Below are 72,089 nucleotides of genomic sequence, written 5' to 3' on the forward strand. Positions count from 1 at the left end.
CTTTCTTAACAATCAACAGCTGGAAATGCCACTGGGGGTTGTTAGCTTTGGTACAAGGGGCAAGAATGCTGAGGTTTGGTTTTGATACAATTAAGACATTTGCCAGATTGGGCAGTACTATATGTCAATTCACCACCACATGGAGAATTGGAACAGGAAAACCTTTCAAGTGATGACTTAACAAAACCATGGCACTTTTTTGGTCCTGGGTGTCCTGATAATGTAATACATTCTTTGTGTTGCCCATATTGTTAAAGCTATGCAATGCACATGCTAACTCTGTTTCTTTATTTCTATATATGTAGAATTAAGTCACAGGTGCAAACCTGCACCCAGGTGCAGGGGCTCTTTTGAGTATCAATAAGGGTCCCTGACACCTACTCATGGGGCTTCAACACAGACCAGGATCTGTGGGTGGCCAACTGAAATCTCTCTGTTGTTCTTTTCTGGGATTTCTGGACAACAGAAAGGAGACATAGGTAACAACTGTGCTCAAGAGCTGCTTTTATCTGTTTAAGTACCTTGCCTGTAATAAAACACTCTCTTTCAATTAAAGCATTGTAAATCTTTTTTTCCCCACTGGAGTGTTCATTGCCTCTAGAATCTCTTGATTTTTTTTCCCTTTTGGCAAAACACATGGAATGGTTGGAGGCTATAGTGGGCAAGCCTGGTGTTCAAGGGATGTTAGTGGGCAAAGTGGGCATGGGTGCCTCCAACTCAGCCACCCCTGCAGACATTTAATGCTCACATGATCAGGCTGAATGCCTGAATAGGACTATAGTTTCTATAACATCTGAACTGGTCCATCGGTTGATCTAGCTCAGTATTGTCTACTCAGGCTGGCAGAGGCTCTCCAGGGTTTCAGGCAGGAACACCAGGGAGTGATATTGGGACCCTTTGCTTCCCAGGTGGTTGCTCTGCTGCTGAGCTACAATTCTTCCCATTTCTTCTGTTAAATCTGTGAGATGCCCCTTTTGTCAGATTGCTTACTGCCTCATCCAAAACAAACGAAGCAACAAACAGTATGTCAAGTGGAAGTGATTATTACAAAGGCAGATGGATCATAGTTAGAACATGTCATGTCAATAATTGTCCCGTATCCTTGATTCATGCAGCTTCCAGCAGGGCTTTATCTCTGCAATACAGGTACATTTTCCAAAATGTATTCATTGATATAAACAATCTTTTCCTGTTATTTCATTTGCTAGACCAAGAAATGAGATGTATAGCTGCTGAGATGAGAGTCTGGTGGAAACATTTAGTTTGTATCCTTCATGCTTGTAAATCTTTTAGAGTGCTTCCCCCCCCATATATTTTGTGGGCTTTATGAAAAGTGGTCACGTTTCACCATATTTGTAACATGTTTTTTAAAAACCAAAAACATATTGAGTAATATTTGCTAAAGGATATGAAAAAACGTAAAAGAGAGATGTAGGACTGGCAGTAGTTCTTTGGAGTTTCAGATTGCAAGTCTCTCCCAGTCCTACCTAGAGGTGCTGGGGATTGAACCTTGAACCTTCTGCATGCAAGGCAGATGCTCTACCACTGAGTTACATCCCTTCCTCCACATATAGACCAGCTGAAGGGCCACAGGTTCCTCAGCCCTCTGCTAAAGTCTTGTTTTAAAAGTCCTCTTGTACATTATTTGGAAACATAACATCCTAGCAAACATCTATTAACAGAGTAGCAACTAGGTGGAATCCTTCCTTCCTTCCTTGTGTGTATATCCCACTTTTCCTCCACGGAGCGCAAGACACCATACATAGGAACGGGGAAGAAATTCAGTTCAGATTTTAATACAAATTTACCAAATCCACACTTTCTGAAACACATCTATCCTTAAAAAATTGTATTTCCAAATTTTGCAATGCCGTTCTCCAACCAAATAATGTGTACACAAATGCACATATAGGAGTAAATATAAATAAAATGCATATATTAATAGAGCTAACAGACATCAATGTATTATATTAGGAAAAATTATCTTCAAGAATGTGCATATCAGGCAAAATTGCATATACAGATTAGGATAAATATACATACTAGGATAAATATGCACTAATATGCTGACCAATTTTCATGAGTGGTGCAGAAATGTGGAGGACTGAATTTAAGATTGGGAAAATGAGAAACAGAGAGAAACTGAAATTGACAGATTCATTCATCCTTAGCTGGGCATAGTTCCCCACCCACCTCACAAGAAACCCATTAAGTAAGCAGGTCTGGAGACAGCACTCGGACAGGAATGGAGGAGAAATTAATTTTGTTTCTATTTTAATGAGAAACTACCTAATTCACACTTCTTGAACCAATATTCAAACTGAACTACCATTGCCCTTCAAAACGCACACATCTCCAAAAGTTGTGATGCAGTTCTCTAACCAAACAAGGTGCTTACAAATGCATATAGTAGGGAACATAACTCATTATTAGGTGAAATCTCTTGCAAAAATATGTATATTCAAAACTGTTCAAAAATGTGTTTATTAGGGAACATTTGCAGTAAAATGCTGACAAATTTTCATGAGGATTTTTTTTATAAAAAAGCACATTGCTGCAGAAATATGAACTAAATTTAATGTTGGAGCAATGGGAAACCAAAATTGATAGATGTGTCCATCCCTGGGGGAAATGCTGGGGCCGAGGTACCATGGGAGAACCTACCAGGGTGGAGCTGGCCTCTCTTGTTTTAGGTTATTTTACAAATTCCCTTCTGACTTGAAACACAATCTTTCTTGATGCCCGTTTTGGCGCTCTATTACAAACCATCTCAGATGCAATGGTCTGTCTTTTAAATAACCTTTTACAAGACAGACCAATCTTAGTTATAGCAGCCTTAGCCATTTTTGCTTCTCCAAGGGCCAACTGGCATTTTGGGGAAATAAAAGTGACAGTGCTATGCTGTAGGCAGAAACAAAAGGGAAAATTACATACATTTTAAAACGTATGTAAAGTGAGTCATATGGAATGTGGTCTTTAAAAATATTCTGTTAATGTTTAAGACCATGATGCTGTCTCTACGACACTGATTTTAGTTTGTTTTAATGTTTTTAGCTCCTGAAGGACAAATTCCAAAACGCGTCAAGCTTACAATAAATCTACTAGCACCAGAGCCTGTCTCTCTTTCCTGCCTTCAGTTTGATGCTTTTCCCCTTTTGTTTCTGCCAGTGCTATGCTGTAGCCATTCATATTGGTGCTTCTTTTATCAGCACCAGGGGCAGATGCTTTAAAAATAGTGCTGTTGCCTGGTCACACACATAGTGGAGGCTGGTCAATTAGGGCAAACAGGACACTGTCCCACCAGCCTCAGTCTGTCAGCCCCTACCTGCCTACCTTCTTACTTACAACCAATCCAGGGGGTGGCACTGCCTGTTAACTTCCTTCACCTTAGTCTTAGTGTTGCCCTTGCAGAACTAAGCAGAGAGGAGGATGGCACAAAACTAGAATTAGTTGGCTCTGCTTTTCAATAGCTCCACCTACTGTCTGGGCTCCCTGCTTTCCACCCCACCAGTCCCAGTGGCACCAGCCACCATTGTCCACTTCAGTGTAGGGTTTTGCTGCTGGCTGCTAAGATTTCTGGGCAAAACGCTAGCTGCTAGGGTAGACCTGTGGAAGGTTGTGGATGGACTGGCACCAAGGAGTAGTGGCTGGTGTCTAGTGGGACCGGTGGGCAGAAGGCAGAGAGGACAACAGTAGGTGGAGCCAGACACAATAATAAGGCAGAGCCAGAACAATGATAGGTAAAGCTTACTTATTCTAGTTTGGTTCCCCATCCTCTTGCTGAGTTATATAAGGGCAAAACTGAGACTAAGGAGGAGGAAGCCGAGAGTCAGCTGGTTGTAATTAAGAAGGCAGACACATGGGAGCTGGCTGAGGGCAGATTGAGGACCCTCTTAAACCCTCTCAAATCTGGATGGTCAAACCTGGAAGGATAGGTTGAGTGAGAGTGATTGGCCTAAAATTGCTCAGTGTGCTTCATGGCTATGTGGGAATTTGAACCTGGATCTGCCCTGTCCTAGTCCAACGCTTTAACCACTACACTTTGCTGATTCTCCAATAGGAGATCTTGAGATTTTTGGTGATACAGATGGATAAACTGCATGCTCCCAGTATGATTTGGAATTGATTCATGGGGAACAGGAATTAGATTAATAAATGTGATGTCCAAAAATTAATCCATTCCCCCTCTCATCCACTCATGCTTGTTCTTTAATCCTCTTTCTGTGACTGATTAATTAATTGACTACATACTTATCCCCCACCTTTCAATGAATGATCTCCAAGTCAGTTAAGAATTAAAGTATTGAATTTTAAAATATTTCAGTATGAAAATATGACATAACATACCTTTAAAAAACTTACACCCAATAAAAACTAATTAGGAGATACATTAATCAGAGGAGCAGAAACAGGGGGTGTCAGGGGAGATAAAGGGCCAAGCTCCCCACAAAGATGGTAATCTTGGCCTGGTGTTTAAAACGCAAGAGGAAGAAAGGAAGTGCTATTCTCTTAGGAAGGGAGTTAGACAGCTTTGGTGCCTCTGCAGAGAAGAGGTTAACCCCCCACTGCTTCACATATTCTTCAGGCAGTGAGGAACATATGAAGTAAGATCTCCAAAGAGGATCTCAACACACAGAAAGGTGCAATTGGGATAGGTGGAGCTGGTGTCAGCATCTGGCATTCTTGGGCAGTTGCTAGAGGCCCATGTCCTGACAGGGCCCACCATTGACCAATCTCTCCTTTTTATATATAAAAAACAATACCTCACAATTTCTGTGCTAGTGCTCCAAGAAGTCCTGGATGGCTCAATCTTAATGCCATTTTAGCTTCCCACAATGCCCTCAGTGTAGCATCACTCTAGGGCAAGCTCTCCCAAGCTGGTGCCCATTGGCCATGCTAGCTGGAACTGATGAGAGTTGTAGTGCAAAACATTTGGTGAAGGCTGCTCTAGGGCACGGTAGGACATTTAAACGGTGCCACCACCACCACCACCCCAGTCATCTAGTGCTGTTTGGAGAGCTGCTGCTGCTTGCCACCATGGCCAGGGAAGCCTATCAATAAGGGGACCCACTAGAGGGCACTTTGCCCATAGTCCCAAAAGGCCTGGATACAACTCAATAATGAGAAATAGACTGTATGCATTTATAACACCCTATTTCCATACTAAGAATCACTATATGAATTTTCACACACACCCCAGTGTGGTGTAGTGGTTAAGGTGTTGGACTACAATCTGGGAGACAAGGGATCAAATCCCCACACAGCCAGGAAGCTCACTGGGTGACCTTGGGCCAGTCACTGCCTCTCAGAGGAAGGCAATGGTAAACCCCCTCTGAATACCACTTACCATGAAAACTCTATTCATAGGGTCACCGTAAGTCAGAATTGACTTGAAGGCAGTCCATTTCCATCTTCTCCTGCTGTGTATTCATTTATTCTGCAACAGCCTAAACCATGCTAGCTATAGAGGTATGCATGTGTGAATAAACATGCTGCAATAGTTTCTTTTTTAAAAAATTAATAAAATTGTTTACTGCAATGTTTAATTTAGAGCTGTGCCTGAATGGCCTCTCCAGATTGTCCACCTTATTTGTGGGCAGTGAAACTGGAGAGATCTTTTCACCAAATTTCTCCAGGGAGAGGAGAAACTCTCCATGAGTTTCTCAAGGGTGAGGCAATGGCAGTAGTATAGCTTCTTTAATCATGGTGCATGAGGTGGATAGGGTTGCCATATTTGCATATTATGCATATTATTTGCATATTAATATTTTGATTGTCCAGTTGTTTTCTTTTTGTGCCTAGGAATTACCACCAAAAACTGGGGAAAGATGTGAGAAATCTTTTTTTTTAAGCAACATTTTCAGCCTTAAATGCCTAGAGTCTAGTTTCCAACACTATGGAATATTTATTGATTGATTAAGAGGATTTATATCCTGCCCTTCTGCTGTTAAAAACAGAGCTCAGCACAGCTTACAAATATAATAAAAACAATAAAAATACACAATCAATATAAAACATAATAAAAACACAAAATAGCAACAAACATAAAGTAAGTCAGGGCAGCAGTACAGTTAACCATTACATATACGATATATTTCAGAGATGTGGTGGGTGGAGAAAAACAAGAAGCCAAAATGTTAGGAAAAGGAGTCTTTCACACCACATGCTCAGTTCTAAATACTGTTGCAGCAAGTTTTACAAGTTCCTCCAGTATTCCACTGGTGCACGCACTCACATTCAAAGTATCTGTATGTTTCTTAGGTTTTATAAAAGCAGAGCTTTGCTTAACTCAAAATTTCTTCTCCCTTTGATCAACCACATCTACACAGGTTCCATCTCCATACTCAAAATGAAACTGGGCCTGGAAGTGTGCAACAACCCCACACATACCTTGCTAATTAGATTACCAATGCCAGGATGTCTGTCTTATTGACTACTCTCCTGCTTCCCCCCCCCACCGGGCATCATGAAAGACCCAGTCCTGGGCTCAGAAAGAAAATAAATATCTGGTCCTCTTCAAAGTACTCATAAGCCTCTTTTTAATTAAAATAATAATTATAAATTCTTGCTCTTATCACTAATGGGAGTTAATTATCTGGCATATGCTGCTGTTGCTTCTATGGCTGTAATGCAGTGAGGTTAAAGATAAGTGAAATGCAAACAGGAAAAAAACAACATAAAAGGCAGTATCACTTTTCTAAATGTAATACCATACCAACCACAACAAGATTCCTATGAGTAAGGCAGAAAACTCAGCATCCCACAACCAGTCAGGATTCATAACCAAAAACCCAAACTAAAAAAATCCTAGCAGCCAGTCAGCCAAGGTCACAGAAATCCCTATGCAGCACAACCTGACCTGGGGACTGCAGTTAATGCAGCATGCTGCAGCACAATTGCTGACATGAGTGAGATCCTATCAGCACATAATACCTCTGCTCTGAAATCTGCATTGGTTGCTGATTTGCTACCAGGCCAAGTTCAAGCTGTGCTTTCCATGTTATGGGTGCCACATAGTACTTGTTCTGCTCTTGTACGAAATCAGTCCTGTTAAGTGGCAGCACCTACACTTTGGAACTCCTTGCGTATTGACATTAGGCAGATGCCTCTTTTCAGCACCTGCTAAAATCAGTTTTCTTGAGGCAAGCCTCTCCAGGCATTTGGAAGCTATTGTGTTTTTAAATCTGTTTTTTAACTCATTGTTGGTTTTATTACTTTGAATGTTTTTAAGCATCTGTCCTTAATAATTTTATTGTTTTAATTCTTTCTGTAAACTGCTTTGAGATTTTTTAAAATAAAGCGGTATATAAATGTTGTAAATAAAAATACATAAATAAATGTTGGAGTCACTGTGGCCCTTGAGCCTCTTCCCACTTTTAGGAACCAAGGAATCTGCCTTATACTGATTCAGGCCATTTCGTACCATGATTTCTTAAATGTAGTACCATACCAACCACAACAAGATTCCTATGAGTAAGGCAAAAAACTAAGCATCTCACAACCAGTCAGGATTCCTAACCAAAAACCAAAAATAGGATAAATGAAGAAATATTTATATAAGCATGACTATCAAATATATTTATTATTTACACAAACTGTAAAGATATTTATAGTGCAATCCTAGGTTTATTTATTCAGAAGCAAGTCCCAGTGTATTCAGTGGGGCTTACTCAAACAGGGACAGAAATGCAACCTCAAGTGATAAGCAACTTCATTCACACAACCCAAAATTCCGAATCATGCCACTTTACGCTGTTTTGCAACTGTTTATACTTGTTTTTATGGTTATTGGATTTTAAATGGCTTTATTTCTTGTTGTGAGCTGCTTTGGTTTCCAACCCTACCTCACAGGGTTGTTGGAAACACTCCATACACGCACACACACACACTGCAGATGTATAAATACATAGCCACATTCAGGAGTTCTAATCCCCCATGTGGTTAGAATCATGTAGAATCATGGTGGGCTGGATGAGGGCCCATAAACTGAGCCTGAGCCTGAATCCTAGCAAGATGGAGGCACTGTGGGTTGGTGGTTCCCGAGTTCTGATAATTGGTCAGTTGCCTGCTTTGGATGGGGTCGTACTCCCTCTGAAAGAGCAGGTCCATAGTCTGGGGGTGCTCATGGATCCATCTTTGTCGCTAGAGGCCCAGGTGACCTCCGTGGCTAGGAGTGCCTTTTACCAGCTTTGGCTGGTAAGACAACTGTGGCTGTTTCTGGACCGGAATAGCCTGACCACTGTTGTCCACATACTGGCTGCCCTTGAGGTTGGTCTCAGTGACTAGTTGCTGTTGATCTCCAAGTAAATACTCCAAGCAATTTTCCTCACTTCTGCCAGGTATGTGGTCAAGAATGGGTTTAATGATCTGGTTTCTAAGATCATGATAGTATGGACAGCGTAACAGCACATGGGCAATTGTTTCAACCTCATCGCCACCGCAAGGGCATTTCCTATCATAATATGGAATATTATTAAATCTACCATCTAAAAGCATTGAAGGTAGCATGTTCATTCTTGCGAGGGTAAATGCCCTGCGGTAACTGGGGATAGTAAGATGGGACAAATATGTCATTGGAGTTAATGGACTTAAGTTATGCCTATGTTTTCTAACTTGCATTAAATGGTGTTGGTAGTCTATATCTTTAATTCTTTGTAAAATGTTCATCTTAGCTTTTAAGTAGCCCATTTCTTGAATCACAGAGATAGAAAAACCCAGATTCAGAATTTTATCCATTATCAGCTTCTCCCAGGGGGGTTGAAAATTATCTCCCAAGATATGTGGAGAGAGCCCAATGGCGTCAAATTTCAATTTCAACCAGGTGGTGATTCTCAGCGCCCAGATCTTAGATTCTATAGTTGGTAAACCTGCCTCAAGTCTGAGAATAAAACTGGGGATACAACTAGGAACCACAAAAATAGTTCTCAAAAAGGAGTTTTGTATCGATTCCAAGGCAGAAAAGTTCTCATAAGTACTAACTTGTGCCCCATAGAGTAGTTGTGGGATTACTTTTGCGGTAAATACTTTGACTGCTGGGATAAAAAGTTGGCCGCCTTTGTTGAAAAAGTGTGATAAAAGAGCTCTCATCATTTCTTTTTGCATTCCAAACCGTTGCCTTTATCTGCATTTGCCATGATCCAGTCGATTGGAATGTTAGACCTAAATACTTAACAATATTTACTTGTTCGATTGAGTGTCCGTTAATTTGCCAGCGATGTTTCGGTCTTTTTTTTGAAAATATTAATACCTTAGTTTTCTCATAGTTGATTGATAACAACTCCTTCCAACAAAATGCGGCCAAAGTTGCTAAAAGGCGTCTGAGACCAATTGGGGTTCTTGCCAATAAAACTATGTCGTTGGCATACAACAGTATGGATCTGGGATTACCAGCTAGTATCGGGGCATGGGAGGAGATGGTGGCCAAGCAATCTACTATCCCATTGATATATATATTAAATAGTAGTGGAGCTAAAATACATCCCTGTTTTACCCCTTTAAACGTGGGGATGGGATTTGATAAATGGCCCTTGTTGTTACACCTAACCCGCAGGGATGTATCCACATATAATCTCCGAATCAATAGTAGCAACCTTTTGTCAATATCCAAAGCGCTTAGTTTCTCCCACAGTCTCTCTCGGGAGATAGAGTCAAACGCTGATTTTAAGTCAATGAAAGCTGTAAACAACGCAGTGTCTGGCTTGGTCGAGTATTTAGATATTAGATGGTAAAACATAAATTTCCAATTCAAATTATCAAACGCTTTCTCAGCATCTAAAAAGATCAAAGCTGCTTGTTTATAATTTCGTTGTTCTAAATATTCCAACACATTCAAAACATTCCTGATGTTATCACGAAGTTGTCTTTTAGGTAAAAAACCCGATTGATCTTCCTGGATAAATTGTTGCAATATTATTTTCATTCTTTCTGCCAAAATCATTGTAAATATTTTATAATCATTATTCAAAAAAGATATCGGCCGATAATTTTTTGTTTTAGTTAGGTCCTGCTCCTCTTTAGGTATTAATGTTATATTAGCATTTTTCCAACTATCAGGAATCTTCCCCTCTTGCAAAATAGAATTCATTGTATACTGTAAAGGTAACAAGAGTTCCTCCTCTGAACATTTGGAGTACACTGCTGATAACCCATCCGGTCCTGGCGCCTTTCCTAATTTAATTTTACTTATAGCTTCAGATACCTCTCTTGACGTGATAGGGCCATTAATAGCTTGTCTCTGAAAATCTGTAATTTTAGGCAAATTCTGTTTAGATATGTACTCTTCTATTTTTTCAGAGGGAATTTCCTGACACTTGTATAAAGTTGAATAATACTGATGAAAAACCTTTTGAATTTTTGCGTTATCCGTCAACATCTCATCTCCTTCTTGTATCTTTAAAATAAGATTTTTTTGTCGTTCTTTTCTTAATTTATATGCTAACCATTTCCCTGGTTTATTTGCAAATTCAAAAGTCCTTTGTTTAGCAAAATTTATTTTCCTTTCAATTTCTCTCACTGTCAGCATTGATACTTGATTCTGTAACATTTTAATTTGATTTACAATAAAAACTTTAGTTGGATTCTTTTTCAATTCTTCCTCTTTTTGTTTTATTTCTTCCAAGATTAATTGCATTTTCTGTTGTTTCTTCTTTTTTAATTCAGAGTTGCATTTAATAAAATATCTCCTCATGAATGCTTTACTTGTATCCCAAACAATATTTTCATCTGTTCCTTTATGTAAATTATGTTCAAAAACCTCTTTTAATTTCTTCTTACATTCTTGTACTACTTTATCATTCTGTAATAAAGATTCATTTAGTCTCCATCTAAATCCAAGATTTTTCTTTTTAAAAGTTAATATCACAGGATTATGATCAGAGAAAGTTTTTGGTAATATGTCCATCTTGGAAATGTCTTTCACTAGATTTTTAGACATCCAAATCATGTCAATCCTCGAGAATGCTTTGTGTCTTTCTGAAAAATAAGTGAATTCGTTTGCGTTATCATTTATGTATCTCCAGGTATCCACCAATTCTAAATTTTCCATCAACTCAAAGCAAATCTTCGGTAATTTACCCTGTGTCTCTTTAATGTTTTTCTCAGAAAGTCTGTCAATTTGTGGTGAGATTACTCCATTCCAATCACCCATAACACACCAGTGATCATATGAGAAATCTAACAATTTTTCCATAAGTCCCATGTAAAACCTTGTTTTATCTTCATTGGGGGCATAGATACCCACTATCAAAATTTTTATCCCCTGTAAGGTAATTTCAACCCCCACAAATCTGCCACTATCATCCGATAATATCAATTTAGGAGACAATTGTGGGTTAATATAGAGAACAACACCATTTATTTTTTTCAATCCAGCCGAAATAAATTCTTCACCCAAATTTTTACAAATCAAATATTTGGAATCTTTCTTCTTGATGTGAGTTTCTTGTAAACAAATTATATCCAATTTTATTTTTTTCAAATAGTGAAACACTTTCTCTTCTGCGGAGTATTGGCTCCATTTATATTCCAAGTTAGATATTTGTAATCCATCTTCAAGCGTGTATTTTAGAAAAGTGTGTACCTGTTGCTCCAATTGATCCATCCTCTTCCTTCCTCTGCCTGTTCCTGTTGACTTTGTTTAATTTTGTCTTCTTCCATGTCTTTTGAAGCTTTTCTCAAGAAATCCCTTGCTTTTTGAACTGTATTCAATCAATACTTCTGTTGTCTAAATGTAAAGATCACTCCTTCAGGAACATCCCATCTAAATTGGATTTTGCATTGTTTAAGTTTTTCTGTAAAGAAAGCATATTCTTTTCTCTTGCGTAAAAGTCTAATAGGAATTTCCTTCATCACAAGTATTTCCTTGCCATCAATTTTAAGGGCATTGTTAAAATGTTGTTGTAAAACCATATATCTGGTCCTCTTTTTTACAAAATGGACAAGCACATCTCTTGGAATTTTTTTCATTATTGCATATCTGGAATTAATTCTGTAAACTTTGTCTATTTCAAATTCCATCAAATCTTCATTCCAATCCAAAATTTTTTCCAAGGCGTTAACAATTTTATCTCTGATATCTTCACCTGTTTCCTCAGGAATTGCACAAAATCTCAAACAATGTTCTTTATCTCTAATTTCCATCACAGCCATATAGTCCACGTTTTTTTCCAGTTCCACATTTAATATATCTGTTCTGTTCTCCAAGGTTTGCACCTTTCCTTTAGTATTTTTTACATCCTCAGTTACTTGTCCAATTGTATCTTTAATCTCGTCCACTTCTTTTCTCATATAGTCCTTTATATCTTTCAGTTCTTGTTGTATTTTGCCAAATTCAGCTTTCAGCTCCTGTCTGTCCTGTATCATTTCTTGTTTCAGGTCATTAATCCCATCCATTATTTTCTGAAGCATATCTGGGGAGATAGCCCCTTCCTGTACATCAGTTGAACCTCTTCGCTCCAGAGCCTTAGCTGTTTTCCTGGTTGTCATTCTTAAAAGAAGCCTTTAATTTCTAATATTAACCACTGTTCCCAAACATAAAGGCAGTCTATTTCTTTTCTTTTTTTCCCAACAACAAAAGAGTTAATATTCCAAGCCTGTTGACTTCTGGCCAGCACAGTTCTTATCTCCCTCACGTCCAAGAATGCAAAACAAATTTGGTTCACAGCACCGAACAATTAGTAACATACACGAACAGCAGATTCGTCCAAAGAAAGTAGTCCAAGAAAAAATAGTCCCAGATATATATCAATCAAATAATCATCTAAATTAGAGTTTCTCATCGGATAAGTTGCCCCTCATCCGTTTTAATCTTTATAATTCCAAATTCAGGCCAGCTTTTTGCCATAAGAAAATTAAAATAAGTTGTTTAAATTTTCTTTCCTCCTCCTTAATTCCTTGTATAAAAGAGAAAGTGTAACTCACCCAGGTATTTTAGTTGCTGATTCTTAAACAAATCTCTTTTGCTGTAGTAATTCATGCCAAATGATAAGATTAGACAGAAGGAGGCTCACCCGTTATAGATCATTTTAAAAAAAAAAGTCTCGCTTTTTTCAGCCCAGCTTGCTGGAAGTCCTGACTCCGTCCTCGGCTGTGAGGTATACCTTCCTTTCCCAGGAGATTCCTGATAAATTCCAGCCACCGACAGCCCAACGAAGTTTCTGTGGATAATCTCTTCGGTTCACCCTTGCCTGGGAGAACATTACACCAGTCAAAGTTTCCTCTTGACTGGTTTTAAACTGAAAAAAGCTTCCTCTGAGACAGAGGTCTCTCAGAGGCAGCCACAGGCAGAGCAATCCTTCTGGGAAGTCCATCAGTACACAGTTCTATCCCAAGTTCTTTATATTTTTTCCTGGTGAAAACCATCCTTTTAGATTAATGTTTGGGCTTCAATTACAGCTGACCTGTTGCTTTAACACCTCCAAAAGATAACACCGTCGAAGCGGGAACAAGCTTCAAAGGCAAAGAGCAGCAATTTGTTTGAGCTTGTAGTCAACAGATTTAAAGGAATGGAAAACTGATATAGCTCCTAGCCCGCTTTGTTAGTTATTTGTCATTTATCTATTCATTAGGTCCACTTATTTGTAAGCAAATCTTTACCTCCGTGGACGTTCTGGGTCACCGGACATATCTTCCTCTTTGTATAGAGTACTTGCTTCAGAACTTGACTTTCCTGACGTTCTTTGGAGTTTAAAGGTTAGGAAGATTTTCCTCTTGGCAAGCCTTGGTTTCAGTGCAAAGGGGAGTTGTTTACTATTAGATTTCTTCCAAATGCAGCTTCGGCTCCAGCAAACACGTCTTTGCTAATCAGCGGCCATTTCAGTCCACTATGGTCAGCAGGTGAGGGCCTCCTGCAGATACCATCTCATCAGGAGGTCCATTCTGCACAACATAGGAAGTTCACCCTTTAGTGTTGGGATTAGGGATGGGATCTGTATTTCGGTGTCAGTTCAATTTTCACTAGGTCAGACTTCCTTCTGGTACTGCTTCGTCAGGGGACAATGTTTGCTATTTGATATAAATACCAATTTAGTCCCGCCCCCCCAAATATTTATATTAATATTGATATTTTTAAAATATCGATTTTTCATAGATTTTTTAAAAATGATATTTTGAGAGAAATATCAATATTATTGTCAATATTTTGAGAAAAACACTGATATTTTTGAGGAAAACATTGATATTTTGGGGGTGATTTTTTAAAAACAAATCTGCTTCAGCTGCAGAAAACTGCTAGAAAAAACCTAATCTGTGAGGACCAAAAAAAAAGCAAATAAATAGGAAATCTGGTGTCAAATTCAAATTTTGCAAAATTTGAGTACATCCCTAGCTGGCATAGAAAGATCTGTCATTTTGGTTCTCTCTGTTTTTCATTTTTCCAATCTTAAATTCAGTTCTCCACATTTCTGCAGCAATTTGCCATTTTTTCAAAAAATTCCTCATGAAATTCTCCAGCATTTTAATGCAAATTTCCCCTAACACAATCTAGACAGTTCTAACACATATTTGCAAGCCATTTCTTGTCATATAATGCATTTTACATATTATTTTCACTCATGTATTCATTTTAATGCACACTTTCTCCTAATATATGCATTTTTGTAAATATTGGTTGGCAAGCTACACTGCAAATTTCAAACAAGTGCAAATTTTGAAGGATGGCTGTGTTTCAGTTCTCATATTATTTCAGAATGTGTGAATTTGATAGATTCAGTTTAAAATGCACTCTGCATCTAATTTCTCACCCATCCCTACCTGCAGATACCATCTCATCAGGAAGCCCATTCTGCATAACTTAGGAAGCAGATCTTTAGTGTTGTGGCACCTACCCTTTGGAATTCCCTGGGATTAAATATTACACAGGTGCTGTCTTTGTTGTCTTTTTGATGCCTACTAAAGACTTTAGTCTTTCAACAGCCCTTTAGGTAAATACTTTATCTAAGTCTGCATTGGAATTGATTTTTAAGATATTTTGCTTTTAAGATATTTTAAAGATCTTTTGTTTTTAAGGTTTTTTAAAAAAGATGTTTCTAATACATTTTATTTGTAAGATATTTTAGTGCTTTGTCATTTGCTTACCGCACTAGGCTGTCTTTGGGAGGAAGGGTGGGATATACATTTAATAAATAGAATAATAGAATAGTAGAGTTGGAAGGAGCCTATAAGGCCATCAAGTCCAACCCACTGCTCAGTGTAGGAATCCAACTGAAAACATACTGTTCAGCTGCCTCTTGAGTGTTGGAGAGCCCACCACCTCCCTAGGTAATTTGTTCCATTGTCATACTGCTCTAACAGTTACGATGTTTTTCCTGATCAGCTGAAATCAGGTTTCCTATAACTTGTGCCCATTATTCCATGCCCTGCATTCTGGCATAAAATACAACCATCATAATAATCCAGGTTCCAGCAAGTAGCAGCTGGTAGGGCAATGGTGCAGCAATGCCCCACCTGTAGGGTTGCCATATTGCCTGATTAGCCAGGTTTTACCCAGATTCTTTGTATGCCACCTGGCGCCCAGTTAGCCACTTAGGTGGCCCGGATTCTCAGCTTTAATTTTTTAAAAAAATTAAGATTCTAGGTAGTCTGGTTCTCGAGATATACATAAAAACGTCAGACGCCCCCAGACTGTTAAATCTTTATTTAAACAGTACTGTATAGCACTTTGTAGCTTTAACCCCGCCCCTTCAGGATTGCAGCCAATCAGTGAAGCCAGGGTTGTGTTTCAGTTTGATAGACCTGAGGCAGCGTCTAGAAAACGTCATTGCAATGCCAGAAAATTGTGGTTTCCCCCCCTGTTTATCTGAAAAGCTCATAAATTGGGTAAGTATATACATTTCAGTTTTTTTCCCTCTTGTGTGCAGGAGTCAGATCCTGGGCAGTGTTTTGAAAACCTTCCCAATATTTGCTTTTGTAAAAGCAATGTTAATCCCATATGCCCAGAGTAAATCCCATTGAATTCAATAGGACTTACATTTGAGTAGACATGATTATGAATGTGCTGAAAATCAATGGGACTTTGGAGTGAATGTAAAAAAGAATTGTGTTTGTGTTCTAACTTTTTCTGTCCCCCCCCCTCCAGTCCTATTTTAAAGGAAGTAGGCAGGGCTTACTTAGGTATTACAATCTTTATTCTGTAGGAAACTAATACTGATTTTTTAAAAACTAATACAGATTTTTCTGCACTGACCAACTGGTTTGACAATAAACTATAATGCTTCAAATAAATTTAGATTACAGGCAGAATGCACTCATTTTCTCATGTTTGTCAGAGTGTTCAATTTTCTAGGCCAAAGTATACAAACAGTCCCCCCTCCCATCAATGCAAACCTCAGAGGTGGGGGTACATTAGCAATGGAAATAGCCTTCTGCATAATGGTCTCTATGCATGTGATGCATTTGCAATCAATCTTTCTTTCCATTCAGAACCAAAGGTGGGGGAGACATTTGCATAATTGGCCATGTTTTATAACAGCCTGATGTATAATATTGTCTCCTAAGCATACCGCTCCCTGGAATCATGATGAAGTGTCAACATGCCTTGCATAGATGTAAAACAAATATTTTTGGGGGGTAAGGGGAGTTGCACCTGGCAGCTGACAAGAGTAGACAGGATTCAGTTTTTAGGAGCATTATAGTTTGATCTGAATTAGCTGTGCAACACCATTACCAGTTGTATACCGGGCCCAATTCAAGGTGTTGGTATTAACCTTTAAAACCCTATATGGTTCCGGCCCAGTCTATCTGAAGGAACGCCTCCAGTATCACCAAATATGCCGCCAAATGAGATCAGCCTCACAAGACCTTCTCTCGGTCCCACCGGTGAAAACAGCTAGGCTGGTGTGGACCAGGGAGAGGGCTTTTTCGATCATGGCCCCCACCCTCTGGAACTTGCTTCCCTTTGACCTTCGGCATGCCCCCTCCCTGATGACCTTTCACCGCGCCTTAAAAACCTGGCTTTTCAGGCAGGCCTATGGGATCTCTGGGGTGGGTTAGGTTTTATACTGTATCAGTGTAGGATGGTTTTTTAGATGATATGATATTAATACTGTGATTGTTATGAATATGTTGATATTGTATTTTATATTGTGTACGTCGCCCAGAGTGTCCGTTAAGTCGGACAGATGGGCGACTAATAAATAAAATTTTATTATTTTATTATTATTATTATATGGTGAGATGATGATGATGGTGATTACATTTATATCCCACCTTTCCTCCAAGGAGCTCAAGGTGGCATACAAACACAGTTCTCCCCCTCCTGGTTTTATCCTCACAACAACCCTATGAAATAGGTCAGGCTGAGAGATAGCGACTGGCCCAAGGCCACCCAGTGAGCTTCATGGCTGAGTGGGGATATGAACCTTGGTCTCTCTGGTCTAACTACTACACCACACTGGCTGTGGATGGCGTCCCAGGTCTGAGTCCAACACTTTAACCGCTACACTACACTAGTTCACAGTCTCTGCTGGAATAGCACACAGTAGACCAGAGTGACTATGGGCCAACTATGGGCTGTGAGGCCATTTTCCTCAAACCATGGCCATCTGCTCGACATCAGGTGCAGTACAGGTAGATGTGAGGCTACAGCAGCTACGTAACCAAGTTGCCCAATCTCAATCATGTAGATCATCCCCTGCAGAAAGCAAGAACATAAGCTCATAAGAAGAGTCTGTTGGATCAGGCCAATGGCCCATCTAGTCCAGCATCTTGTTCTCACAGTGGCCAGATAGACTGAACTCTGGCTACCTATCAGACTTCAGCTAATAAGTGGCGATTTCCAACCTGCTGAGCAGCAGCTCTTCAAAGCATTGCACAGGGCTCTTTGCAAGCCCTGCATGGGCAGATAATTGAGAGGTAGGTAGCCACACCCTGCCTACCCAGAGCAGCTCTGCAGGAGCTAAACACATATATCCACTATTACAGATCTGAGCTGCTCAGTGCTTCTCTCTGTGAGCTGTTGCTCTTTGACAATAGAGTGTTACATTTTTCACTGCTGTTGGCAGAGTAACGCATCTTTGCAATGAGATTGGAAATGTGCAGCCATTTATATTTGAGCAGGAGGAAACAGGCAGACAATATTATGACAGGTGAGATCCTGCTGAGCTAATGTGGTTCAGCTCAGACCTGTAGCTGTATGCTCTTGACAGTCAAGGAGCCAAATCTGTAGTTGCATGCTTTCAGCAGTCAAGGAGTCTTTTGGAGAGCAGGGATGGCACCCATGGTTGGTGATGTCACATATTTCCTGGGGTCTCCAAGATTACCATAATGCTTTAAAAGTGGGGTTCCCTTTGAAATCTGCTCAGAAACTTCCATTAGTACAGCTGTTCAGAATAACTAGTTAATGCGCTCATTGATTTGACTATATTTCATTGATGTTTAATGATTTTCACAGGATCCCAGTTTGTTTTCAGGCACAATTCTAGGTCCTAGTGTTTGACCTTTAAAGCACTTAACAGTTTGGGCTCAGGCTATCTTAACATGCTGCAGTGGATCTGACCTTAGTAACCTCAAGATTGGATTACTGCAATAGGGTAATCCAATGTGGGACTTCCGTTGGGCTTAACCCAGAAGCTGCAGCTGGTGCAGAATACAGCAGATAGGTTGTTGTCTGGGGCAACCCGTCAACACCATTATGCTAGTGGGTGCAGTTCAAAGTTTTACTTTTAGCATTTGAAGCCCTAAACAACTTGGGACCAGGTTACCTAAGAGATTGGCTTGCCCCATATATCTCTGCCCAGCAATTGTGCTCCTCAGATGAGGCACTGCTGAGAGTACTGGATGTCCCAGAGGTGTGCATAGTTTGCACTAGAAACCAGACTTTTAGTGTTGCAGCTCCTGCCCTCCGGAGTTACCAAATAAAGTTACCAAATAAAATTAGACAAGTGCCTAGTGTCTTAATATTTAGATAGCTATTGAAGACATTTTTAAAAGAAGGTTGTCCCTGAAGTGTGACCCAGCCATTTTATGGAATATTAATTGTACACTTGTGGAAATGGTTTTATTGCATTTAGTTTATTTAGTTTGTAATCATTTGTATTTTATCCTTTATTATACACAGCTTTGGTTGTGAAGTGGTTTATCAATCTGCAAATAAATAAATGAATAAATTTATTTATTTTATTTTATTTAATTCAATTTTTATACCGCCCATAGCAAAGCTCTCAGGGCGGTGTACAACAAATAAAAATATATCTTTACATTTCAATATTAAAAAACCATCTAATTTTCAAATCAACAATTAAACAAACAAATAAAACATAACTAACAAATACAACATTAAATACAAATACTGAAATACAAAAATGTTAAAAATATTAAAAATATTAAAATGCCTGGGCAAAGAGGAAGGTTTTCACCTGGCGCCGAAAGGATAGTAAAGTAGGCACCAGGCGTACCTCGTCAGGAAGGGTGTTCCATAGTTCGGGGGCCGCTACCGAGATAAAGACCATCACCTGCTGGATCAGGCTAAATTCATTCATTCATTCATGGTAATTATAATCCTCCCAGCACCAAATGGTCCTAGGGCAGAGATATGTAACATAATGAAAGCAAATACTTATATTATGCTGCTTTATTATCTTGTTACTGAATATGCATAGCTAAGTTACATATAAATTCTTTTGTATGTATTTATGATGAGTGTTTTGTTATATATAACTCCTATAAGATACCAGTATGGAAATTATTATATAATGTAGGATGTAGGAATTATTTTATATTGATAATTTATTTTAAAAAATTAAAAAAGAAAAAATACAATGAACCTAGGATCACATGCACACAAAACTTTTAAAATCAGCGATAAAACAACCAACATCAAATACTCTAATGTGGAGGTGATAAGCCATTTCAGACTGAGTGGCTTATAATAATACTTGTCCCCTCCCAAAGACTTGGGCAAAGGTCCATCTGTGAGGGGAATAAGGTTATCCTAACAACTCTCAGTATCTGTAACAAACTACAGTTTCCAGAATCCATTGGGTGGAATTTAAAGTGGTATAAGAGTGCTTTATATGTATAGTGCAGATATGGCCTGAGATGTTGGGTACCTGAGAGTCACTGGCACCGTACTTTACAGCATGCCCAGATGTCCTGTAAGTATTTTTTTTTAAGTAAGGATTTTTAAAAAGGGGGGGAGCAGCAGAGGATCTGGAGCCTAGCACAAAATATATAGGGCTCAGGCTTCTGGGGCCACCCCGTAACAATGCCAGTTTGGGAGAAGTAAATTAGGCAAGACAGCCAGCCAGGCCAGCACCTCAAAAAGCAACCATCAGTGCTGCCAAGTAGGGAGAGGGGAGGTATTTGATTCAATTCACATCTAAAGGCAAATGTACCTAATTTGACCTTCCAAAACAATATAAGAACTGAAATACAACCATCCTTCAAAATTTGCACTTGTCTGAATTTTGCAGTGGTGTTCTCCAGCCAAGGAATGTGTACAAAAATGCATATACCAGGGCAAAGTGTGCATAAGAATGCATCTATTCATGAGCATATCATATTAGGGAAACTGCTTTGGAAAAATATGTATATAGGGAAAATGCAAAACTGTGCTATATTAGGTAGGGTTGTGCTTCATATTCGGCCAAGGCCCGAGGCCCAATCTCAATTGGGCCTCTTTGGAGGCATTTCGGCTTTGGCCAAATCAGGTTGAGGTAGTCCTGGATCGTTATAGGCTGGGTACAGTGGCCCAGAGTGATCCGGGGCTACTCAGGGCAGAAAGAAGAGACATCATGGGCAAGAAGGAGACAGTTAGACAGGAAAGGCACCTCTTCATGGGAGAAGTAGGTGCCTGCCTTTTCTGCCTAATCTCTAATCCTTCCTGCCAGGCCTCCTCAAGCCCCGTGCACCAAATCCTCTTTGTGAGTGGCTTCTCTGCGTGAACGGAAGCCTCTTGCAAAGAAGCAACACCCCCCAATAGGAAATGCTCGTTTATCAGCTAATAAATGGGAGGATTCATTCTGCATGGTGTTGGTTGCTGCTCGTTCACGGGGGGCTTCCATGCATGCAGAGAAGCTGCTCGTGAAGCAGCAGCAGCCGACAATGCTAAGCAAAACAATTCCATCCTGCGCTGGTTGCTGGGCACTGGTGAGATGCGCTTCTGGACAAGCATCTCTCAGCATCTGGGAGGACTAAAAGGCAGGAGAGGGAGAAAATTTCATTCAGCCTTCTCTCAGTTGGGGGGAAGTGGTGGGAGAAGGAGACACAGCATCTCCTTCTCCCCCCCAGCCATCTTTTTAATTTTTTTTAGAAAATGTTAGCCATGCCCCCTGAATAACTTCAGGGTTGGATCTGGGGCAGACTAGGTGGTTCCATCTTCAGGACAGGGCAGATTGGCCATCCTCAGGGCCCACATATCGGGGCCATGAGGCAGATAGAGAGGGCTGTGCACAGCCCTAATATTAGGAGAAATTCATATTAAAATGCTGTTGAGTTATCATGCGGACTTTTTTTTAAATTGCAAACAGATATGGAAATATGAAGAAACTGAGAGAAACTGAAATGGACTACTGTCAAGGATGCATTATGACCTGAGGTTGCAACATTAAACTAAACTTGGAACTACTGCCAGGGAACCAGCTCAGAATGATGGGGACAGTCAGAGGCTCACGGGGAATAGCTGGAGGGGAGCTTAAGTGGCATTGCTCAAGGCAGCCACTGATGTACAAACCTATACAGATTTCTACAGAAGACAAGGATATGTCTAGAACATGTACAATTCTGCAAAATAAGAATCTCTGTTGTCCTATCAGCTGGATAAGCTCTTTTTGGTCAACAGTATAAATAAAATAACTGCACCCAGAAAGATGTTTCCAGGCCTCTGCAACCACTTTAATTGGTCCCACCACACATAGAAACACATTTAGTTCCAATTGCTAGCACATTTTTTATTTAACAGCCATTGCAGACAAACGTTCCGGACTACTCTTCTAGTGGAATGGCTCTTAAAAGTTTCTTTACTAATGGAATGCATTCAATGGAAATCTGTCTCTGTCATTCAGAGGCTCCTTTGTTAAATAAAATGGAGACACTACCTGACTTGACGCTAAGAGCATAAGAACTATGGCACCCTGTTGGAAGGACATATTTATTTGGTCCCTGGAAGGGTGTACAAGACGCCACAGGCCAAATAATGTAAGAAGAGTGTAAAGTAGGGCCAATGAATGGTGTGACCTGGGTTGACAGCAGGGATGGAGGAGAAATTAGATTCAGTTCACATTTAATGGCACATTGCATCAAATTCACATGTTCCAAAACAAAATGAGAGCCAAAACACAGCTATCATTCAAAATTCACACTTCTCCAAATTTTGCAATGCAGGTCACCAACCAACCAGTGTTTACAGAAATTGATGTATTAGCAGAAAGTGTGCATAAAAATGAGTATATTAGTGAAAATAACAGACAAAATGCATTATATTAGGAGGAATTGCTTGCAAAAGTGTGTTCATTAGTCAAAACCTCATACAAAATGTGTTTATTAGAAGTCATTTGCACAAAAGTGCTGAGGAATTTTCATGAGGATCTTTTTTTAAAGAAAATAGCAAATTGCTGCAGAAATGTGAAGAACTGAATTTAAGTTTGGAAAAATGAGGAACAGAGATCTGAAATTAACGGATCCTTCCATCCCTAGTTGAGGGTATATGGCTGAGGAGATGTTGTTGCCTGGAGAGACTCGCAAGGGCCATATACAAAGGCATGGAAGATTGTGACCTCTGGCCGTTAGTTGCGAGGTTCCCTTCCCTTGCATTATGCTGACAGTTACCAACCAGCCCAAGGTCACCTAGTGAGCTTTGTGGTTGAGTGAAGGCCCAACCACAGATGTTGAACTAACTGTATAGTTTTCTCCCATGAAATCAACACCGTGCCTAGAAGTAGGAAAGGGAGGAAATGCCAAAAAAAAAAAAAAAAGGAACAGCCCCATCCAAGTGATTATATTATTTAGATATTCTCCCATGTCTGTGAGATGCACTCGTGGATAACCATCTCTCAGCATCTGGCAGGAGAGAAAGAAAATTTCATTCAGCCTGCATTTTAAGACAAACCTCCCCAAAGTCCACAATTGCCAATTGCAATGGAGGTACTCAGACTGCTACATTTCTCTCAATTTTGTAATGCTGTTTCAGCTAAAAATAATGAATAGAGAATTGTATATTTTTATGGGGAAAATGTACAGAAATGCATATTTATCTCAAAAATCAGTACAAAATGCATGTTTTATGGGGAAAATGTATAAAATGGCATTTTATGGAGAAAAAAATCCTCACAAAACAAAACAGAACAGACTTCTGTGTGTGACATAAAAAGGAAATAGGCTGATCCGTCCATCACTGCTAAGCATCAAATCTGTAGCTTGCATTTCCTTCAGAATCCCATCATGTCTCAAGAGCAGCAAGAAATATTTTTTTAAGTGGGTCATTGTTTTACTCTGTGGTGACACTACAAAACAGCTTAGCTCTCATAAGGCCATTGACAGCTTTGTCACAACACAAGAGCGATGCACATTTGTGACCTGGGGCTATGTGCCAAGCTGCATGCACATCCAAGGAAACCAATGAGACACTCCTCGTCAGTCTGTGATCTGGAAATGATCTTTCCTGACCACTAAAAGTGTCTTTAAGTCATCACTTTGGTCATGTACAGTATCTTTGGAGTTTGCTTCACCCTCCTCAGGAGACTCAAAGAGAAATAGTACATCACTGTATGTGTGTTGATTCTTCCTTTCTCTTTTCTACACTTTTTGGAGTTTTGCCCTTGATTACTTTTGGGGGTTTTTCAGGACAATATGATGAAGCTTGTCTAATGTGCCTTGGACTTTAGGAACTGAAAAAACACATACAGGGAGTTTTAGACACTGTACATACCCCCTCCCCGTAAATACTTATACCCTTTCCTAAACTGTATGCCTTCCACGTATCTCTCCATCATCCCTCCAGGCAAGGAAGGACATTAACATAGTTCAAGAATACATTCCAGCCAGGCAAAAGAACTCAAGAGGGGCAGGAGAGCAGAGGCAGTGGCATGGAGAAGGGTCATTATACCCAGGGATTGGAGAATGGCATTTGGCCCCCAGGTCCTGAGGCTTCTAATTCCTGGTCTCCATGATGATGTCATCATTTTGAGATGATTGGCATCAAAGTCAACTGAGAGTTAAAGTTATGTCAAGAACAGGATGGATATCTTGCAAGGTGTGCTTAAAAATTGCTGAATATGGGACCCGTTTTTTCAATTCTGCTTAAAAAAGAATGTGAAAAATCAGTGTAAAGTTTTGGCTAAGCCTCAGTTGGAACTTTTCCTTTTTATTCCTGACTCAGACTTCAAGGGTGTCAACAAAGTCTTCCAAAAGGGATTTGTGCATGACTGTGGACAGAGAATTAATGACTAATGAATCAAGGCAACTGTGGTGGAACCAAAAAATTATCTTAAACTATTATACACAGACAATAGTTTGCTTTGTTTTTGAACCATGGTGGCATCATTAAAGAGGAAAAGAAACACAGATTAATTCATCCATTTCTGTTTGAAAAAATTAGTCACACCTATTTTTGTATTTTAATTTTGTGTTTATGTATTCCCATCTGCTGATGTGTATCTGCACATCATTCTGTTAAGAATCACCTGCTTACAAGACTTCTCATTTGTTACTCCATGACAGTGCAACAGTACTCACTGAACAAAACCCAGTGTGTTCTTGTCATTCTGTCTTAGGCCCCTAAAGGGCTTAGGGTATGGTAGCAGCAAACTCTACTCTCTCTCTTTCTCTCTCTCTGGTTAAGGCCCCATCTGCACTATACATTTAAAGCAGTATCATACCACTTTAAATGGTCACAGCTTCCCCCAGAGAATCCTGGTAACTGCAGTTTAAGAGTGCTGAGAGTTCCTAGCAGACCCCTCTTCCACTCACAGAGCTACAGTTCCCAGGGAAAAGGGATGGGCTGTTGAAACACTCTGGGAACTGGCAAAGGAGATTGGGGTCTCTCAACAGCTCTCAGCACCCTTAACAAGCTACAGTTCCCAGGATTGTTTGGGGAAACCAATGACAGTGAAAGTGGTATAGGAGTGCTTTAAATGTATGGGGCAGATGTGGTAACAATCTCTAACCTGGTCTAAAGCAGCTTCCAATATTCCCATCCATGTATTCATCCTTCCTCATACTTTTTTCTAAAACGGGTATTTCACTTGTCCCTAACTATCACTGCCCAAGTGGAAATTTCCAGAGCAAAAATAAGAGAGGAATGTTACTTGCTCCTTGTCTCTGTTTCATTGTCATGAGCTCCTGGCTTGCATTGTGCCTTTGCCGAGACTATAATTACTCTCACTGCTCTCCAGAGCATTCAAATGACTGTTTATACAAGAGCCCCAAACTGCTTACAGTACATTTGCAATGCTTGTTGCATTTATTTTCCTTCTTATTGACTTGGGTTTCATTGTTTCGATGACGTTTTGAATTGTTGTGCGGAACCCTGAATGGTGCGTGGGTGTCTATAGGAAACAGTGCGGGTTGTTTAAGGCAGTATGTGTTTAAGTGGGAAGGAATAATGGAAGTGCAATCGATTTAGTTTTGGCAGCCTTGCCCAAACCTCTGACATTTGTGGGATTTTTTTTCTGAGTTAAAATCAGGGCTGAAGGAGAGTGTATCCCTCCCAATAATTTTCTACTCCCTTTGCAAGTGGCGAATTTATGGTTTTCTAGTGTTCCACTTGGCAAATGCCAGATGGTGATCACCATTTTCTTCTCCCAGAATGCCCTTGACATAGTGGAGTATATCCAATTAAGTCCTAGTATGGATCTATCTGCACCATCCATTGAAAGCAGTCTCATCCCACTTTAAACAGTCATGTCTTCCTCCAAAGAATCCTGGGAAGTGTAGTTTGTTAAGGGTGCTGAGAGCGGGTAGGAGATCCCCTATTCCCTTCATATAGCTACAATTCCCAGAATGGTTTAACAATCAATGCCTCTTCCCAGGGAACCCTGGGAATTATAACTCTGTGAGGGGAAGAGGGGTCTCAGCACACTTAACAAACTGCAACTCACTGATTCTTTACGGGAAGCCATGTCAGTATGGCACTGCTTTAAATATATTATGGCCCCCATCTGCACTATACAACTTCCATGTAAGATTTCTAGTAGAAAATCAGGATGGGTGCTCAATGAATAGTTCCCACGATCCTTTAGTGGAAGCTTATAGTATAAGAGTCTTTTAAATGTATGGTGCAAATGGGGCCTTGCAAACAACGAGAAAAAAATCAGACAGGTCAAATGCTTACATACTTTTAATGTGTCTTTTTTGGGCCTAAGAAGGCTTCAGACACAACGTTGCATTGCTAGCAAAATCTCTTTCATACCTGAAGTGTTGGAAAGGAAAAGAAAATGCCATGACATTTCATTTCCTGTCCCCTTCCTGTCCCTTAGGCCCACTTCCTTCTGCCTGCTCATGTCCCTGCCCCACCCTTTCCTAGCAGACTTAGTGGTCAACTTTCCATGATCAGTGGCAGTATGCCTCTGAATATCAGTTGCTATGAAATACAAGTGGGGAAAGTGTTGTTACACGCAGGTAATTTGGCTGTCCATCTGGCAATACAGTTTCCTACTCGTTTCATTCCTTTTGTAGTTAATAATGATGTTAAAGGCGTGTGATCTGTATGTAATTTAAATACATAGCCCCATAAATATCTCCTCCACTTTTCTGTAGCCCAAACACAAGCAAGTGCTTCTTTTTCAATAGTTGAATATTTTCTCTGAGCTTCAGTAAGTGTTCTTGATGCAAATACAACAGTCCTTTCAGTATTATCCCCATGAAGTTGGGTAAGTACAGCTCCCAATCCATAATTAGAAGCATCTGTTGTCACAATTACAGGTAATACGGGATTAAGTAATGCAAGTGCAGGACTATTAACGATCAGGCACTTCACTTTCTCAAAACTGACTTCTGCAGCTGCTGTCCAAATCAAACTTGAAGTTCCCGTATCAATTCCAGAAGGGGCTCCACAACAGCATAATTTGGAATAAATTTGGCATACCATAAAGCAAGACACAAAAGGGAGTGCAAGGTTTGCATATCTCTAGGAATAGGTGCCTCTAACACATGATCTGGGTCAGGTTTCAACTCCTGTGGTGAAAGTATATGCCCCAGAAAAGAAAGTTCAGTTTGTTTAAACTTACATTTATCCAAATTAAGCTTCAACCCTGCTGCACTAATACAGTCTAATACAGATTGCAAATTATTCTCATGCTGTTCAGGAGTGTTACCATACACAGTAATATTATCCAAATAACGCTGAACCCCCTTCTAATTCTTATGGATTGATGACATCATTTTTTGAAAGGCACTAGATGCTGATGCCAATCCATAGGGGACACATTTAAAATGAAATAATCCATCATGTGTAATAAATGCTGTAAGATCTCTATTATCTCTATGCAGCATGACTTGATGATATGCACTCTGCAAGTCAAGAGTAGAAAACATTTTTGCTCCCCAAAATTCTACAAAGACTTCCATGTGTGGAAGAGGGTGGCTATCAATCACAATGGCTTCATTTGGCTCCCTCAAGGCAGATACCACAATTTTTCTTCTTTACCGCTACTATAGGGGAAACTCATTCCAAGGAATCAACCTGCTCAATAATATCCTTTTGCCCAAAGTTCTTAATATTTTCTGATACTGCATCTTTCATTACAAATAGTAAACATCATAACTTTTGGTGTACAGGTATCACATTCTGTTTCATTTTAACTTATGAATAAATCCATATGCACAACCAAGTTTGCCTTCACCTTGATCTTCCAATTGCATGGGAATCAACTTCTCTAAGATTCAATGCTGCAAATACATCCTTGCCAAGGATAGGAGTGTCCTTATGCACAATATAAAACTCTACATGCCCCAAAAGTAATTTTTATAGGCAGACATCCACATCCTGGAATTTGGTTCTTCAAATAACACATCAACTGCAATTTTGATTTTGTAAGTGGCATATTTCCAAAATAATTCAAATACACTGTTTCAGGTAATAGAGAAACTGGTGAACCAGTATCCAGCATTAATTCAATGTTCTTTGATACTCCTGCAGGTATAGCAGAAATATTAACAGTACACATAATTTTTTCAGCAATATGTGTGGATCTAATCCTGTCCACACTCAAAATAGTAACATCTGGCACTATAACTGCATGTACTTGGTTATTCTTACATACTCTGGCAAAATGTCGCACCTTTTTGCAATAATTACAATGAGCCATCCTAGCAGGACATCCTGTATGACTTGCAAGATGTTGTGAAGACCCACAACAAAAGCAACTTTTTATTTCATTTTGACTTTGATGCATCAGCTGTTTCCAGCTGGCTTTCACTTTGGGGTCCTCTGTCTGTCTTGTAAAAGAACATCTACACTGGAAGTCTACTGCTTGCACCATGCCCCCATTATCTGAGCCCATTATTTTGGCTGCTACCAAAACTATCCATTTGGGTCACAATAGTCAAAGCTTTCTCCAATGTGAGATCAGTCTCTAGGAGTAAGAGTTCTCGTACACGAGCCATAGTTGTCTTTTCAACCAACTGGTCTCTAATAATCTCATCTGCCATATCTCCAAAATTACAAGAGCTCATTCAATCTCTTAGAACAGCAACATATTGTACTGTAGACTCCCCCGGTTTCTGTTCACACTGACGGAATTTGTAGCAATTAGCTACTACATTCACTTTTGGCATAAAAAAATCTTTAAAGCCATGCATGCTGTCTCGTATTTATCCTCAACAAAATAATAATAATAATAAACTTTATTTCTACCCCGCCCTTTTCCCAATAGGACTCAGAGCAGCTTACAACTAAAAACATACAGAGTATATTATTAAAAAAGAATTAAACTGTGAGAAAAATTAAAACCATGAAATATAGGTTAAAAACAGCAGACAATTTAAAATAATAAAATCATATAACGTAATCACCAAACCTATGACACTTAATCCTGGTCGTTCTCTATCCCAAATGCCCGTTGAAATAAAACAGTCTTTACTTGTCGCCGGAAAGACGGCAAGGAGGGAGCTGATCGCACCTCACTCGGAAGGGAGTTCCACAGCCTAGGGGCAGCCACCGAAAAGCCCCTATCTCGTGTCCGCGTCATATGTGCTTGCGAAGGTGTGGGGAACACAAGAAGGGCCTCACCTGAAGATCTCAAATCCCAGACAGGTTCATGTAGAGAGATACGATCTGTCAAATAGTCTGGACCTGAGCCGTATAGGGCTTTGTAAGTCAAAACCAGCACTTTGAATTGTGACCGGAAACAAATTGGCAGCCAGTGGAGCTGTTGTAACAGGGGAGTTGTATGGTCTCTGTAACCAGCAAGTATAAAAGCAAGTATATAAAATATACTCTATCCTTCAACTCCCAAACAATGGACAAGCAATGCACATTTCCTTGCTTCAGAGATTTCTATATCATTAGCTGCAAGCAGATAGTTTTCAAACATCTGAATCCAAATAAGGAATGCAATTGGAGACTCACCTGGACTTTGAAGGAAAGGTACGTGTAGGTTCAGTGATACAAAATCCATCTTTGGTCACCACATGTTGTGTCCAAAAGGTGAGGCAAGGAGTAGGTAATAAAAAAACTTTATTCTAAGTACAAGCATAAGGAGTATGCCTAGGCTTAGACATAATTCACTGTGCTTCCCACCTCTTTTTAATGAGCTACATCCCTTCAGCTGACCTTCAGCTGGCCGTTACTCTCAGCTGTCTCAAGGAGATCTTAAAGGGGACCTCCACACTACTGTGAGGATAGGATGCTGAACTAGATGAGCCATTGGCCTGATCCAGCACTCTATTATTAAGTTCTTATGAATGGTTATCTGTGGATCAGAAACTTTCTGAGACTGCTTCTCATCTGTGAACACCAAGTGGTGCCATCAGGGCAGGACATTGGGGGCAGAAGTCTGGGCAGTGCAGACTGGTGGGTCTGACCAGTAAGTCCAGAGTCTAACACAGGGACAGGGGACATTTTTCAGGGCTATATTCCCTTCTGGGGTCTCATGCCAATGGTGGGCAGGACCAGAGGCAAAACAGGTGGAGAATTAGATATAAATTTTACCTTTGTACAAGAGGCTGTTTACTGCATACACCCACTTACTCCTCCATCTAAGCAAGCAAGAGTTCAAGGGCAGAGTCTAGCCAGATAAAAACACTCAAGGAGGATGCAGGGGAGAGATGGTGAAGGCTGTGGCCTGGGAGAGGGCCAGATATAGAGGCCTGGAAGGCCACATGTAGTCCTTAAACCGGAAGCTATCCACCCCAGACTAAAATTATTTAATTGTGAGTGCCTGCACACCAGAGGTTCAGCATGATGCCAAGAGTTCTATATCCTCTTTGCTAGGGATAGGGGAGAAATTATTTCACAGTTAAAGATGAATCTATCTATTTGTCACTTTCTGAAACAATTTTGCACCTTCTGTTTCAGAATGTTATGAGTCCTGTGGAGAACTCCTGGCAGAGTGGATCAAAAGAGGAGGACTGGGATCCAGAAGAGAGTCCTAGTGGTCTGTGTGTAGGGGATGAGAGAAGAACAGTGAGAGCCCAACCCCAAAGGAGTGTGCTGCTGCAGATGAGACAGTAGTTATTCTGGCTAGCTTTATCAGACCTCTGTTTTTCAGCCAGAGACTCTGCTTTTTGGGAGTCCCCTCCAGGTCTCTGGGTGACTCACCTAACTCTCCGGACTTTCAGCTTTCATTTATTTTAAAAATTAAGTTTCTAGGTGGTCTGGTTCCAGAGATAGACACCAAAATGTCAGCCGCCCCCCCCACAACTTCTTAGTTGCTCTAAGTTCTGCTCTAATCCCTGCCCTTTCAGGTTTTTAGACAATAGGAAATCAAGGTTGTGATTGACAAGGAATTATAGAGCCAAAAAGTGGAGTCAAATTGAATTGTCTGCCTTCAAGTCGATTCCGACTTATAGCAACCCTATGAACAGCGTTTTCATGGTAAGCGGTATTCAGAGAGGGTGTTTACCATTGTCTTCCTCTGAGGCCAAGAGGCAGTGATTTGCCCAAGGCTCAGAAATGTGCTTTTTCCTGCTTTTCTGAACATCTCACAGATTGAATAAGTAAGCTTTCAGTCTTTTTCTCTCTTGTGTGTAGGAGTCAGACAGGTTTAAATTTTGAAGAGGGCAGTGTTTTGCAAACTTCCCAAATTGAAGCTTTAATCCAGTTCTTGCTTTTCCAAAGTAAATATACCCAGAGTAAACCCCACTGAATTCAATAGGACTTCCTTTTGAGTAAACATGGTTAGGATTGTGCTGTAAATTGATGGGACTTTTGAGTGAACATAGGAAAGAATTGTGTTTGTGTATATCTTTCACTCCCCCTCCAATCCTATTTTTAAAACAATTAGGCAGGGCTTACTTAAGTATCACTGTTTTTATTATGTAGGAAACTAATACTGATTTTATTCTTTTAATGTTCTGCAATGATCAACCGGTTTTGACAATAAACTATTTTATGGGATGTATGTATTTTTACATCTCCTCTCTGTCTGTGTGTGTGTGTGTGTGTGCGTGTGTGTGTGAATCTTTCCAACAACCTTGTGAGGTAGGGTTGCAGTCTAGAAACCAAGGCAGCTCACAGTAAAAAATCCCTTTAAAATCTAATAACCATAAAAACAAGTATAAATAGTTGCAAAACAGCTTAAAGTGGCATGATTCTGAACTTTGGGTTGCATGAATGAAGTTGCTTATCACTTGAGGTTGCATTTCTGTCCCTGTTTGAGTAAGCCCCACTGAATACATTGGGCCTTGCTTCTGAATAAATAAACATAGGATTGCACTATAATTATCTTTACATGTTGTGTATATAATAAATATATTTGATAGTGATGCTTATACAAATATTTCTTCATTTTTCATATGTTTGGTTTTTGGTTAGGAATCCTGACTGGTTGTGAGATGCTCAGTTTTCTGCCTTACTCGTAGGAATCTTGTTGTGGTTGGTATGCTATTGCATTTAACAAATCATCACTGTCTTTTGTTCTTCTTTTTCTATTTGCATTTCATTTACCAACAACAGTGGTTCCATGAGCTCCGCTCAACCTTCTTAGACCCACTGATGATGCACCTTGTTGTTTGTTTCTTGTCCAATAGCAGTAAAAGAGAATTCACATACCGGGCAGCATGGCTGCAATTATTATTCTCAAGCTGCTGCCTGTAAAGGTAGACCAAATCATGTGTGATTTCTCTCTCTCAATTATATTCACTGGAATTGGGTTGGCTGATAAATTGAGTTTATAGCAGCCCACAGGGGAGACAGAAAAGGGTAGAGAATCGTCTTACTCATTACTCAGACCTCTTTCTGAAATGAAGGGTCAAATCTGTAAAGAAATTTGGATGTTAAAAGGTAGGGGCAGGGCATTCCAGGCAGGGGGTTGCCAACCCTACTTGGATATGGATATCTTTGCAGAGGATCCCTAGTCAAGCTTTACCAACAACACAATCCAAACTATATCTACTGGGAAGTAAGTCCTATTGAGTTCTATGGGGCTTAGTCCCTTAGTAAATGTGTTTAGAATTGCAGCTCTTCAGGGGCATCCATCTTTACTCCTGAGTGCTCCCATCTAACATCTCTACAACACCAGGCTCCTTTCTTCCTACAGTGGCCTTCTGGTGACTGGCCTGGCCTGGCCTGGCCTGAGGGCACTTGAACCCTTTTTGTTAGAAGCGAATTGGCTAGTTTAAATGTTCCCTACCCAGGCTCCATCTTTTAGCTAAGATTTCTATGTTAATTTCCAATCAGATAAATGTTTTTGTATTAATTGTATGCACCAAGCAACTGTGGTTCATGCTTAATGTATCATGCTTAATGACATCACTTGGACCTGCCCCATGACATCACTTGGACCCGCCCCCAAAATCTCAGGGTTTGGGATGCTTCTGACCTGGCAACCCTACCTGGCTCCCACCCAGAGAAGCAGACTCAGGACTAAAAGACTTGGTTTTGCAAGATGCTTTATTCCAGAAGTCAGTTCAGGAACACAACATCAAACACTCTAGGCATGATTCAGGACATTCAGCAGCAGGTATCCAAAGGCAACCTGGGGGTGTAGTCTTTAAAGACAGAAAGATACGGAGGGGTGGGGGGGTTGTGGCCTGAAAGTGTACCTAGACACTGAATAGCAGTCTGTTAAAGTAAGAGACTAAGGCAAAGTCTCAGGGCAGCATTGCTTTCCAGTATGTCAGGTAGTGACTCCTAGTGGTGGGATTGTGAGAGATCCGTGCCGGGGCCAATGCAAGAGAGGAGGTCTGACACAGTGCCCAATGTGATGCCACATCAGGCATTGCATTATTGGAAATTTAAGTGGGTATCAACTTGCTGCCCACAGTCTGGTGTGGAGTAGATCTGAAGATTGACCTTTATTGTATTTTAAAAAGTGTCACCCTTCTGCTGTTGGGACCAGGTAAGCTGCTTGTTGGATGATGGGAAGGTGCATGAATGATTGACAGCTGTTGCAGAGCCAGACAGGGAGAATTCTGAGCCTGGGCCCTGCCCTGCAGGGCTATCCCCAATCATTTGTGCCTTCCCACGATCCATTGAGCAGCTCAGACAATCCCAGTGGTGGGGTGGCACTCTAAAAGAGACCACTGGCGATGACAGGCACCTGCCATTTTAGAACATGGGCAACCTTAGACTCCAGGGCTGAATGTGATCCTCCAGGCCTCTGGGGACTCTCCCTAGGCCACACACCTATCCCAGCCACACTCTTCACTGGCCCTGCTTTGTACCCTCCTTGAATGCTTTTTTGCCTGGCTGGAATGCATTCTTGAATTCTAATCATGTCTCTTCCTTGTCTGGATGGAGGATAGAGAGGAGTGTGTGCATGGGTACAGAAACTAGCCTACTGTACAAAGGTAACATTTACATCCCCTTCTCTGCCAGCTTTTGGCTCTAGCCCCTCCCAACACTGCCATGCAGCCCCTGGAAGGTTGCCAGAAGAAAATGTGGCCTTGAGGCTGGAAAAAGGTTTCCCCACCCCTGAAGTACAGTTTCCAGAGATTGAACCTGGGGCATGAGCCATGACCTCTTCTCAGAAAAATAAAAATCGTACATCAGTTCTGCTTCTTGCATGTTTAGTTATGAAGCAATAGCTTAGAGGGAGAAAGAAAAAGGAAGCACCAGCCCTGCAGGAGACACAGCTCTTTATAATTCACCAGTGAATAGTGAAAAGAATCATGAATACCCAAATTAAGCTAAATGTCTGCAATTTAATTATAATCCAGAATTGAAGCAGCTGTAGTCTTCTCCGGAAGTGAGTGTAGCATTGATTTTGCAGTTTCTCCACTGAATAGAGGTCATTAACAAGGTTGTCCTTTTCTTATCATTTTCTTATTTATAGGCCTGTCAAGGTATCTCTTTTTCGATCTGTAATTAGTATAGCAAGTATGTAATATAGTAGCAACTCAGGTTCATCCAGCAAAATCCACCCTGACTGGGAATGCATCTCTTTCCTTTTTTAATCTGTGGACATGGGCAGGTGCCAATTCTCCTCTTGACCCAATTAGCTCAGTACATATTTAAGGGCAGTGTCTTAGCACTGACGAAGTGTAGGAACTGGCAGGTCCCTTGCAAGGGGGACTTTGTTAGCTAAAATAAATCTAGAGTTAATTAGCCAAAAATGGCTCATGGCAAAATATTATATCCCAACACCTAATGCTGCTACAGAGTGGAGGGGAGGAAGGGATGTCCAAATAACACCAGGCAACAGCTTGGAATCCAGATTGCAACTCAACTCTGGTTCTTGCCAGCTTAGTTATGATTTTTTTAAGAGTTGGGATATTGGTTAAGCTCTCTGCTTTTTTTAAAAAAAATAAAGAGATGAGAGGGATAAAATGCAGATGTGGTGAACATTTTACAAAATTAAAATGTCAAAAGGATAAAGAAAAGCAGTGGCTGAAGCAATGATGCCCAAAAGTTAAAAGCAGTGGCACTGTCAGCTGGTTCCTGTTACTAGCAAAAATCAAAGCTGTTCATACATGGGCATAAGGCTAAAAACAAAGCCTACTGCAGTAATCAGAGCTGCTCCTAGGCATCGGGAAGCGGGGCAGTTGCCCTGGGCCCCGTGCTTTGGGGGGCCCCCGCGCTTGGAGATCTGCTCACCAGCCGGCTCCTCCCTCCCTGCCTGCTCGCCTTCACCAGGCAGGGCACAGCACTCACTCACTCTCTTTCCGCCTGGGACAGGGACTTGGTTGCTTGCCCCCCCCGCCCGCCATGCCGAAGTCGCCGCCACCGCTGCTCCTGCTGCGGTCAGCAAGCGGTAGCTGCCCCGGGGACAGCAAGCTGGGCCGGCAGTTCCGGGACTGGTGCCTGCGCACCTACGGTGGCGACTCGGCCAAGACTGTGACCCGGAGCAAATATGCCCCCCCCACCTTTGCTTTTGCCCCGGGCCCCGCACATGCTAAGGGAGGGCCTGGCAGTAATAATTGTAAATGTAAAGAGTAGGGATGTGTGAATCTGTTAACTTTGTTTTTTTCCATTTTCTCATTTTTCCAGTCTTCAGTTCTCCAGATTTACACTTCAGTCTGTGAATATATATCTATATCTATATATGTATATGTATATATATATCTATATATACCTATATATATAGGGTTATATCTATATATATTTATTTATTTTAAAAGGTCCTCAGGAAAATTCATCAGCATTTCATCTCCTAACATATACTTTTGTGGGCAATTTTGCCTAATACACACATTTTTTGCAAGCAATTTCCCCAATATAATGCATTTTTGTATGTTGTTTTCACTAATATGTGCATTTTATGCACATTTTACCCTACCATATGCATGTTCATGCACATTACTTTGCTGGAGAACTGCACTGCTAAATGCAGAGAAGTTCAAATTTAAGGATAGCTGTGTTTCACTTTGCATATTGTTTCAAAAAGTGTAAATTCAATAGATTCACCTTTAAATGTGAATTGAATTGAATTTCTCCCCCCATCCCTAGGTGGCACACAGCATTTTTTGCTCTTCCCCAGGCATCAACATGTCTTGGGCCAGCACTGAATCCTGAATACACTTACTTGGGACTAAGACCTATTGAACATGAGATTTACTTCTGAATAAACATGTATAGGATGATGCTGTCAGTTTCAAAACCAATTTGCCATTCTGAATTAGGGTGGGTGGGTGATAGTGGGGAATCGCTCTGTTCAAAAACTAACCAGAAGTCCTTTAGAGTTCATAGAAAAATCTGATTTTATGGAGCGGGGGTAATAGTAGATCATAAGAACATAGGAAACTGCCTTATACTGAGTTAGACCATTGGTTCACCTAGCTCAGTACTGTCTACAGCAGTGGCTCTCCAGGGTTTCAGGCAGTAGCGTCTCCCAGCCCAGCTGGAGATTTGGGGGCCTGAACCTGTGATCTTCTGCATGCAAGGCAGATGCACTGCCACTGAGCCAAGGCTCTTTTCCATCATCATCGCCAAAAATTAAATTAGAGCTTAAAAGCAAGTTAATATGTAATTTCTGTTCTGCCTTTTTTTCAGTGTTAAATAGCTACAGGTGATTTCAGGAAAGGACCCTAATTAGGAGGATATTCTGGAAACAGTTGTAGAAGCAACTGAGACAGGCCCAATGCACTCATGAAGGAAGACTAGTGGTTTCTGTGGCACTGCATATTGGCATAAATGAATGGAAGAACTTGAGGTTGTGCACTTCAGTAAAAGCCAAAATGAGTGCAGTGAAGAGTAGAGGGATTTTGACTGACTGACTCTGGATAATCACTAGGTGTGGCCAACCAAGAGCAAAAATTTAAATGTGTGCCCTACGATCCTGAAGAAACCTCAAGATACCATGTTTTTCTTTTCCTGCTGATTCTTTTGAACCTGAGAATCTGCCTGTTGGCAATAAAATGTCATTCCTTGCAGTGATGTTAATTTTAAATACAATAGAACCCATTATAGTTTCTGAATTGAATGTCCCCAATTTTGAAGAGACCCTCCCTGAATTAACCTAAAAAAAGCAACCCACTACACCCATGTGAAAAATCACCCTTTTACAGTTCTGTCAGTTAACCAGCATTATCAGTTTAATAAATGGTTTCATGGTGTGTGCATGTAAGGTGTGTTAAGCACCTATAGTTTAGCACAGCTTCCACAAAACACATATGACCTCTGAGGCCTCCCAATCATCCCTCTGGAAACCATTTCAAACAGTTGGAGAAATGTATTATTTTGCCATGCTGTAACATAAGCACAGTACTTTGGGGGCCATTAATTTCAAATGCCATGTTGGGCATGTTTGGGAATCCTTAGGTCCTTCAGAAGAGACCCCCAAAGGGTGGCCACTTGCACAGGGCCAGGGGCGTCACTAGGGTGGTGCGGCAGGTGTGGGCCGCACCGGGTGACACCCCGAGACGGGGGTGACACCACGAGCTGCTCCCTCCAGGCACCGCCGGGAAGGGGGCAGGCAGGCGGAGAGCTGCACTGCCCATGCTAACACGTGGAAGGCAGTGGCGGCGGCGGCACCCTAGTGACACCCCTGCTTCCATCGACTCCCAAGTGGAAACCCGGGAGAATTCAGCCCTCGCAGCTGCACCAAAGTCCGGGCTTTCTCCAGGGCTTGCATTTCCGACCTGGAGATACGAGAGGGAGAAAAAACCCTAGCCTAAAAGACCTGGATGTCGGTGCCTCTGTTCCCCTACATTTTGAAGTCTATGCTGGTTCCGAGTCACAGGGAAATGGGGGAGTGGCCCAGGTGCAAACTACATCGCTGGGACAGGCGCGCTCGTTGCTTGTCTCCGCCCATGTGGTTCGCGAGGGGAGCAGATGGGGCTAGGTGGCGGAGCACACAGGTGGGTTGGTTACTCTGGATTTATTCATGCAAAGTAGCTAATCCGAGACGTCGTGAGCAAGACCGTGCAAACAGGTGGGATTTCTCTCCTGCTCCCCGTTCAGTTTGCAATGCCCGCCCTCTGCAAGTGCAGCGAGTTTTTTCCCACTCCGTGGTTACCCCGCCGTGTGGGAAGCTGTACCTCAGTGGCAGAGTCCTTGCTTTGCATGCAGAGGATCCCAGGTTCCGTCCTCAGAGGTTCCTGCAGGGCTGCAAAAGTGAAGGGAGTTGCTGCTGGTGAGCGTGTAGTCAAGGGGTAGCCAATGTGGTGCCTTCCACATGTTGTTGCAGCACAAATCCCACCAGCCCTGGGCCAGCCGGGTCTATAATCAGGAATGATGGCAGTGTAGTCCAGTGTGGAGGACGCCACAATGGGTACCCCTGGACTGCAGGCAATGCTGTACACAGAAGCTGATCATTATTTTTGTGGGGAGGGTTGATGAAAAGTAGGAATAAAAATATTAAAAAGTTAAAAGTTTTCTTGTTTTGTTTTTTTAAAGCAAGTCATAAGGAGTTGAGAGAGCAATTTCAATTCATTTGAAACGTGGTGTTGGAGGACAGCTTTGCGCATACCATGGACTGCGAAAAAGACCAATAATTGAGTGTTAGAACAAATTAAACCAGAACTGTCACTAGAAGCTAAAATGATGAAACTGAGGTTACCATACTTTGGACACATAAGACGTGATTCACTAGAAAAGACAATCATGCTGGGAAGAACAGAAGGGAGTAGAAAAAGAGGAAGGCCAAACAAGAGCTGGATTGATTCCATAAAGGAAGCCACAGACCTGAACTTACAAGATCTGAACAGGGTGGTTCATAACAGATGCTCTTGGAGGTCACTGATTCATAGGGTTTCCATAAGTCGTAATCGACGTGAAGGCACATAACAACAACAAAGGGTGACTGCAAAGGGACTCAAAGGGTTCTGACACCAGTACCATAAGGAGGTATCTACAGCAGGGGTGGGGAACCTTTGGCCCTCCAACTGTGACTGAACTCCAGTTTCCATCAGCCCCAGCAAGCAGGGCCAGTGGCTAGGTATGATGGGAGTAGAGTTCAGCAACATCTGGAGGGCCCAAAAGTTCCCCTCACCTGATCCGACAGGGTTAAGTCTGCAGCCTCCTTCCACTCAAGGGCAAAAGGTGCCGCTCCCTCCAGCCACCCAGCGCCAAGCTGGATCAGGTAACAACAAAAAAACAGAAGGACTAGCCCTAACCATGAACAGCAGAGTCCTGAGATCACAAGATGCCTGCGTGGATTAAAACAGAACACAGAAGAGGGATGAAGCCTACAGCAGCCTTCCTGACTCCTTGTGCCCTGCAGCGGCTTTGGACTACAATTCTCAGCAAGTCCAGAAGTTGTAGTCCAACACGGCCCCAGGTAGGGAAGGCCAGCCTGGGTTCCTCCCTTCAAGCTGCTCATCAAAGGCACAGGGGAATCCTCTCCTGCCCCACTGCGCTTTGCAGGGCAGAAGGCTTTTCTTTCAGAACCAGTTCAGCTCTTGCTCTTGGCCCCACTTCTTTATGCTGGAGGAAAAGGCAGCCTGGATTAGAAGAGGGTTTGGGAAGCTTTTCACACAGGCCCAACAAGGCAGGCCTGGAGCAAAGATTTCCAGCTGGCTGAGAATATTTATTCAACAATATTAGTGCCATATTATCTCATGCGGCTGCTGTTTGGTTCCTTCTCTGTATAATATTGATATGTTTTATCATTTTATTGTTTTAATATTTTATAGTGCTGGACTTTGACCGTAATAATAAATGATTGATTTGGTTCAAACTGCAGCACCAAATGCTTGATGTTAATTTGACGGCAGGTTCCCACAAAGGGAGCGGAGGCCTTGCGAGGCCCAAAGTCCTGCTTGATGCCGAGACTTTGCTGGGCAGTCAGAGGTTATTCCTGACATGACCAGATGTAATCAGCAGTGATCCCGGACTCCTGAGGACATCTCCGTAAGGAATAATCTCCTTGCCGCTCCAGGTGCGAGGGGGAATGGATAGGATGTCTGTCGCAGGAACAGCCAAATCTTCTGCCTTGCCCACAAGTTAAAGTTAAGCTGCCTGCCCTCACACACCCCTTTCAAGTCTGGATGCGACAAACTGAGCCAATTCTTAAGTCAGAAAGCGACTCTGCAGATTTGTGAAAGGCAACAGCGTGAAGCAGAGCTTCCTTGGAGCCCACAGGCGTGTTTGGGATTGGCACTTGCCCATAGACCATATGAAGGGACCGAGTAGCCCATAGACCATATGAAGGGACCGAGTAGCGTGTCTACTGTCAGCTGCCTCTTTCCACGGCTTCTCTTGCTCCAGCACCCGGTTCTCATGCTCCTAGAAATGGCTGCATCTCCCCCCCTGGCAGCCCCCCCACCTGGAGCTGCTTCCCAGAACTCCTGTATGATGTTCAACTCACTTCCTTTACATGGTCCCTCTCCGCAAAGCCTTTGGCACAACCCTGCAGAACCCCATTTCCTGCCTACCACTACTAAGCCCGTAAGCCAGACTTCGCCCACCAGGTACCCTCCAGCTGGCTGATGGGAGTTGTAGTCCAACACATCTGGAAGGCACCAGGTGGGCGAAGGCTGCTGTAAGCCAACCCTAAGTACACCTGTACATATAACTGTACTGACCACATATTTTTCCCCTTTATACTTGCCTCCGCTTTCCTTTGTTTTCCCACTCCAGTTTTAAATTGTAAACTCCTTGGGAAAGGGACCTGTCCTGTAAAACTCCCAAGCACATTGAGGGTGCCACATAAAATAAGTCCACCCTGACACTGATGGGATAACAAGGTGTGGCTTCCAAAAAGTATAGAAACTAAGCAATGTCTCTTTAAGCAAAATGCTTATCTCAGGCAAAGATGTGGCCTTTGCACAGGCCTGCCTGGGTTGAAGGGGCATCCTATGCCAGACTGATTAAAGGGCTGCCACCAAGTTCAGTTTTATTAACTTCAAGTTGCATATCTGTAAAATGGGAACAATACTGACCTACCTCAAAAGGGTTGTTTTTGGGAGAGTCAAGCAAAACAGTCTGTAAACAATTTTTGAAATTTAATTATAGGAGTTGCTCCAATAGGTTATTTTTATTGTACCTGTGATTATTAACTTAAAAAGCCTTCTTCCCCATCACTATTCAATTTGAAAAAAGAGCTTTATGAAAGCATCTTTATTTAAAAGACTTCATTTCAAATTGTAATGCTGTTGGATTGCAAGATCAAACAATTCCATATGTAATAAAGAAGGTGTTTTATTGAAAACGGCCACTGGATTATTATTGGTTTTTTTCCTTTAAAAAAAAAAACAGCCTCAGAGGCAACTATGCCCACAGAAATCTAGGCAACAACTGCAGTGCCATGACTGCATGACAATCATTTGGCACCTGGGAAAGAACCTGAAGGAAAACAGGAGGGGGAAGAGTGAGACAATGCATGAGATTCAGGCCCATCTTCAGTCAGATTTATTTTGATCACATCAATAGTAGCATTAGTACAAAAAACATTACTAAGGATTCTGTATGGTCTGGTACAGGAGGAGGTCCATGGGGGTGAAACCATGAGTTACCGCACCGGGTGACACCAACCCTAGTGACGCCACTGCACAGGGCTGTAGCTCAGTGGTCCAGTTTCACTTCCAGTTAAGGCTGGGGAGAAAAAACTTTTATTTATTATTTATTTTTTATTTATTTAATTACATTTCTAGACCGCCCTATAGCAGAAAGCTCTCAGGGCGGTGTACAACAAATAAAATCACAATTAAAATATGAGCAAGTGTGAAAAATATAATACAATTATAAAAACATTAAACATGATAAAAATCCAAAATAGAATTGCCATTGAGTTTATAAATTAAAATCCATATTAGGTTTAAAATTAAATTTAAAATGTTTAAAAAGCCTGGGCGAAAAGGTAGGTTTTTACCTGGCGCCGAAAAGATAACAAAGAAGGCGCCAGGCGTATCTCGTCTGGGAGGGCATTCCATAGTTCAGGGGCCACCACCGAGAAGGCCCTAGATCTAGTTGTTGATCTCCGGGCCTCTTTTGTCTGAAACCATGGACAGTCTCTGCCGATCAGTGTAGACAATACTGAGCTAGATGGACCAGTGGTTTGACTCTGTATAAGGCAACTTCCTATGTCCCTATGTACATCATAAGGACAGCAGCAAGGAAATGTGTCAGCACAGAAAAGAGGACAAAAAAGGAGACAGATTTGCAAAAGAAATGTGAGTGTACTACCCTCCACACTGGAGGACCTCCTAATGGTTGGGAACATCCTGTGTGAACACTGTGTGCACACAGGATCCTGAAGTGGACGGGCCTTTGGCAGATTCATGTTATGTTCCCAACCATCAGGAGGCCCTCTCCTACTTTACCCTTTCACATGACCTACAACCTATGGGTGACAGCATGGTGCACCACATACATGGTATGCATAATGTCTCAGTTCAATCTCTGTCATTTCCATGTTGGGCTGGGAAAGATTCCTGCCTGAAATGATTGAGAAAGCTGCTATTGGTCTATGAAGATCAACTTTGGCCAACCTCCAGATGTTTTGGACTATAACTCCCATAAGCCTGAACTAGTGTAGTGGTGCTGGCTGGAATTGATGGGAGTTGTAGTCCAAAACATCTGGAGGGCAGCAGGTTGGCGATGACTGATACTGACAGTACTGAGCTAGAGGAATCAGTGGTCTGACTCACACAAGCCAGCTTTCTGTGTTCCTCATGCTTTTACCTAGAGATGCCAAGGACTAAACTTAAGGCCTATCCATAAATTACAACCAAGCCACATCCCCTCTCCATATAATCTGACTGCAGAATTCCACTCGTCTTGGCACAAAACATGCCTTACCTTGGTGAAAAATTACTTTCTTCATCTGTAGTATCTGCAGAGGGTACCGAACATGGAGCCTCTCCTTTTGTCACTTGTCTGCTGCTCAGCTACCAAACACTCATTTAAATTCTAAAACTTCTTTGGCACATATTGATGAAATAGAGCTGATGTTCTCTGGAGAGCCAGAATGTTATTCAAGCACTTAACCTAGCATGGTTGTGGCTATCAATTACACCCTTCATTTACACTATACAAAGCTGATGGCTTACTTGAAGATCAAGAAGGTTTTTTTATGAGATGTTAATTAAGTACACCTGCAGTTGGCTAAAATGTTCATGGACAATTAAGTGCAATCATTTCACTCCCTTAAATATTGACAGCCCCCCCCCAATTCCTGTAGAAGAGATGTAGACAAAACAAACTTAGGCAGTATAAGTACAGATAGCAGAAACATGTGGCTCTCAATGGCCCATCTTGTCCAGCATCCTTTTATTACAGTGGCCAACCAGATGTTCATGGGATGCCTGCAAGAAGGACCTGAGCACAGCAGCACTCTCCATTCTTGCAGTTTCCAGCAATTCAGAAGCACGCTGCCTTTGCCCGTGGAGGCAGAGCACAGCTATCATGGCTAGTTGAAATGCCTTCCTCTTTCAACAAGCCTTTTAAGTAGAGACCTTATCCCAGTCTGCATCGGTGTTGGAATTATTTTTAATTATTTTTTAAAAGATGTTTTAAACATTTGGATTTCCCAGGAGGATCGCTCCGCCTGTGCTTGCCTCTAGACGAGCTCTTGTCTCAGAGGAAGCTTTTTCAGTTTTAAAACCAGTCAGAAGTTTTTTTTGACTGGGAAATCTTTCTCCCAGGCAAGGGAGAAACTTAGAGATTACCCACAGAAGTTCCGTGGTGTTTGTTGGACTGGAATTCATTGGAATTGCCTATGAAGGAAGGCAGCCAACAGAGTCGGACAGAGCCAGGGATTACAAACAGGCTCTAACTGATTAAGCAAGACTTTTTTTTCTTCAAAGAAAAATGGAAATTAACAGGCAAGCATACTCCTGTCTATTATCATCATTTTGTTATCCTTACTGCAAAAGAGATTTGTCAAAGAGTCAGCAACAAAGAAGCCCTGGGTGAGTTATAACTTTCTCTTTTACATACGGAATTAAGGAGGAAGAAAATCGAAATAGCCTATCTTTGTTTTTTATTGCAAAAAGCTGGCATGGAATTGTGCATTTTAAAGATATAAACGGATGAGAGGCATCTGATTTGAAGAAAAAAATTGATTTATCTGATATTTGAGTATTATATGTCTGGGACTATTTTTTCTGGTCTACTTTTTTTTTGGCGAATCTGCTTATTCCTTATGCCACTAATCATTTGGACGCTGTGAACTAAATTTGTTTTGGACATATAAGAGATAAGGCAGTTCGTGCTGTCTAGAGGGTGATGTCATCTGGCTTGGAAGATTAACTCATTTGTGACTGGAAAAAGAAATAAACTGTTCTTTGCTTGAGAATAGTGACTATATTGGAATTGAAGGGGTTTTGTTCTTTTGGTTTTAAGAATGACAATCAAGAAGGAGGCTGAGACCCTGGATGTTCAGGAAGGGTTTCTCTCTCTAAATATGTTTCAGAAAATAATGAAGGAGATTAAGCTAACGAAACAAGAGCTGGGACAGAACAGACAAGAGATGAAAATTGGATTTGGCAAAATGAGACAGGAGCTGAAAGAAATACAGGATTCTATAACTGGACAAGAAAAAGAAGACGAAAGAAAGATCAAAGGGAAGGTTCAAGCCCTGGAGATTGGAATAGATTTATCAAATATGGACCTGGAAAAAGATTTGGATGTTATGGTTGTGATGGATCCTAAAGACAAATATTACTGTTTGGAATTCAGCGCTGCCCCTGAAGGAATTGGTGAAGAGATTAGAGATAAAGATATTAACGACTCGAAAAAATTCCTGGATTGGAAGGATTTGATGGAACTTGAAATAGAGAAAGTTTATAGAATAAATTCCAGATATGTGACAATGGAAAAACTCTCAAGAGATGTGTTAGTGCATTCTGTAAAAAAGAGGAACAGAGATACAACTTTACAACAACATTTCAGTAATACATTCAGAATTGATGGCAAGAAAATATCTGTGATGAAAGAAATCCTTATCAGACTCTTATTATATGACTATGGCAGCAAGACCAAGGTTATTGGGTGTGCAAAGATGGAAGATGGAATCAATATTGATAATGGGAGAATGGGAGAAGAGCTATTGAAATTATTGGACTTAGTAGACCTGAAGAGATGGATTAATTGACATGTCTATATGGAGAAAAAATTGATGGATATATATCTCAAGGATTAGAAACTTCTCTTTGACTTTTTGTGGAAAGAATAAAATGATGTTAATGAGATTTGATACCAATTAAGATAACCACTGGAGGGTGATTGTATAATTTTATTAAGAGACAGGTTTGTTATATATTATAGACTTATAGCTAATCTACGACAAATCGGAAGTCAATAGTTTTTATTGTAATAGTTATTAATTTGTTTTGTTTGTTTTTTGTTTTTGAAAATTTGAATAAAAATTAATGATAAAAAAGATGTTTTAAACATTTTGTATTTTATAAAAAGATACATTTTTAAGATGTTTTGTTTCTAAGTTGTTTTTATTGATTTGTCATTTGTTTGCCACGCTGGGCTACTTCTGGGAAGAAGGGTGGGATATAAATTTAAAAAGTAAACAAATAGTAGCCATTGATAGCCTTATCCTCTATGTATTTAATCCTCTTTTTAAAGCCATCCAAATTGGATGTCATCACTGCCTCCTGTGGGAGCAAATTGCTCAGTTTAACTATGCACTGTGTGAAGTACTTTCTTTTTTCTGTCCTCAATCTTCCAACATTAAGCTTCATTGGTCTCCTGTTATGAGAGAGGGAGAAAAATGTTTCTCTATCCACTTTCTCCATGCCATGCATAATTTTATACTGTTGCCTGAATGAAGGACAAGATGATGCCTCTCCCCCATTCCATCATAAACTTATCAAAACAAGTTAAATTTCTCCCCACCACCACAGGAAGAATCTGCCATAGTTCGCATTTTCTGGATTAACAATAAAATCAGTTTTTCTCCATTTCTGTTGGACAAAGCTTTGTACAAGTTTTGGGAGTGTGGTGTGTGTGGGACTTTTGCTTAAAAGGTTTTGTTGGAAGACCTCCCATTGTGCTGTTCTGCAATTCTTCAAAGTTGATGAGGTTGGCTATAAAATAAAACAGCAAAAAATAGAAAAAAAGAATGGACAAGAAATAAAATAAAATGGCCACTAGAGTCTATTGAAAAGGCCAGAGGCATTTACAAGCCAGCCAAAGTAAACACAGTGTCTTTAAGCAGCTGAATGATGCACATAAAGAAATTTACAAAGACATTCCCAAGGTTCCCCCAAAAGTCTCTCTTGATAGGATGAAAAACAAATATATACTCTTCCACCTGTTTCTCCTTCATTATCATTTCAGATGACTGAAGTTAAAAACATGAATGGCACCAATTATCCATGGAAGCATCACAATAACAAAAAAATCTAAACCCCAGTTCTTCTGATCAGTCATAGTATTGATTCCATATTACATAATTTCTGGCAAAGGTGAGTTATGTGTTTGGCAGGCTCCCCCATGGGCTCTGGCAGGGTCATGCTGTCCAACTTAGAAAAAACCCCATTGCATGGCTATTTATTTATTTAAAATATTTCTATCCCGCCCTTCTACCCTATAATAGGGCACTCAGGGCGGCTTACAAAAATAAAATCAAACATGTGCATAATAAAATTGTAAACAGTAAAATCACAAAAACATTAAAATAAATTAAAATGCATAAAATACAATTAAAATACACACACACAGAGAGGGGGGTACTAAAGGGACTACAAAGGCAAAATTTAACACAGACTGCATAAAATCAGTGTCAGGGTCTACCTTTAGTCCCTCCCAAAGGCTCCCCGGAACAAGATCGTTTTCAGAAGTCTCCAGAAAACCCTTGCCCATCCTGGTTAATCAAATCTGCCAGAGAGGAAGTGGCTGAGTGGTTGGCATATTTAATTAACACCTCCCTAAGGGAAGGTTCTAGTGACCCTCGATTCTCCCAGAATCCTGTCACATCCTCAAGTTTTACAAGCTGAAAATTATCCATAGAAAAATGACAAGAGGAAGCTTCGGGGACATCTGGCACAACTGTAGTTAATGAGGAGTCCAAGTCAGTCCAAATGCGAGCAATTTTATCTACAAAGTGCCTCACAAACGTGTCACAGCAAGCAACTGAGGGCTCAGAGTCTAATGTAGGGCCAGAGACCAAAAGACCCCAGACCACCCGGAAAAGCATCGCCGGACAACACTGAGCAGACGCAATGGTGGCAGAGAAGTGCCCTTTCTTCGCTGCCACCACTGCCACATGATAGGCTCAAAAATGGGCTCTAGCCTGTGTTCGATTGGAAGTGGACTGAGTTTTTCTCCATCATCGCTCTAGCTGTTGTCCCTGCCATTTCATCAGGCCCAAGGTTTGAGTAAACCAAGGTGTATTATGGGCCTTTGCTGGTGGGAGAGGGTGCTTTGGAGCAATAGTGTCTACTGCCCGGGTCACCTGCGTATTCCAGAGATTGACCAGGGCTTCGGCAGTATCACAAGCCATGCTGGGAATATCCCCCAGAGCATTCAGGAAGCCTTCTGGATCTATGAGTCTCCGGGGACGGACCATCTTAATTGGCCCTTCACCCCTGTGAAGGTTACCGGGGGCACAAACTCTAAACCTTTTCAGATGGTGATCTGTCCATGACAACGGAATCACTAAGAACCCCTCCACCCTCAGATCACCTTCTTCTTGTCCCAAACAGAACACAAGATCAAGTGTGTGTCCTGCCACATGCGTTGGTCCTGAGCTGGACCTGTGAGTCTAACGTCGGCATGTATGTTGAAGTCACCCAGGATCATCAACCTGGGGAACTGCAACACCAACGCCGAGACCAGCTCCACCAGTTCAAGGAGGGAAACTATTGGGCAGTGGGGTGGACAGTACACCAACACAATCCCCACTCTGTCTCCCTGACCCAGCGCCAGGCACACACACTCAAAGCTGGAGGTGTTGGGGACAGGGTACCTGACAGGGGAGATAGATTTCCTGCAAACAATTGCAACCCCACCTCCCCGTCCCCTGGATCTAGGCTGCTGGAGTGCCACAAAACCTGGTGGGCAGAGCTGGGAGAAACCTACTCCGCTTTGGTCTTTTAGCCAGGTTTTGGTAATGCAAGCAAGGTCAGCGCATTCATCCAGGATTAAGTCCTGAATTAAAATGGTTTTATTAGTCACTGACCTTGCGTTCAGCAGCAGGACAGTAAGATCCAGGGAGTTCCCAGCATAGCTACCAGTGTCCTGAAGGTTGGAAGGGGGACCAGAAGGGATGCAAGCATGAAGATGTCTTATATACCTTCCCCTGTAATGGCCAGTCTGCCTCCCACCGCTATTACGTCCCCTGCCCAATATTACCTCAATGGCAGGCCCCTAACTACTCCTACCCCAGCACATGTTAAAAGAAACCTGACATGGGGGGGGGAGCCTTGGCTAGAGGTGGCTCTTATAAAAGGGAGCTCTCTTCCCCACCGTCAAGCAGTTGTCTTCTCCCTTGTTAGCCCCAACTGACTTCAGCTGGCACCAAGGCCTTGCAGGGAGTAGCAGCTGACACCTGAGGAAGCCTGCAGATGGAGTTTTGCAGGAGGCCACAGCAGCAAGGTGTAGGTCCTGCTGGGTTTCTCTCACCTTCCTCCTCCTTTTGCTAGGCTTCTTTTGCTTATTTGTGACTGGAGGATACTGTCTTACTATCAAGAAATAATGAGGCCAGGGTGATCTGGGTTCAGATCCTGATATGAAATTTCGGTTTAGTTTAAAGTCACATCAGCATAATATATTTAAAGCACTATTATGCCACTTTAACCATCATTGTGAAACCTGGGAATTGTAGTTTGTTAATGGCGCTGGGAATTATAGCTCTGAGGTCAGCATCCTTAAAAACTACAGTTCCAAGGATTCTTTGAGGGAAGCCCCGACTGTTAAAAAAGTATAACTGCGTTTTATACTGTTGTGAGTTTGGGGGTTGGAATGGATGATCCCTGTGAGTCCCCTTCCAGCCTCTGATTTGGAATCCTGTGTAAGGGGCTGGCTCTGCTGGCCAAATGAGTTTCTTATGTTAAGCTAATAGAGTGGCCAGTTTGCTAATGGCTCTTTCAGGTACCCAGCAACTGGTGAATGGGCCAGGAAGATCCTTTTGTCATTGAAACTCTTCAAGAGTGCCTTCCCCCCCCCCCCGGCCGCTAGCAGAGGTTTGTGCTTTGAGTGTGTTTAGAGTTGTCTGAGAATGCCTGGGAACTGGAGGCAGCCAGAGAGGCTGACTCTCTGCACCATAGCTTTAGGATGCCTCCTGCAACCCTGGTGGAAAAGCTGGATATTGGACTGCTGATGCCTTGAACCCCTCCATTCTAAGTTCCGGCTGGAATGTGTGTAAATAAATAAACCATATTTCATAAAGACACCACAGTCTCTGCTGACCTTCTTCCCAAGGAAACCAAGCCCAGGGCGAGCGCAGGGACCCCTGGAAATTTCACCGCTCGGAGATTGGGGAGGTGTGCAACAATACGTATGCTGAGGATGTGACCTAGGTGGGGATGAGTTAGATTTCTCTTTTTTAATGTATTTTGTGAGTATTTTAGGAAGTTCTTCTTGTTGTTTTTATATCTGTTTTTAATGTTTATAATAAATAGTAAATAATAAAAATATAACTCAATGGGGTTTCTGTAACTCATTTTTTAGGAAAGAAAAATAAAAAAGAACTTTACTGAGCAGCACAGACAAACAGCCAATGAAAATCCAATATAAGATAGAAGCCTCGAGGGCTGCATTTGTCGGCCAGGATGAACGCTCCCCACTACTGCTCTACAGAAAGGGGAATCCCAATCATGGAGGATTCCCATTTGCATGGAGGAAGATTCCCCTTTTAGATCTTCCTGCTCAAGAGGCAAAGACCTGAGTCTGAAGCCAATGGGGATAGAGGCGCTGGACTCCATGTCTTCCTCCACACATTCTGAGAACACACAGAGAAAATGTAAGTGTAGTCTTCCAAAATAATAGCTAAGGGTGGGTGGGACAGGAGATAAGGGAACCAGTTCCACCCCAATGCCAACACAAGTCCTGTTTCCACTGTAAGATGGGGCTTCTCTCTCACAAGAGAGGCAATCAAAACCAAAACACACCAAGCTCCAATGGCTGTAGACCAGATGTGAGGAATCTTTGGACCTCCAGATGTTGTTGAACAACAATTCCACTGCCTCAGCAAGCATGGCCAATGGCCAGGGGTGATGGGAGTTGGAGTCCAAGAACACCTGGAGGGCCACAGGTTCCCCACCCCTGCCGCTAGGTCTGTTGGAGGAATGGAAGACGTTCTATATAAATCAGGTGTGGGGAGACTTTGGCCCTCCAGATGCTGCCGAATGACAACTATCAGCTCCAGCAAGTATGGCAAATGGCCAGGGATGATTGGTGTTGTCATTCAGCGACCTCTGGAAGGGCCAGATGTTCACCTCACCTGCTGTAGAACCATCCATCATAGCAACGGGAGCTGGGAGAGAATGGGGGAGGATTCACTTTTTAAGTCCGTCACCCCCAATAGGTGAGTCAATTAAGCTTTGAACTTTTTCTGGAAGGTATAAATATATATCTTCTTTGCCAACTGGCCCAAAAATTGCAATTATGTATTTCTAAGTGATATCAAAGTACTAATTAGCAGGAGGAAAAACGCTATAATGGCACCAACCGACAAAATAAAAAGCTTCTTTAATTACCTCTCCCATGAGACTTGGCAAAGCAAAATGCCAACAAATCTCTCTCCCTCCCCATGCCAATTCTGTGTGGTTAACAAGCACATAGTTGCCTGGGCAAAAAACAAAAACAAACAAGAATAATATCATTTGTTGCTGGGGGGTGGGGAACAGCACTACTGCTAACAAAATGGGCCTTTGTGACAGGAAGCAGAGAGGCTGATGAATATAACTATAAACTAGACTCCCACTATATATAAATTATTAGGCCTGTGCACAGACACCCCCCCGACCCAGGGACCAACTACCCCATCCCAGATCCAACCCCAAATCAATTTGGGGAATGGGGCTAACCCTTAATTAGGCCTTTTAAAAAACCCTAATTAAGCATACGGTCAGAAGGAGGGCAGGAGAGGGAGATGATATGTCTCCTACTCCCCTTCCAACTGAAAGCAGAGAAGTTCAGTCTGGTGGGGTGCTCCTTCGCAAGTAGATCCCCTGTGAGGAAGGTGTTTGCAAAGGAAGACCCTGCAGGATGGAATCCTTTGCTCAACAAATTCTCTGCTCAACAGCTGTTGAGTAGAGGATTTGATCGTGCAGGGTACTGCTTCAGGGGGCAGGGTGTCTAGGAGGAAGGAGAGGCAGGCATTGGGTAGAAAGAAGATATTGTCTGGCAGGAAAGTCACTTGTGAAGGAGCATCCTGCACCCTACATCCAAAGGCACCCACCACCCACTCTTCTCCTGAGAAGATGCAGCCAGTCTGGCAGGCCCCTCCAACTCTCCTAGGCCTTTTATGCTTCTCCTTTTTCCAGCCTGATGCCCTGCCCCCAACAGCCCTGGATCACTCTGAACATCCTGACCCAAGCAACAGTGATCCTGGGCTATCTCTACCCAACTCAGGCAAAGCCCAGATCCCCTCAAATCAGCCCAACTTGGCTTGAGCTTTGGCCAAATCTGGCGTGCAGTCCTGTAAAATATTAAAATAAATATATATGTACTAGTAACTTCAAGTTTCAATTATTGCAATGTGCTATATGTGGGGCTATCATGGTCTGGAAGCTTCAACTGGTGCCAAATGCTTTTGTTAAACTCTTGGTGGGGAAAGCTTGCATTGGCTGCCCATATTCAATTCAAGGTTCTTGGATTCATTTACAAGGCCCTTTACAACTTGGGTCCAGGATATTTTAAGGAGCAGGTGATGCCTTGTATCCTTTCCTGATCACTAGTGATGGATGGCAACTCCATTTCAGTGAGGCAATTGAATCTGCTCCAGGTTTTTGTTTGAACTGTCAAGGTACTGAATCTATTATGAGAATAAGTTTCAGCACCCTGGACAGCTTTTGAAATTTCAAACTAAAACCTGGAGCAGATTCACTGCCCCACTAACATGGAGCTACCAGCCACCATGAGGGCTTGGGGGGAGTCACTGTTAGAAGTTTCCCATGGCTCTAACTCACATAGACTGGGAGCCATGCATTCAGTATTGTGGGCCCAACTCTGTGGAACTTTTCTCCTAGCTGAGGTCAGACAGGACCCCTCACTGTTGAACTTCTGTTACTTTTTGCACGGCTGTTTATTTCAGCCAGCATTGTATGTAAACTTTTTTGATTTTATGGTTAATTTTAACTGACTTTATGCTGCATCCTATTTTACACTTCTTAGAAACTGCAGTATTAAGCAATATATATGTGATTATAGATAAATAAATGGACCATTCATCCTACTCAGTATGAGACAGTTTCCTATCCTCCTGTGTTCCTTTGGGGAAGAATTATTTGAGAGGAAACTCATTTCATTTCTACATGGAAGCCACTCCAAAAGTTCTCCATGGATATTTGCTGCATCCCCAATATTGTGATATGGGAATGGTAGAGCTATTTGAGGCACTAGGAACTAGGAACTATTTTGTTTGTTACAAATCATCCGGGAAATCCAAGGCAAAACTTAGAATGTGTGGGTGCTTAGAATGTCAAACTATGACAGAGGAGATCCATGTTCAAATTTCTACCCAGCCATGAAGTTCACCGGAGTGACCTTAGGCCAATCACTCTTTCTCAGCCTAATCTACCAGACAGGGTTGTTGTGATGACAAAATTTGGATGTGCATGGAAGAATGATATATGCTGAGTTGAGCTCCTTGGAAGCCGGCTACAAAGACAATAAATAAATAGTTTAATTAAATACCAAAAGACCCAAGTCATGCCAGCTTGTCTTTGGGCCATTTTAACAGATCTGCTAGTGCGCCAATGAACATGTTTGCATGTGTGCATATGTTACATGTGTAACTGCTAAAAGACTAAAAGACTAATTTGGGTAAATTAGCTCTTGGGATCTTTACCAGAAATGATTACATGCCATGCACACAAACAGAATTGCATTGACTGTGATAATTTGGGGGATTTAGCACAGGCCAATCTTAGTGTGCTTGCTCCAGAGAGTCCGCAATAAACACACTACAGGTGCAATTATAATATTTATTTATAAACAAATAAAGGATGTAAAACAATTTAAAAGTAACACAAATTTAAAAATTCACCCAGACATGTGGGGCAAAACCACACCCCCACCACACTTTTCATTGTGTTATTTACACACAAGTAGACTTACAGGATAGTCTTTCTAGGATATTGTCACAAATTGTCACCTGTATAACATCCCCAAATTTCAGCCAGTTACCATTTACAGTTTCCCTTCTGGAAACAAACAAACAAAATACCTGTGGTGTAAAATGTCCCAGGAATGTATGGGGGGGTATTTATTACCCCAGCCAATGTTAGTGGATTGGGTTAGCAAAAACACCCCATTTATTCATAGAAAAATGATCAGGGACATGTCAACAAAGAGCAACATTCTACCTTTTTTGAATAAGTGTTTTTGGGTGGTCTTCCTTATGTTGTTGGACTTCATCATCCTGGCTAATGTTCAGGGAGGATGGATTTAAAAATTCACCCAGACTTGTGGGACAAAACCACACCCCCACCAGTCTGGCAGCATCTAGAGGGCTGAAGGTTCCCCACACCTGTTCCAACAAAATCTCTTTCTGTCACGAGTTCAATTATTTAGAAAATGATGTCATATCTTTGCCAAGCCCAATGAAATCTGTTCTTCATTTCATCTACATATCATTTCAGCTAGTTTTTCCATTTCAGCAATATCTTGGTTTTTTCTCTAGACCATGGATGGAACATTTTGATTTTTCACATAGCTAGCTCATACCATTTTGCCCATAACCAATGCATTTCTCCTAAAAAAAATTAGGCATCTGGCAGTGTGAGGAGTACAGCTGATGATTGCATAGTTCTCTACCCAAAAGTCTAGTAAACCACACTTTTCCAGTATTTGTATTGCTTTTGGAAAATTTTATTTTCTAGAAGCTTGACATCTCCACCGTTTATATTAAGGCTAAGTTGAAATGTCCCACTTTATGTCATTCACGTTGTGCCATTCACATTCAGTGAAAGAAGGCATTTCAAACATTTTGGGGAGAGGGGGATGATTTTAGAATGGGAAGGGTGATAGGGATATGGCAGGAAAAATAATTTACAGTGTAGTCTTATGCATGTCTGCTCAGAAGTAAGTAACATTCAGTTCAATTGGACTTAATCCTGGGTAAGTATGTATAGTAAGGCTGTGCACTCCTTCAATCCAATTTATGGGCCAAACTGGCACTTTGGAGTAGTTCTGACCTGATCTGGGATGATCCAGGGTTGACACGACTCAGATCTGGGCCCTGAACTGTATCAGGGGCCTTACATTTTTTTAAAAATGCAGTCAGTGGGAGGGGGAGAAGGAGGGAAATGCTTGTTTCATGTTATGTATGACCTGTTTTTATGTACACCACTTAGAAATGTTCATGGTTAAGCACTATATAAATGAAATACATAAATAAATGCAGACTGCTTGAAGGAGCCTCCTTCTCTCTCCATCTTCTCACTGCCTGACCAGCCTTCCACTTGACAGCCCCAGATCACTCCAGGTGGCCCCTATCCAGGTGGCCCCATCCAACCCTATCTAGGAGTGCCTCAACTTGCTCTGGCCAAATCATACATTGACCTGAATTGGCCTGATTCAGTTCAGGATCTGGAATTTGTCCAGAGCTAGTGCACAGCCCTGTGGTATAGAATATATAGTTTGTCTTAGGCTGCAATCTTGTAACTACTTAGCTGGGAGTAAGGCTAATTGAACTTTTACTTCTAAGCAGACATTCATATAATTTCACTGTAAGTTACTCCATTTACTTTTGTATTTAAAAGTTTCATTCATTTTGTTATTCATTCATTTTCATATGATTTGGGATTTGTTCATTTCCTGCCAATTTGAATGAGAGACCTACCTAATTTTCTGCTGCCTGTAACCCATTGCAAAGCCTATGTCATGTAGTGGTTAAAGTGTTGGACTAGGCCCTGGGACACCAGGGTTCAAAGTTCCACTCAGTTTGCTGAGTGACCTTGGGCCAGTCACAGTCTCTCAGCCTACCCTACCTCACAGGGTTGTTATGAGGATAAAATGGAGATGGAGGAGAACCATGTACATCACCTTAAGCTCTGTGGAGGAAAGGTGGGATATAAATGTAATAATAATAATAAAAATGTAATAACAACTCTAAATCACCCTACTTTGCATCATTGATTGGAGTACACAGAGAGCCAATACATACCCCTAGTTCATAAGTCTGTTTCATCCCTTCCTGCATTAATCTACAATTTTGTTGCGCTGCCCGTTTTATAATGCTCAAAGATTGCATTTAATTCTTCCTCTTATAGAATCCAAGTCGCCCAGATCAGAAGCCCTTTGGTTAAATTATCTATTAGACGACCATTCACCAGAACGGACATTAATGGTGGCTAAGTACTCCCTAGCTGTAATAAACCGGAGAAAAGTTATCTAAAATAATTTTGCGCAGTATTAAGGCTCTCTGAGATTTCATATGAACTACAATTTTATGATAAAGACACCAATAGTTATTTAAATGTGCTTGCTGTATTAAGAATAATTATGTTTGAAGAAATTACCTCTTATAAGATTACTCATTTTATCATTTTAATTTTGTTAATAATTACCTCTGACAAGTGATACATGTATACACGTTTATACTTTTATATTGTATTCTGATAGTTTTAAATATCCTTCTCTTTGGTTGATCCTGTGATCGTAATAAAGGATGATGATGATGATGATGATGAAAAAAGGTCAACATGAAAACCCACATTTAAATATCTGTTTTGGACACCTCACAAAATGCACATCTCTCAATGTATTTTCATATATATGAACTGCATCACCAAAATGCATGAAAAGTGTGAAATCTGAAGAACAAAACATTCTGGTCCAGATCCATTCAGTTCACATCAGAATTCACAAAAAAACAAATCCTTCTAGCCTTCCTAGCTACAGGCTGCTTTTAAGCTCATATCTTTAAAGCCCATATCTGCTCCTGTTTGCACTTTTGTCTCCTGAGTGTCCCTAAAGCACCAACTTTCTAAAGAGGCAAAAGTTTCACCAAAATGGAACAGGCTCATTTACATTCTCCAGCTTCTGAAACTGCAGTGCATAAAACTTACCACGTCTCGTCTATGTACTGCATCTCAGCAGTGCATAGGCCAGAAACAGCTTAAAGCCTGCCAGAAAAAGAGGTTCTCAGGCACAGGCTATACACTAATAAACTGATGGAAGACTGAAAATCCTCCAAAAGGACAGGTGTTCAAATTAAACCCAGTTAAATATTTGCAGTGTTTGAGCCTGAACAACTGCTGAACTTCAACAGTTCTCAGTTGATAAAACACTCAGTCCGATGGCTGTGCTGATGACTGCAGAATTCTGACAGGAAAATAAAGAAGGAGAAAAAACTTTGAATTCATCTTTCCAAATAGAACTAATTGCTTATGCATCATAGACAAAGAATATTGATCAGGAAAACTCTAGAAAAAAATAAAATAAATAGCATAGGAAGTTGGAGAGCCATCACATACTATATCTAGTTGGGAATTTTATAGTTCCCTTTAAGCACAGACAAGGCTTTCTTTAAGAAGCTCAGGGCAGTGTGCAAAGTTCTCCCCTCACACCCACGTTATCTTTACAACAACCCTGTGATGTGTTTTAGGTTGAGCATGGGTGACTGACCCAAGGCCATCAATGAGCTTCATGGCTAAGTAGGGACTGAATGCAGTCCTGTCTGGTTCTAGTCTGGCACTCTGACCACAACAGAACTATATTCTATTTCTGTCATAAGTATAACAAGTGCAGCCTGCAACAAAATATTGCAGAGTGAAGTATTCCTGTTCAGCTAGCCATGCCCTCTTCCAGAATACTCCATTCCATACTCCTTCAGTATTTCATTCCTCGCTCTTCATAGTCAGTCAACGCTTTATGGCCAATGAGCATTCCTAGTGCTCATTGTGCTTTTTTTGGAGTCTCCCCCCTTTGCCTCCTCTCTTGCTCTGCTTATATGTATGTAAATAAAACATGGTTCTCCATTGTTTTCATCCTGAGGGGCAGATAGGCTGAGAAATGGTGAGTAGCCCATGGTCACCCACTACACTTTATAGCTTATTTTCATTTTGAAAAATTAATTAAAACAATTTACATGCTGGGAAAATTTATTAAGCGGATTCACACAATATGTGTAAAGCACATCCAACTCGCATTTAAAGCGCATGACTTCCCCTAAAGAATTCTGGGAAGTGTCATTTCCCCCTCACAGTTATAGTTCTCACCACTCTTAACAAACTGCAGTTCCCATGATTCTGTGGTGGAATTCATGTGCTTCAAATGGGTGTTGAATGTGCTTTAAAGGAATGGTGTGGATCTGCCCTAGGTATGATGTTCATTCAAGAGTGAATTGAAAAGAACAATTTTAAAAGATACTTCTTACTCTTACTCATTTTTCAGACCTCTTTCTGAAGTAAAGGGTCAAATCTGTAAAAACATTTGGAGCAGCCACATTAAAAGACAAGGGCAGGGTATTCCAGGCAGGGGGTTGCCAACCCTGCTTGGATATGGATGTCTTTGCAGAAGAACCCTAGTCAAGGTTTACCAACAGCACAGTCCAAACTATATCTACTTAGAAGTCAGTCCTGTTCAGTTCTATGGGGCTTAATCCCTTAGTAAGTGTGTTTAGAATTGCAGCCTTCAGGAGCCTCCATCTTTACTCCCCAAAGCTCCCATCTAACATCTCCACAACACTAGGCTCCTTTGTCTCTGCTGTGGCCTTCTGGTGACTGCCCTAGCCTGAAGGCACTTAACCCTTCTTGCTGAAAGCAAGTAGGCTAGATTAAATGTTCCCTACCCAGGCTCATATATATAAAATATAAAAGATAAACGGCATTTTGTCAAAAGTATTTTTGCCTACATTTTATACCTCCTCCTTGGTTTTCCAAGCTTGGCATGGAATGCTTCTCATACAGAATTAATTTGAAATGCTGCATATTTATTATAATCATCATATTCAAAATAAAAAATATATGTACCGCCTTCAAGTTGATTCCAACTTACGGTGACCCTATGAATAGGGTTTTCATGAGGCTGAGAGGCAGTGACTGGCCCAAGGTCACTCAGTGAGCTTCATGGCTATGTGGGGATTTGAACCCTAGTCTCATTTTGTTCTCACAACAACCCTGTGAGATAGTAGGTTAGACTGGCCCAGGCAGTGTTATTCAGTGAGCAAATAGGATCTCTTTTAATTGTGCTATCGACCTGCTCACTTCCACTCTGACTGGGGCATCTTGCAGCATGGGGAAGAGATGGGGGCACATCACAGCTGAAGTTCACCCATATAGGAGCATTATCTCTTGTTTATTACAGAGACGCCTGTTGCAGGTTTTGCTGCTGAGAGCAGCAGTCAGTTAGTGCGGCCACTTGAGTCACAGCTTGTTGATCCTGAGGAGGCAAAACTAGAAAGTGAGGTTCAGAAAGGAGGCCCTGTGCACGAGGAGGAGGAGGGCATGAAGCAGTGCCAGTTTCCCACAGCCACATCTGCAGAACAGCAAGTACCATGGTTTGGCTTTGAGAAAGCTTGTACATTTGTGAGCCAGAGTGGGAAAAATGTTGTTGTACGATGCAATTACTGCCTTCCAAGGATCAAAAATCTGAGATCAGCTGTTTCCTCCTCATCCAATGTGAAGAAACATTTTGAGGTAAGCCTTTGTCATGCTGGTCCTCAAAGAGTGTCCATTGTCTATTTATGTTTAAATTGTGAAGTTCCTCTTCCATTTTTTCTTGGATTCATGCTTTGTTCTTCTTCCTCAGAGGGCACACCCTGAGAAGCTGAGAGCAATTGAAGAAGCAATAAAGGCAAGGAGACATGGCCTTCCTGAACCAATGCATGACACCCCTCCTCCCAAAATGCTGAAGCAGCAGCAGACAACCCTTGAGAGGTGGGGATCTGGCAGGGATCTGCTTCTTCTGGCAGCCTGCGTACACCCTCGCTTCAAACTAGATTGGCTGGAATCGTGTCAGGCCACCACCCATACCAACAAGTAAGAACATTAGGGAAGCCCTTTGGGTGGATTACTCCAAGGGAAATGTTGTCTCAAGGGAGGCATCAGAGGGCTTAAGGTGGTAGGCAAGGGCTGGTCCTTTTCTTCCTGGGGCTCCTCATCACAACCTTGGGTTGCTGCAGGTAATCTTTAAGGGTCTGCTGTGCTGCCCCATGAGTGTGGTGACTTGGTCACCTTCCTACCTTCCATGTCATCATCCACAGGCTCAGGCTGGACCCTGAACCAGGGGACATGACAAGCATCAGGAAATGAAGAGCAGATGATGGTTTCCTAACATATATGTGTTAACATATCCTCTCTCTTTCTTAGATACACAATGGAAGCCTTGTTGAAAGCTGAAATAAAGATGGGTGTACTTAATGAGGACAGTGATCAGTCTTCAGATAAAGACCAGGAAGGAGATGACTTAGAAGATGACTTCTTTAACTTTCTGCCCCAGGGCAAGAAGTCAGCAGTGGACACTGCTGAGGAGGAACTGGTGAGGTACCTGAAGTCTCCCAGCAGGGAAGTGTCATCACTCCATGGCTTTCCACGTGTGCTGCGGTGTTTTTTGCAGCACAACACAGGCATGCCTTCAAGCGCCGCAGTAGAATGCCTGTTCAGTACTGGTGGCAACGTAATGACTGTAAAAAGACATTCCTTGTCTGACATGCTCTTTGAGCATCTTGTTCTTTTGAGACATAACAGAAACATATTATAAAAGCATTTCAAGTGTAAAATTTGATTTCAAGAGTTGGGGTATCTTCATTGCTTGGGGGGATGTGAGATTCTGTTATGTCATTATGTTAATCTTACGGATAAAATTTTTTATTCTACTCCCCCCTGTGTGTGTGTGTTTATTTTTAATATTGTTTTAGGCTTCTTAGATGTGCAGCAGCCAAGGCCAGCACCTTGTAGGAGGTTTTTTAAAAAAGTAACTGAAATGTAATTGTAGTGATTACTTTTGAGAAAAAGTAAAGTAATCAGTTACTTTCAGAGCAATTGTCATTGTAACGGTAATTACTACTTTTTTGGGCCAAGTAATTGTAACTGTAATTTATTACTTTTTAAAAGTAATCTTCCAAGCTCTGGGAATTCCATTGTGCAAACTTCAATGCTTGTACTGATGGAATGAGTTACTTAGCAGAATACTGGATACAACCCAATATACATGGATCTGATTCATACAGACATGTATGGACTCCAACTTCCATCAGCCCTAGCCGGCACAGCTAGTGGTCAAATGGTGAAAGTTGGAGTCCAACAACAACGGGATGGCCATAGGCTCCTTACCTCTGTTTTATGCTCTCAGGTACATCAAGGGTGAAGAACATTTGGCCCTCTGGAGGTTGCTGAACTACAATTCCCATTGGCCCCAGCAAGCATGGGCAATGGCCAGGGATGATAGGAGTTGTAGTTCAGTAACATCTGAAGGGCCAAAGGTTCCCCACTGCCAAGCTACATAGACTTACAGCATGAGCCTAACCATGTCTACTCAGAAGTAAGTCTGATTGAATTCAATGGTGCTTACTCTGAGGTAAGAGGGGGTAGGATTGCAGCCTTAACTGGTGTATCTGATATATGAAAGAGACAGACAAAACAAACACAGCAAGCTCAAGACACGAGAAATGGCATCTCTTTGTGTAACATTTAATTCCACCCACAGGGAGTACTTGCCAAACCCCCTGTATTCTCAAGTCAAGCTGCTTTAGGACTGCTCATTAGAAAGACGTCATTGGATCCATCACTGAGAGGTGGCTTATCTACCAAAGGCATTGCCCTTCCTTTGCTTCCTTGGAAACTTCTGGAACCTGCCTGGTAGCCGAATTCCACATCCTGAACTGTTAAAAATGTATCATTTTTTATTTGGTTGCATGGCAACATATGATCCCTTTGTTCTGTTTTGACAATGCAGCTGCGGAGAGATCCATCTTGTCATTATAACTGAGAGCGATGCCCGCAGGCTTTCTTCAAAAATACAATACAATGCCATACAAAGTACTAAAAGGTAATGAGAAAATGCGGCACGTCTCTAATTCTCTTTCAAAGCAAAGTTTGGACTGCTGTAAATGACAAACTGTGCAGTAAAGTGAATCTTACTCTCTCCAAGTGGGACCTGTAGAATCTCATTTCAATTCATTCCAATTGGCTGCCCGTAGCTTCAGAAGCAGGCATAGGGTTAAAAGGAATAGCTTGTACTCCTGCCCTCTTCAGTCTTGCTATGAGCACAATTTAGGACTTCACCTTAGTCTCTCTTTCCTTCTACCTCGTATAAGCTGCTCCCTAAACCACATCCATTCTTTGTTACACTTGCTGCTTTCAGATGCATTCAGAGGACCACATTCATAAGTAACTCCAGCTCACAAGTTGGCCTTTACTTCCAATACAATACAACACCATGCCTGACTGGGCCAAATTCTTAGGGGTGTGCAGTGGATTTGGACAAATCCTGAATCCCATGCCAAAACAGTTTGCTTTGGAAATATGGACTTGTCTGAGGTGAAGTTGAATCTGTATGAGGCACCCCAAGTGGGGCCACTCCTGGAGTTCCTTGTGTCAATGCACTGACTCCCACACCAAAAAATGCTGCAGATAAAAGCAAAGCTAATGTCTCTAGGATTTCAATATAACAAAAACTATGGGATGGGGAGAGATGAAACACTGGAGTGGGGAGAGGAGGGAGAGAAAGCTCTCTTGTGACTGACAGATTAATCTTGTAATCAGAGGGAATGATGTTATCCATCCCAAAATTGTAAAGGGTGTCCTTGCAGGAAAACTACTGCAGCTATCATTCTGAAATGTCATTCCCCCAGAAGGATTCATTCTCCCAGGAGAGTCTACTATGTCTGCAAATTTTTATGGAAATACATATATGTGCAGAGATCCTCAGCAGTCTGAGCTGCGTGTGTGCCAGTATGTGTATTTATCTAAGTAGCAGGCTTTTACCCTGTATTTAGATCACTGAGACAAGACTTAGTAAAATAAGAAAAGCATCTTTATTCATGATGTCTCCTCTCTCCTTGGACAGTTGGAGAAGAAGACAAAGGAAGGAGGGGCAGGTCAGCTTCCTTGAGCATATCAGTTTACAGCAGAAGGAAGTTAGGCAGAGAACAGCACAAGTAAAGGTAGGCAAGCTTAGCCAGTTGGAGGATTCTAACTCTATCTTCCCTTTGGAATGCAAACAAAAGAACTCGAACAGAACTTGCTCTTGCCCCACTTCCAACATCCCTTCTCAACAAGTGTTTGGTTCATCCCACAAGGTTCATCTTGTCTTTCAGCTTGCAGTATCTGACTTTGCCCAACACCTTCGTCAGAGCTCCTGCAGTCATGTCTTCCGTTGGATAATACTCCATCTTGAGTATTCCTCTGCAGTAGGTATCTCTAATGAAATGGTGCTTCACGTCTGTGTGCTTGGTTCATGAACTCACCCCTTCTCACTCCATGAATCTGAGGCATCCTTGGTTGTCTTCATGCATCACAGCAGACCCAGGTATAGATATGCCTAAATCTCTGAACAGAAGTCATGTCAAGTGTTTGCTAGTTTCAGAAGCTGACACATATTTTGCTTCTGTGGAAGAGAGTGCTATAATCTCTTGTTTCTTACTTGCCCAGCTGATAGCAGAATCTCCATAGTAGAAGATGTTTCCACTGGTGGATTTTCAATCTGTGTCTTCAGCCCAATCACCATCTGCATATCCTACTAGTTTGGAATCTCGTGTAGCTTCTCCCTTCAGTTTCATGGTAGCAGTGCCCTTTTGATATCTTGCCACTCTTTTGATTGCTTCCCAGTCTTTCTTGGTTGGCGAGCTGGTTTTTCTGCACAGGTATCCCACTACTACCACCACATCTGGCCTGGTAACAGTGCTGATATACAGAAGTTTCCCAATGACTTGTTTTGTATCTCTCAACTTTTCCTTCAGCATCTGGTTTTTTCTTGAATATCCACTTGCAGCCTACAGCTTTCCTTCCTTGAGGAAGCTTGATCAGTGTCCAAGTTTTATTCTTGTGTAGGGCTTCCAGCTCTTCCTTGGCTGCTTGCCTCCACCTCTCAGCTTCAGCTCTGGGTAAAGCCTCAATCTCTTTCCAGGTCTCTGGCTCGGTGTCAGCTTCAACGGGGTGAAAGCTGGGCCATAAACTCATTATCCAGCAGCTGGCTGGGTTGTAAATCTGCCAAGGCCAGGAAGATAACAGGGAAGAGACGAGGGAAGATCAGAGGAGTCTTTTCTAGAGCATCTACCAAGTCAGCATCCAAGAAGAGAAGTCAAGGGGGAATTCCAGGTCCAGTTAGCCAAGAGATCAGTCCAAGGGTCTGGGTTCTGGAATCTGGATCTAGCATGGAGGTCACAACCGACATTGGAGTCAGCAGCCCACTGAACTCAAGAACTGCCTTTTAAATCCCACTCCCTAAGACAGGTGCAGGTAATCAGCCCTCTAGCTCCCAAGAGCTTGCTGTCTTAAACGGCCAGACCGGCGGTGTTGTTGCATTACTCGCTGGCATCTTCACTCTGCAAGGAGGAGGGGAGCCTCCTGTTCATTTCTTGAATCCTACTGAGGGGCTTCAGGTGTCTCCATCTGAGGGAGAGCTGGAGCTGGATCCTCGGAGATTCCGCTTGTTCCCTGTCCTGGGTCTGCTGCTGCTGCTGCCCTCCAGTCTTCCTCCTCTGAGGACTCATCCAAAGGGGGCATGACACTCTGGATGTTCATCTCTCACTAGGTAAGCAAGTCTTTCTGATGGTACATCTTTGTTGGTGCATTCAGAGTATCTTGGTGCTGGCGCTTCGGCTGCCCCTTCTGGCTCTGATGCCTCTTCTGGCTCAGACTCCTCATCTTCTTCTGCTGATGTACTATTGTGATGCCTTCTGTTGTGGAAGAATAACTCTCTTCTTCCATTTCACTGTCATCTGTTTGGTGTGGCGCCCCTTCTGGTTGATGTGCACACTTTCCTTCCTCAAAGTGGACAGCTCTGTATACTTCAACTTCTGCAGTTTTGGGATCTATGACTTTGTATTCCTTCTGCATTGAAGAATATCCAATGAATATTCCTTCCTTGGCAGTGTTGTCAAATTTTGACCTCTTTTGTTTTGGGATCTGTACAAAGGCCTTGCAGCCAAATACACAAAGGTGAGACATGTTTGGTGTCCAATCATGCCATAGCTTGAAAGGTGTTTTGTTGGTTGCAGCTGCTGGAAGTCGGTTCTGCAGTGTCAATAACCACTGCTTCCCCCCAATACTTCTGTGGTAACTGTGCATCTTCCAACAAGGAATGAATCATCTGTCCAAGAGTCCAGTACATGTGTTCCACAGCCCCATTTTGTTCTGGAGTACAAACAACAGTAGTCTGGCTCTATGCCGTCCTCACTTAGAAAGCCTTGCATAGCCCTGGACACAAATTCTCCTTCATGGTCTTGTTTAGGGTTAGATATTATAATCTGTGGCTTTCTGCTGAATTTGTTGGACACAATTCTGACATTGTCCTTCAATTTTTGAAGTAATTGACTTTTCTGTCTCAGTAGGTATGTTGAAGTACACCTCGAGTAATTATCTATGAAAGTGAGCATGTATAAATTTCCACCCTGTGATGGTGTTTTAATGGGTCCACAAAGGTCAGTGTGAATTAATTCTAGAGGCTTTGTAATTTTCCTTTCACTTTTCTTAGGAAATTTTGGTTTCACACTTTTTGTCTTTATACAATATTCACATTTTTCTGTGGATTTACATTGTCCAATTTTAATGCCTCTAGCCAAATTTTCCTTCTCTAGAGCACTGATTCTGGCTAACCTGGCATGTCCCATTCTTCTGTGCCAAACATGGACACATCCAGAATCACAGGTTTCTTTGGCTGTATTTGCATGCATAGTTTCAAAATATTCCAAATGCAAAAGTCCATTTTTCAGTTTTTCAATACAACATACTTCTCCTTGGTCTAAAACTTAGCAAACTTTGTCACTTAAAAAAAGTTGACCTCCAAGCTCCATTGTTTTAGTGGCACTTATTAAATTATCTTTAATTGCTGGAACAAATAGGCAATTTTTCAGTTCAAGCTCTCTGGTGCCCTCTGGCATTTTGCAAAGTAGCTGCACCATACCTATTCCTTGAGAACAGAACATGTCTCCTGATGCAGTCATTACATTCTGTGTATGGGGTCTAAAATTCTTAAACAAATCTTTAACATTTATTAAATGTGAGGTACAACCCATGTCAATTAAAAATCTGGTTTTATAATCATCATTCTTTCCATCAGATACATAGTAACTGGAATAAATGTAAATGTACTGCCTTCAAGTCGATTCTGACTTATGGCAACCCTATGATTAGGGTTTTCATGAGGCTGAGAGGCAGTGACTGGCCCAAGGTCACCCAGTGAGCTTCATGGCTATATGGGGATTCTAACCCTGGTCTCCCAGGTCATAGTCCAACACCTTAACCACTACACCACACTGGCTCTCTACTTCTGTTTAAAATCAACTCTTTCTCCTGTCTCCTTTCTATGGCAACCCTTTAGGAGATTTGCATTTGAAGCAACTCTTTCTTTGTTTGTCTGTGCCCTGCTGTGGCTTCGGGGCATGACTCATCTCCTCTATCCTGTTGCTGTTTCTGCCCACAGTAAAATTTGCTTTTTCAGGCAGAGCTTGTTCCTGTCTCTGTTTATAGTCCTGATCTTTCAGATATGCCATAATCTGATCCATATTCTGATCTGTCTGTTCTAGTATCCAAGCTGTTATATAATGAAATTGGTTTAGAGAGGCCAGGAGTATGACGTTTTTCAAATCTTTGTCCAATGATCTACCACATGTTTCTAATTCTCAAGGCAGACTTGTAAATCTCTCTAGATGTGTATTCAGATCTTCTCTGTCAGACTCTTTCAGTGTGTACAGCGACTTATAGAGAAGCATCACATGATTTTTAGATTTTCTCTGATACACTTTATCAAGCTTCTCCCATATTTCCTTCACATTCCTATATCCTATGCAAACATTTAGTGCCTTATCTGATACAGCAGAAATAAGAAGAAACTTCACTGTGGCATGTTTATGCTTCCAGGAGGCAGTGGCTGCTTCATCCACTGCTGAGGGTTCAGAATCAGTCAGGACTCCATGCAGATTCTCCCCTTCCAAAAGTACAGTCATTCAGAGACTCCAAATCTCATAATTATCCTTCTCCAGCCTTGGGATGCTTGTCTTAAGTGTTGATTCTTCAGCCATGGTTTCCTATCTTTTGTTCTTCTTTTCTTTCTCTAACCTTAGGTCTCTTGATCTCTTTGTAAATCACACACAGTATGTAGCCTTTTTACCATACCATAATCATTTTGTTTAGCAATATGCCATTACAAACATAGATCATTCAAAGCTGAGACAGAAATTTAACTCTTAAATTCCTAGCTGCCAGGGCAAATAAGGAAATACGCAATGCGATATATCTTTCTTTGTCCGATAACAAAAAACACACAAACTCACTTGGTGAAACAATTTTTTTCCTATGAGGATCTTTATATAAAGGACACTGGGTAACATAATGAATGACATCCTCCATAGCTGTTTTACAAAACACACAAAATCAGTGTTCTAAGGGAAGTTTTTTACAACAACCATTGAGAAAGGCAGAGTGCATGACATTAAACCTTAACTCAGTAAAAGAGATTCTGTGTGGAGCTAAAGTAATTACCTCTAAGCAATTAGCTTCCTGATGGTCTGTTTTAAAGCATGGATGGTCTGGAGAATCTTGAAGAATGGATAGTTAGCATATCAGCTAAAGAAGCTCCCCTGTACAGAAACAGCTTTAACTGTACTTTAGACAGTAACTGTATCTCAGTCAGCTCAGTATCAAATTCTCTCTCAGTATGTAAAGCAGAAACTCTCTTTTGGGCATTTAAGGGTGAGCTATAAGCTATGGAGAGCAGGCGGGAGGGTGGCAAAGCTAATTTCTGTTGCAAATATTTAGGAGACGAACCTGTATTCTGGCCTGGACTGAACGCCAACCCATTTCTGCACAAACATGTGCAGCAGGAGTACCAAGATGTAGGCCCAAAAACCTCTTTAAAAAAGAGATTTGAACCTTCTCCAACTCACGAATTTGTAAGTGGCTAAGACCCCAAACATAGAAGGGATGACCTTTGCCAAACATTTTTTAGGGCTGGAACAACCAATGTAGCCTTTTTAGCTTTCAGGCACAACTTGCAATTCAATTTAGTTTACTAGGCTGGCATAATCTTTTGTTATGGAAATACGTATATATGCAGAGATCCTCAGCAGTCATCAGCTGCGTGTGTGCCAGTATGTGTATTTACCCAGCGGCATCACTAGCCGGGAGCGGGGAATGCGGACAGCACCAGGGTGATACCATGAGAGGGGGGTGTCACCCAGAGTAGGGTTGCCATATTGCCCAGTTAGCCGGGTTTTACCCGGATTTTTTGCATGCCACCCAGTGCCCGTTTAGCCCCTTAGCTGGCCTGGATTCTCAGCTTTAATTTTTTAAAAAAATAAGTTTCTAGGTGGTCTGGTTCTCGAGATATACATAAAAACGTCAGCCCCCCCATTAAATCTTTTTTTAAACTACGGTATAGCACTTCGTAGCTTTAACCCTGCCTGTTCAGGATTGCAGCCAATCAGTGAAGTGTTTGGTTGACCTGTGGCAGTGTCTGCAAAACCTCATTGCAAGGCCAGAAAATGGTAGTCCCCCCCCCCATTTATCTGAAAAGCTCATAAATTGGGTAAGTATATACATTTCAGTTTTTTCCCCTCTTGTGTGTAGGAGTCAGATCCTGGGCAGTGTTTTGAAAACCTTCCCAATACTTGCTTTTGTGGGGGTAAAAGCATTGCTAATCCCATATGTCCAGAGTAAATCCCATTGAATTCAATAGGATTTACTTTTGAGTAGACATGGTTATGAATATGCTGAAAATCAATGGGACTTTGGAGTGAATGTAAAAAAGAATTGTGTTTGTGTTCTCTTTCTGTGTCTCCCCCCCTCCAGTCATATTTTAAAGCAAGTAGGCAGGGCTTACTTAGGTATTACAGCTTTTATTCTGTAGGAAACTAATACTGATTTTTTAAACTAATACTGATTTTTCTGCAATGACCAACTGGTTTGACAATAAACTATTATATGGGCTGTATGTATTTATACATCTGCAGTGTGTGTGTGTGTGTGTGTAGTCTTTCCAACAACCCTGTGAGGTAGGGTTGGAAACCAAGGCAGCTCACAACAAGAAATAAAGCCATTTAAAATCCAATAACCATAAACACGAGTATAAACAGTTGCAAAACAGCGTAAAGTGGCATGATTCAGAATTTTGGGTTGTGTGAATGAAGTTGCTTATCACTTGAGGTTGCATTTCTGTCCCTGTTTGAGTAAGTTCCACTGAATACACTGGGACTTGCTTCTGAATAAATAAACCTAGGATTGCACTATAAATATCTTTACAGTTTGTGTAAATAATAAATATATTTGATACTCATGCTTATATAAATATTTCTTCATTTATCCTATTTTTGGTTTTTGGTTAGGAATCCTGACTGGTTGTGAGATGCTTAGTTTTCTGCCTTACTCATAGGAATCTTGTTGTGGTTGGTATGGTATTACATTTAGGAAAGTGTTACTGCCTTCTGTTTTTTTTTTCCTATTTGCATTTAACTTACCTTTAACCTCACTCCGTTACAGCCATAGAAGCAACAGCAGCATATGCAAGATAAGTAACAAAAGGACAAAAGAGACTTCTAGTGTCTATATACCAACACACGGAGCTTGGGAAACAAGCAAGGGGAGCTTGAAGTCTTAGTGCATCAAGGCAAATATGACTTCATAGGGATAACAGAGACTTGGTGGGATGACTCCCATGATTGGAATATAGCCATTCAAGGATATAAACTCTACAGAAAGAATAGAAGCAACAGAAAAGGAGGGGGAGTAGCGTTATATGTCAAAGACAAATACACCTCTATGGAAATCCAAGAGAGCGAACAAAGGGGTCCGGTAGAGACCATTTGGGTAAAAATAAATGGAGAAACAAATAAAACCGACATGGTAGTAGGTGTCTACTACATACCCCCTGGCCAAGAAGAGGTAGTAGACGAGGCCTTTCTCAAACAAATCTCTGAAATCTCAAGGAGGCAAGAAGTAGTAGTGATGGGGGACTTCAACTACCCGGATATCTGCTGGGAGACAAACTCTGCGAAGCACAAAGCCTCCAACAAATTCCTGATTGGCCTTGCTGATAATTTCCTCTTTCAAAAAGTAGAAGAAGGGACAAGAGGATCGGCAATCCTGGACCTGATCTTAACTAACAGGGATGAATTGGTCACGGGAATTAAAGTGGTCAGTACCTTGGGCGAAAGTGACCACGTAATGCTGGAATTTGTGATTCTGGGGAAAGCCAAAGAAGAATATAGTCAAACATGGACCTTGGGTTTCAGGAAAGCCGATTTTAGCAAGCTCAGGGAAATGATGGGTAGGATCCCATGGCTAGATAGACTAAAGAAAAAAGGAGCCCAAGAAGCGTGGGAGTTCATGAAGAACGTATTACAAAAAGCGCAATCGCAAACAATTCCAAAGAGGAAGAAAAACGGAAGACATCGGAAAAAGCCAATGTGGCTACACGGAAAGCTGGTGGAGGAGGTAAAAGTAAAAAAGAGCATGTATAAAGAATGGAAGGAAGGACGCATCACCAAGGAAGAGTACTGACGAGTGGCTCGGGCTTGCAGGAATAGCGTAAGGAAAGCTAAAACCCAGAATGAGCTGAGGCTGGCAAGGGAAGCGAAGAACAACAAAAAGGGTTTTTTCAGATATGTTCGAAGCAAGAGAAAGACCAAGGAAATGGTGGGACTGCTGCTCAATGAGGATGGCAAAATGTTGACAGATAACAAGGAAAAGCCAGAACTGCTCAATGACTGTGCATTTTTATTGTTTTTATTATATTTGTAAGCAATGCTGAGCTCTGTTTTTAACAGCAGAAGGGCAGGATATAAATCCTCTTAATCAATCAATCAATCAACATTCCATAGTATTGGAAACTAGAGTCTAGGCATTTAAGGCTGAAAATGTTAAGTTTTTTTTAAAAAAAGATTTCTCACATCTTTCCCCAGTTTTTGGTGGTAATTCCTAGGCACAAAAACAAAACAGCTGGACAATCCAAATATTAATATGCAAATAATATGCAAATAATTTGCATAATATGCAAATTAGCCTGCCAGATTTGTGGAACTGGAATATGGCAACCCTAACCCAGAGCCGCCCCACCCCTAGGCACCCTAGGTCTGGTACGGGAGGAGGTCATGGGGGTGACACCATGAGTTACTGCACCAGGTGACACCAACCCTAGTGACGCCACTGTATTTACCTAAGTAGCAGGCTTTTACTCTGCATTTAGATCACTGAAACTTAAGACCTAGTAAAATAAGAAAATCTGCTTTATTTATAGAAATACATAGTAGATAGGAAAGGCATACCTAGTTCTAACTAACTAACTAAGTTGGAGGTACAATGCCCAGACTTGGGTATTGCCTTCATGGCTCAGGAGAGAGAGCAAAGACAAAATGTGTCCTCTCTCCTCAGACAATGGAAGAAGAAGACGAAAGAAAGAGGGGCAGATAAGCTTCCCTGAGCATATCAGTTTACAGTGGAAGGAAGCAGAGAACAGCACAAGCCTAGCCAGCTGGAGGCCTCTAACTATCTCCCTTTGGAATGCAAACAAAAGAACCCAAACAGGAGTTGCTCTTGCCCCACTTCCAACACAAATTTCATCCAATTCTGACATTTTTTTAAAAAAAATATAGTCAGTTCCTTTTTTGAAAAACAATAAAAGAATTTAAGGTGCCTAGCACAAAGAAAAAACAATTTGTTTGAAATTTGGCAGGCCCTATCCAATCTGGAGGGGCTATAATGCCTTCAAATTCCACACAATTCTAGCAAAAGAAAAAAAATAGTGCAGTGGAGGTATCCTATCACTTGCCACTCCAACATTCCTGAACAAATGCCATCTCAGCCTCAGCTCAACTCCTGTTAAATTGAGGGTGGAGCCAAAACAGATCTGAGGAAGCCCAAGGCTATCCACAGCAGTAGAGTGAGGTTGAATCTTCTGATTCTTCAAACTAACAAGCACCCCTGACCCCAGAAGCCTTTATAAGGGCCAAGAAGTAGCACCTACCTTGTTCTGACCTATTGATGCAAGGAGGCTTCCCTAGCTGGTGTGGTTTTTCTCTGTACATTGCCATTCTTCAGTGCCAGGTGAGTGATAGGGCCAAATCTGCCAATTTCAGTTTCTCGTTTTTTCCAATCTTAAATTTAGTTCACCACATTTCCACATCAGTTTGTGATTTTTTAATTTTTTTAAGGTTGTCATGAAAAAGCCAGCATTTTAGGGCACATTTCTCCTAATGTATACATATTTTGCGTGGAATTTTGCTTAATATGAACATTTTGCAACCACTTTCCCTGATTTAATGCATTTTTGTATGTTATTTTCAGCAGTATATGGATTTTTATGCATGTTTTCCCTAATATCTGTATTTTTGTACACTTTTTTGTTTGAAATCTCCATCACAACATTCACAAAAGTACAAATTTCAAAGGATAGTTGCATTATGGTTCAGAAATTATTTTGGGAAGTCCAAGTAGACACATTCACATCAAAATATACACTGAACCAAACATCTCTCCCAGCCTTAGTGTTAGTGTGCTGGCTGAATCCCCAACTCACCTTCTCTCAAGTTCCTGGTTCAAGACTGTTTGCACAAGCAAGTCCTGACAATGAATTTCCCCTCCCACACAACATTTATTGCTAATTGTTTTTGGCAGTTTTCTAATAAGGTGAGAATTGACTCATTGGCTCTGGGATGTGCTGAAGATGGAGTCCTATATCTTTCCACACAAATAGATGAAGGATGGAAAGCTAAGATTACTTACTGCTCTCTGCAAAGCCAAACTGTTTCCATAAGATTTAATGGGCTATAATCTCAACTTTGTGACATTTTATGTCTGGAGATAAGCATAAAGCGTGACTGGCAGGAACGAATTGCAGTCCCAATTTTTATCTCTTTTATGCTGATGCAAGCCTATTAATTTCAGTGGAGCTGCAACAG

This window comes from Rhineura floridana, chromosome 17 (assembly GCF_030035675.1).
Source record: "Rhineura floridana isolate rRhiFlo1 chromosome 17, rRhiFlo1.hap2, whole genome shotgun sequence".
In the NCBI taxonomy this organism is placed as follows: Eukaryota; Metazoa; Chordata; class Lepidosauria; order Squamata; family Rhineuridae; genus Rhineura; species Rhineura floridana.